Source organism: Camellia sinensis, chromosome 6, assembly GCF_055761805.1.
Source record: "Camellia sinensis isolate YWXY chromosome 6, ASM5576180v1, whole genome shotgun sequence".
NCBI classification, from domain to species: Eukaryota; Viridiplantae; Streptophyta; class Magnoliopsida; order Ericales; family Theaceae; genus Camellia; species Camellia sinensis.
This window is the reverse complement of record NC_138966.1, coordinates 30,953,601-31,025,689: the sequence shown is the minus strand read 5'-3', so window position 1 is coordinate 31,025,689 and position 72,089 is coordinate 30,953,601. Positions and strand designations below refer to the sequence as shown.

The window sequence follows — 72,089 nt, the reverse complement described above, 5'->3', positions numbered from 1 at the left end:
TTGTAATAGCTTTTTTGTTATTTTAAAAATATAACTATAATGGCGTTTTGAAAAACGCCGCAATAGATTTTTGTTTTTTTTTCAAACAACTAATTTTGTTAGATTTAACTTTAAAAATATGAATAAAACTTTGTATAGACATATATTTCTGTGAGATTACTATTCCCTCACATCTATACACTACACCAAAACAAGGCATTAACGGCGGTTTTTTTAACGGCGGTAACGAAAACCGTCGTTAAAGGTACTATTAACGGCGGTAACGAAAACCGTCGTTAAAGGTATCATTAACGGCGGTTTTGTTACCGCCGTTAAAAAAACCGCCGTTAATGCCCACTTTTAACGGCGGTAACAAAACCGCCGCTAATGCCCAATCATTACCACCGTTAATGACGGCGGTCTTTGCCGGCGAAACTCCGGCGAAGCTCCGGCGTGCTCCGGCGAGCTCTGGCGAAACCATCTACAATAAAGTAAAAGTAATGTTTAAATATTTATTTAGGGAATATATTTCATGAAGAGTGGCTATGGTAGAGTGGTTAGTGTGGGTGGATGAAAGGTTGAGGGTTCAAGACTTGGGGAGTGCAAGAAGAAAGAATTATTTTTTGAAAAATTTGAACCTATTTACGGCAGTAAAAAACCGCCGTTTTTGGTCGACTTTTAACGACGGTAATTTACCTTTTTACGACGGTTGTACTTTTTCTGACACGCGCATAAACGGTGGTAACAAAACCGCCGTTAAAGGCTTTAACGGCGGTTTTACAGCCTTGAACGGCGGTAAAAAACCGCCGCTAATGCCCAATTTTGGCGTAGTGATAATAGTACCCAATACAACATCCTTCAAGAAAAAAATCCAATAAGTTCAATCCCAACATCATTCTACCTGTGTATGTTTTATCTTGGGCAAAAGCATTAGATAGAGAGAGTATAATATCTACAAAAAAGCTCATCATCAGCAATCCAGTAGAAATTAAAAGAAACAAATGCCAAAGGAATGAAATTACATCCTGCCAAATGCATTTAAATTGTTTATTGATAGAACATTTCTAGAACACATCAAAGGATTTACAAAGAACCCACAAATATCTGTTGTGTTTTATACAAGTGCATGAATCAATCACAAAAAGAAAAATAAAATAAAATCTGTGATTTCTCAAATCAATGTCTTCAATTTGGAATGTTCACCATCTCAGCTTGGCTGGGAAATACTGCAAAAAAGTTCACTAATTAAGAATGCGAAAAATCAAGATAAAAAAAGAAAAAATTCAAAAAATAGATGTGCATAGAAACTGGTCACGGAACTCATAAGATGCTCCTTGTGAGCGAACTATTCTGTAAATGGTTTCTACACACCTAGTTTCCTGACTAGTATAGTGCTCACCTTCTCAATAAGAGAGAGATAGTATGGCTTGACCTTCTCGACATCAATGTGCACTTTGTTCTTACTATGGAGGTCATATTTGCTGCATAAATTTGAGAAAGTTTATGAAAAACAGTAAACTTTGTTAGTTATATTGGCATAACACATGAAATTAAAAACAAAATGCTAAAAAAAAGGGGTTACTTGAAAATTTTCAGCCACTTCAAATTCTCAACATCATCCGCATTCATCAAATGTGTGTATGCTCCTGACTTGTGTAATGCTGCAAGATGAATGATCCAGATATGCAGGTTATTCATTAAAAACTAATTGTTGGAATTTGAAAAAAATATTTTGGCATAAATGCTTACGATAAAAAGAGTGGTATCGGATGATGAACAATGCAGCTGGAGGCAAAGTCGTTCCATGTTCCTTAGCCACCTGAAAAATGAAAATCCAAATTACATTAACAACCTATTTTTATAGCATTAAAGATCGAAATTTGACTAAATACTTGAATATTTTCTAAAGGGGTGAAACTGAGGCACATACCAAATTCATGTAATCGTCATGCCCCCACGATATTATTACATTATCTAGTCCACAACATTCTGAGTAAATTCCATTCTTGGTGCTGTAAGTAGAATTTTTTTAATCCAAATTGTACTCGAAGTACTGCATAAATAGTATTTATTCAAGTTTGTTAAGAGTCAAATTATTAATTAAATAACTTCTTGGTAAGTTTGGGGTTGAAGAAGCACACCTTGTGATGAACAATTGATTCGTCGAAAGCACAACCAAGAGGGAAGGTGTCACCTGTAATGTCAATGTTAATTAGTAAACTTAAAAACTGGTATATCAACAAAATACCTGGTCACACAGTATAACTGTCTGAGGGCCAAATACTAATTTGCTGAAACCATGCCCCCTGCATGCATCATCAAAAATATAAGCTCACAAACGTTGATTACAAAAGAAAAAAATAAATAAAAGAGAAAGAGACAAAACTGAATTGCAGAATTTAGCAAAAAGACACCACACAACAGAGTTTTTGCATGCATTTGGTCCATGGGAGGCAAGAATTTCTATAACCAAATTGAAAAATGTTTCTGTTTAGTGGAACCATTTTCAAGAGCCTTCTATTGGTGAAGGCTTATGTAAACTATTAAGAGACAGCTTAAGCTTCTAAAGAGAAATTATGGTGAGAAAAAAAGAGTGTGAATACAACTTGCACAGTGCACATCCACCAACATCAGTCTCTGTAGTTTCAACAATGTGGATGCAATGCTTGGTTACCTATTCTAGAGGATCTATTCCTGTGATTCTTCCAGCTGCCACAGCATTTGCATTGTGTTCCATAAATTTTTCTTTCTGGAACATGTTTTTGCAATATTTGCAGTACCAAGTACCACTGGCGATGCTAGGTAGAGAAACACACTCTACAATTGAACAAAACAAGTATTTATACAATGTTGTCAATAAGTGGTTTGAATGCATTACTTAAGAAATGGATAAAGATAAACAAAGTACTGTTCAACCACTCTACACTAGCGCAATTCAGAAAATTGAACAAACAGCAAAAAGGTTTGAGTATAAAGAAAAAAAACCTATAGACAAGACATTAGCACAAGAAAAGACAAAGGCAAGCATCTAGGGAATTGGAGCTACAAAACCAAAAAAGAAATTAAAAGACTTAAAGGGAAGTCATTCAAGAAACTTGAATTACCTGGGTGAAAAGCTCTTGGGCAATTATCACAACATAAAAGATTTGCTCCATCTGCACAGATTGAGCAAAGATCATCGTTTTCCTCGGCAGATAACTTCCACAGTTGTGACAATTTCAAAGACAACTCGTAGAGAGACACTCCATTTGATGTATAGATGTGTAGGTAACTGCATTACGGGAAAAAAAAGTTATCTAATGATGTATAAATGGTCACAAAAACCACATGTTCACTACACCTCCCAAAAATATCAAAAGAACACTCACAGCTTGCGACGAGAAGCCCAACCCACATGTGCTTCAAACTGAGAAGGGCTGACCTGCTTACAAATGTTGAAACAGTAAACACCTCAATGAGAATCAAATAAAGATGTAACTCGAGTAGCAAAAAAAACAAGTACCTCACTTTGGCAGCAAAAGCAAAATATTCCAAAACCCTTCTTATAACCTTCTGCGCATTTCTGTAGATGACAAGTAATCAAAAAACAAATACATATCACAACGAAGAGCTTCACTGGGAAAGCGTTGCTTCCACAAAAATAAAAAAATATGTTAATTGTTTAATACATTTGATCTTTATAAAAAGCAACATAAACGTTTCCTTAAACCAAAATAATAATATGTATGCGCTCATCTTAACAACCTGCCCACGAACAAAATAAGCTAGTTCAGTTCCATCAGGCAGTGTATCATCCTGAAATACCATATCACTACCACACAATATCTAACTAACATGACTGATCACAATTAACACAACTGTCACAAATAATCTCCGCCTATTTCACTCTTGAAAAAAGATTCAGCAGCATTATTGAGGACTGAACCAAGGCGTACAAAGTCCAAAAATCGATTTTTAAACATTTTAGGCTTAGACTGCAAGGTTCCAAAGTCTTCTGTATTATGTGAACTGGTTAGATATACCCCATCATCATTTTGTTGTAAAAAAATTTCAGGACTTTGGAGTTGATTCGAAACATAAGTACATGATCTTTTGTTTTCTTTTGGTAAAAAGGGTTCATTGAACAATACAAAATGCCTCCGGTTGAAACCTTGGTTAGCACAGTAATAACCAAATAAAAATTTGTTTACAAATATATGCAGGCTACCTAACATTAAATTAGTTATAGACAAAGACTTCAAGTGTCTTTTACTTTGAACATTTATAAAATCATGTAAAGAGCTTCAGAAACAATTTAACTTTCAAAAGAATATACAATGGACAACTTAGTAGGAGAAACTTCGCACCTCATTAAAAAAGATAAGCAGAGAGAGAGAGAGAGAGAGAGAGAACAAAATGAGAGGGTCTTATATCATAAAACATGGTAGTTGGTTGGATCATGCAATATCAGTAAATAGAAAAAACTAAAATCTTAGAATTAACTTTCAAAAGGGAAAAGTTTAGCAAAAAATGTCCCCAAATGAGGGGAGAGAGAGATTCTGAAACACCTTAGAAGAAAAAGAAAAGAAAAGAAAAGAAAAAGTTGAACAAGAGCTTTGCAATTAGTGTGCAACTATGATATTAAAAAAAAAAAAAAAAAAAAGAGAAGAAAGCAACACATAAATAAGAAGAAAAAATATATATTAAGACATCAAAAAGTATGAAACAGAAAATAAATAGATGTTAGGTTATTTGATTAAATGGAGAGAGAGAGAGAGAGAGAGAGAGAGAGAGAGAGAGAGAGAGAAGAAAAAACAATAGTCTAGGACAGATGGATATGCTCAGAATTACAATAATGTACAAACATTTTCAAACTGCAACATTGTTTATTCAATCCAACATGACTTAGTAATATCTAGTTTGGACATAACTGTAAAACGTGTTTTTTATGCCACAAACACAAACATACAAACAAAAATTCACATACAAAACAAACCAAGGCTTATACATTGGATTGAATAGGATCGTGATTGCAAATTTAACTTACAAATCTGAATGCAAATCGTCTGCATCAGGGCTAGAGCTTTTCAAGTTTGATGAACTTGATTTGACTTGACTAGAGGATCTCGATAGGATGAGTCATGCTACATTCTCAGCAGCAACATCACTTGTTTCCATGGAGCTGGCTGCATTCTCAAAAGAACTCACATACTACAAAAATAACGAAGTGAAATTCCACAATCATAACGAAGTGAAATTCGACAATCAAAGAAACACAATACAATCTCCAGACATTTTACAAGGTATATTTATTTATAACAAAAATAACTTCCAGTATTACTTGGAACACTCTACAACTCTTATTCAGAGTCTTTAATGGTAGTCTTAAAGTACATCCCGCCTAGGCAGTTGAAGATGAAACCTACTCAATTAGATGAGGGCTTCATTCAACAGAATAACCCCTACATAAGTTCATTCAACATCACTACATCTCCTTAGAAATATAATCAAAAAGGAACATAGGTTCACATACATGTTGCTAGTTTAAGAGAAATTTGCAGAGTTACCAAAATATATAAAATAGACATTACGTAGAGGGCATAGTTTCTGGTTACCATCAAAGCATTGTAGCATTAGTATCATTAGAATTTTTTGTCCTCAAGACAAAGTCAAAATTCTGTTAAACGACATCATATAGTCATGTCAGGATATATCGTAAGAAATAATTCCAAAAACCAAAAACCATGTCAGCAAAAAATGCCTTCCCAACTTGCTGCAATGCAGTGAAGAAGCTTTCCTCCTCTTGACGTGTCCAAGCAGCCCATTGCAGTGTTTGTTTTTTCGCTGCACTGGAAACTGCATTCCAGAGGTACAATCAATATTCTCAATTCAGTAACAAAAATGACAAAACACCTCAATTGAGACAAATGATTAGAAACTTCGAAATGACAGGCACAAAATATTACCTGGCTGCTGTGCATTGTGGTTTTGAAAGGATACAGTTACACCACAATCACCATCCTTAATTAGGATTTTCTCAAGATGGAGGCATGGTTCACAACCCAAGGAGACTTGTGGCTCCATTTGCATGTTAAAGACATTAGAAGAACACTAAGTTTTTATGCCCATACAGCTTCCAAGTCTGAAACAGACAACCCTTTGTCCTCCAAATTAGTTCAATGTCCAAATGCAACATCAAATAATAACAAGGGAAAGATGGCTTGGCATCTGAAGACACATCATTCAATTAATAACAAGATATCATCTTATTACATTGAGTTCAAACATCTTATAACCTTTCAAATCATACTTTAAAAAACTATGCTAAAATCACTTAAGCATACAACAATCACTCAAGCATTAAAGTAATGCTAAAATCAGTACACCCTATGCTTGTCACTCAATTTATGTCTGTTCATTCGAGTGTTTGACATAACTTTCATCATTACCCAAAGCATCATTTGGGTCATGACCATCTCTACTTCCCATATAGACCACATACACCTACATATAATTTTAAAGAGATAAGGGAAAGAACTTCAAACTGTGTTTGAGCAATCTCTTCATGATTTTGAAGAACCAAACTGTGTTTGTTGATTTCCAGCTCTACCTATAAACTGCAATTCCTTCTTATCATAAATCTCAAAAGAAATTTGTGCTCAACAATCTACATTTATATTATCTAATAATTTTTTCTTAGTTTTCTCAACAACCAAACAAAGGACTGAAAGCACAATCCAGATCTGATAGTGTAGTTCAACAAATCAATGAAAACTTTATAATGCACAGATCTAAAAATCAAGCAAAAAACTAAATTAAAACAATTAAATAAAAAAAACAATTTCACATTGAAAACGTTACCAATAAACCATATTCTAGCTGCCAGAAATAGAATGGATGTTAGGATCAGAGTAGTCTTCCTCCAGTTGTGAATATGATCATGAAGAATCATCCAAATTAGGACATTAAGTAATAAATATGGGCATGATTAGAGAAGACATAAATGGGATATATATATATATATATATATCTATATCTAGAATAGTAGGGAGAGATGTTGAGTCCATCACCCACTACCTCAACCAAAAGGTTATAAAAAATGGGACAACAAAGAAAATATAGATGGCTTATCAAAAGTCAAAACTTAAGAGTTGCAATAGAACTTCCATTAATTAAATAAACATTCCATTGTTGTGTCCATGACCGTGACCGTCTAAGTCATTACTGGTGAACCCAACTACTTCAAGAAAGGAAGTCATGAAACAAGATCCAACAATATAAAAGTATTGGTTTAGCAAATAAATACATAAAGCTGTTTGGAAGATGGAAGCTATTGAGGATATGAATGCAAACCTGGAGAATCCCAACAAGTGGAGAGGAAGGCACATCACCGAGGATGTGAATTGCAACGGTAGACATAGCCATACTTGGTTTAACACAATGGAGACATACGTAATTCACTGAATAGAATGTTATTACTAAGTTTAACCACACTTTTCAGTGGTTAACATAATGGGGAAAAAAAATCAATAATACAAATCTTATTTCCATTAGATGTAGGGTGCACTACATCTAATAATACAAATCTTATTTCCAATATCAAAGAACAACCCTGCACTTAAAAAAAAAAAAAAAAAAAAGGGTGATTAGTAAATGAAACAGAATTACCTTATGGAAAAAAAACAGAGATCTTCAGCCATTAAAAAAAGGGAGGAAAAGAGCTTTTTATGCAGAGCTCAAATTCTTACCTACTCCAATCCCAAAAATAAGATAAAATAAATTAACAAAAACTAGATGCAGAACTTTCATTTGTGAAGAAAAAGATGTCAAAAATGTGCAGCCACCAATTTTTCTATAGGATTAAACAATTACTATTTACAAACCCATGAGGCCTATGCTATCTCCTCCATAGACCTGATCAATGTTCCTTGAAACCTTCAAGAGACCAAAGTCAAATTAGGCAAAAAATATTTTGTAACAAAGTCTATAAAAGAAAATAGGTAAATCCATTTGAAATAAATAGACCATCAAAATCGGAGAAAAACAAGGCCATTAAAGTTTCATGAAAACAATACCAATTCCTTGCTAAATTCAACATCCGCTTGGTAGCTGCTCTGCTTGCCTTGGCTATTCCCACAAAAGACACAAATACTCTTGAACACACAAAGATATATACACACATAGCTAATAAACACAAACTTAACTTAACAAGATATCATAACATTAAAAACAAAACTTAACTTACATCATTTCTTATTGCACTTTGTATATTGTTCATGTTGGATATGATGTACAAAAAATTCACACCAATTTATATTTATGTTATGTGATTTGTCTAAATAAGCATAAATTGTTATTAACTCATTGCCTGTAGTGTTTATTAACCATAACCTGATATGTGTCGTTACAATGAAGACTCAAAATTTAAAAAGACTAGTCCCTATAAATTAAACTATGTACAAAAAGCATACACCATAAAATAAAAGAAAATATAGATGAGGGAAAAGGGGTATATGAAGATGGATACCATACATAAAGATGAACAGCTAGAAAAAAGAAAAATCATAAAGGTAAAGGCCCCTGTTTCACAAAGAATAAACACAGAATGAGCAATATAAACTGCTATGAAAATCTGTCTACATTGTTTTGGTCAAGAATAGGAAGCCTTGCAATATAAACTTAGAGCAAACATCAAAGGTAGTTAAAATATGAACAATGCTAAACTGCTAATATTGTATCAACAAATTCATGAGGAAGCAATCACTCAAGTTCAACATCATAGCATTACAGATTGAATTCACGATTTCATAACTATAAATTTATATTCGAATGAACACATGGATTCAAATTCAAATCTCTCACAACAAATTTATAATTAAATATGAATTTCATGAGCAGAGAGAGAATTTACTGCATTAAATCGCAAGGCGCAAGTCGGGCAAGAGGAGAGTTGATCCACACCCTAGGAGGAGATTCAAGATTGTAAACCCTAGGAGAAGAATCGACCGAAGGAAGAGAGAGAGAGAGAAGAATCGATGAAACTGAGATTGGATTGAAATTGAAATCGTGGCGGTGGCGGTGGCGATGGAGCTTCGAAATCAAAATCATTCTGAGATTGGATCGACCGAATGATGAATCACCGAGCTGAAGAAGATTGAATCGAGTTGAAGGAGCTGAAGGACTTAGAGAGAGAGAGAGCGAGTGAGTCAGATTTGGGGGATCGGTTTTTCTGAGACTGTAGAGTTTCTCAGATTAAAATAAGTTGGTGAGAGATTTGAGGGTTTGGAGAGAGAAACACTGTTAACACATTTGGAGGCGCTTTTTAAACGACTTCTATTACTTAAAATGGTGCCGTTTTAATTAAAACAAAATGCGACGTTTACAAAATGTTGTTAAATATTATAAATAGTGGCGTTTAAAAAACACCGTTAAATAAACGCCGTTAAATCATATATTTCCTGTAGTGTGGAGAGCGTTGTTTGGACTCGAGGGACTATCTACACATTCTATTTTAATGATTTGAATTGTTTATTTTGTCAGATATTGTGTATTTTATTTATACAAAAAATTAAGTCGATCCGATAATGATAGCATATTCAATTCATCGTGTATGTCCAAAAAAAAAAAAAAAAGACGACAATTATATTTTAAAAATATACAATTCATTCTTTCGGTGACAAACACGATGAATTGAATAGGTTATGATTATTAAATCGATCAAATTTTTTTGTGTGAATGGCATACGCAAAGTACCTAACAAAATAAACGGTTCGAATTATCGAAATAGGGCTCGCAATGAGGCACACAGGCCCAAACAACGACCTCCAATTCGGATTAAGGACCGGAGGGATCCACTCCCTTTGAATTTAAACTTTACAAAGGGTCAAAAAAGATAACTTTTTACATATTTTTTAATACTAACAACAATTTTAATGATTTTTTATGATATATTTTTACGTTTTACAATTTTACTCACAATGACATGACATATTATATGTCAACTTTCCTTTTGTTAGAGCATCTTCATTGATAGTTATTTTAACATTGCCAAAACTATAATTTACCATGTTACAGTAGCAAAATATTAAATTATAGCAATGACACCATAATGGTGACATGCTATTTTGGCACAATTCCTTTCTAAAAGACCCAATATACAATTATCATATCTGTTTTGAACGAAAATGGAAGCATCCTTATATTTCTAACTCATATTTATGAGATGACAAAAAATAGAAAAGACTATACCAAGAATTGGTTAAAGTAACCAATTTTCCCTTTCTTTTTTAGGTGGTTTTTTAATTGAATTTTTAAATTGATTTTTTTCGTCTTTTGTGATCTTTTCACAACATTTTTTTGAAAAAAAATTATATTTTTATTTTCTACACACTAGGTGAACTAAAAGAATTTTTTTAAAAAAATATATTGAAAAAAATTGGATCTTTTTTAAAGGAAAAATATTTATAAGTCCTATTAGGGAGACTTACGTAATGTAAAGTCCTATGAAATTTCTTATTGACTTTGAAGTCCTATTTAAATTAGAAAGTGTTCCATTAAGTCCTATCTATTGTGTTTTAATAGAATGAGTTTACTATTATACCCCTGATATATGTTGCAATGTTTTAACCGTTTTGTTTCCATATTGTTTGGTGCCGTGATATGCGCCATGATCGCGGAGTCTGTTAGATTTTCAAATTTTTATTGGGTTGGATGGTTGGGTTGTTTCATCTTGCCACTTTGGAGTCAGATTGTTTGAGGGAAGGAGATCAAGTTGTCTGCTTATTCAATTGGTGAGTGTTGCTTGGTTTTTTTCCGAATGTTTTGTTTTCAATGTCCTCATATATCGTATGGATTTCGCAATCTGTCATAGCAATCCATTGGCACACTCTGTTATGGTAATCTTGCATCAACTTCCGTGGTAATGATATTGTGTTATAATGTTCACATACATGTCACTTTACGTTTCGTAATAGTATTTTACGATAGCTTATTAGATTAGAAATTGAGAATGTGAGAATGTTGCTGGGTTCTGCGAAATGGTACAGCCATACATTGGCACAATTCTGTAGACTCGAAGGCTGTTACGTGCGTAATGGTCTGTGTTACATTTGTTTGAATTTAGTTTGTGTTTTGCAGTTATGCTACTTTTTCAAAACATGTGTGTCACATTACGAATCACAAAATTATTGGGCTTCATTTTTTTCCTTCTCAATGTCATATTTGCTTGTCTGTGGATACTATTAGAATGTATGTGAATGTAGCTCACATACACATGGAGAAGTACTTGGTTTTTGTATTGTGTTGTCTGATTCTTGTATTTACTGTGGACATATGTGCCACATTTCGTTTTGCAAACTCTTTGGTTTCTATTTTTTACAATTAAATGTGACAATTGTATCAGTTAATGGAATTTATTGGAATGTATATTAATGTTAATCTAACTTCTCTTTGTATGTTATTTAATTTGGGTTGTCATTGTTCAGATATAAAATTGAATGTGATTGATTGTGATTGAATGTGGGTTGGACCACGTTGTACGATGTTGATGTTACGGCGCTCACATTTGATTTCATGTCACATATCTTCCATGCTTTGTTCTTTTGTTTTTTGTAGAATGTATGCCACAGTTAATGTTTCATTCATTTTGTTGTGCAGGATATGGACATCATGCTTTTTTTGCACCTTCGGTTCATCCACAGTTGCTGTCAGGGGTGTTAATGGATCGACATTAAAACGATTGATACAAAATTTATGTGATAGGTGGGTGGATGTGACACCATCATCAATTTCAATATCCTACAAATTACTGTGTCACGAGAATCAAGTCATGATATGTAATGACGTGGACATGGAAAACATGTTTTCCATTGCAAGGTCCATTAGTGTTACCCATATCAACATTGCAATTGACTCACAAAACGAGCTGGATGATTTGAATCGAGGTACTCAATTCAGTGGGACTATGTCTGCAAATCAACTAAATCGTCACAGTGAACCATTTACAGGTCCCCAACCTAGCGTAGATTTGTTGCCCAATTATTGTCGCCATAGTGAGAAAATACTGATGACAGTTGATTGGTCACACGGCATTAGTCATGTAGGCCAATGTTTCGAAGGGGGTGTTGATGCTTTCCGTTTGGTTTTGTCCAAATATGCTATTGAGTGTGGGTTTGACTTCAAATTTGTTAAAAATGATTCAGTCCGAGTTACGGCAGTGTGCACATTGCGAGACAAAAAAAGGGTGTTCATGGTTGATTTGAATCGAGGTACTCAATTCAGTGGGACTATGTCTGCAAATCAACTAAATCCTCATAGTGAACCATTTACAGGTCCCCAACCTAGCATAGATTTGTTGCCCAATTATTGTTGCCATAGTGAGAAAATGTTGATGACAGTTGATTGGTCACACGACATTAGTCATGTAGGCCAATGTTTCGAAGGGGGTGTTGATGCTTTCCATTTGGTTTTGTCCAAATATGCTATTGAGTGTGGGTTTGACTTCAAATTTGTTAAAAATGATTCAGTGCAGGTTACGGCAGTGTGCACGTTGCGAAAGAAAAAAGGGTGTTCATGGTTGATACATGGAAGGGTTCAAACATGCAATGGTTATTTTTACTTGAAGAGGTTGAACACCTTGCATAGTTGTGGTGCTGTTGTTCGCACTGGGAAGAATAACAGACTTAACTCTGAATTGGTTTGCAATGTTATTGGTGATCGGTTATGTGATAAGCCGCTTACACGTCCCACTGACGTCGTGTTTGACCTAAAAAAGGAGTACGACCTTAATGCTAGTTACCACGTAGCATGGTTAGGTATGGAAAAGGCAAGAGGCGAAGTGTATGGTGACTATCATGTTTCATTTGATCAACTTAGGTGGTACGCGGATGCGGTTATGCATTACAACCCTGGGAGTTATGTCAACTTGGATTTTGAGTAGTCTACCGACCGATTTAAGCGATTCTTCATTTCATTCAAAGCTTGCATTGACGAATTCAACCATATTTGCCCATTATTGTTTCTTGACGGCACTTTTTTAAAAGGGAGATTTAAAGGCAATTTGCTTACAGCGATGGGAAAGGATGGTAACAAAGGTATGTCTCTTACGATGATTACTTCATACTTCCAAATAGTAACGCATTACATTGTGGCTAACCTTTTTTTTTAAGTCCACTAGAGTAGTGGGTGATCCCCAATTGCAAGATTGTTTCCAATTTAATGTTATTTTACTAACATTGTGTGTGGTGCAATTCGAATTATGAACAATTGTTAATGTGGACGTAAACTTTGTTAAAAATATTTTATCTAACGGTAAACCTGTTAAATCTACCAGGTTTATTCTCATTAGCTTTTGCTATTGTTGACTCTGAAACAACTGCAAATTGGACTTGGTTTTTACAACAACTGACGAAGGTTGTTAGTAGTGCTCGCACATTAACTTTCGTATCCGACCGTAATATTGGGCTACTTGAATCCTTGTCTACTGTATTCCCATCTGCACACCATGCGTACTGCTTACAACATCTCCAAGAAAATTTGAGGGACAAATTACGATGGGTTGACAACCGTGTACGTTTCGGTTTAATGGCCAAGTTGCGTGAATGTGCGTATGCTCCAACCGAGGCTTCATTTCAGCAGCATTGGATGAAGCTAAAAGGAACAGGACGATCTGGAATAAATAATTTCTTGGAAGATATGGGTAGGCACCCCATTTTTGACCGACCTCAAGACTTTGATGTCATCGTTTGTGCACGCGATGATTGCGCATGTTTGTGCTCGTTTCGAGTTTCCGGGGCTTTCGGTTGAGCGCCTTGTCTTGAGACCTCTTAACTCTCTTCTTTTTGGTTTGTTTTTGGACCATTGCCTTGGTGCCTTTGCCTGGAGGGAGAGAGAGGCATGTAGCCCACTTTTTGTAGGTGTAGGCTACTTTTCTCTCTTGTAGGCCACTTGTAATGGCCCGTAGGCTAGTTTTCGGGGCTTCCGGCTGAGTGCCTTGCCTTGTGGCCTCTTGGATCTCTTCCTTTTGGTTTGTTTTTGTGCCATACCTTGTTACCTCTTGCCTAGAGGGAGAGGAGAGGCTGTCAGCCACTTTTGGTGGTTGTAGGCCACTTTTTCCCCCTATTGGCCACTTTAGGTGGTCGGTAGGCCAGTGGAGGTGGCCGACGGTCATTTTCTTGCTTTTGTAGATATTTTTATTGCTAGCTATGCCAGTTGTTGGGCACATAAGGCATCTTCCATACACGTGTATGGAGGGATTGCACCAAGCTTCTAGCTTGTCAAACAAGCTTAAGACTTGAAATTTATAAGAGGGGAGCTCTCTCTCCCTTTCTAGAGGTTCAGAATTTTGGGAGGGCAAAAATTTACTCTCTCTATATTTCTTTCTCTCTCTCTCTCTCTCTCTCTATATATATATATATATATTGAGCCTTAAAGTGTTGTTTCTTCACACTTTTGCACACAAACACCTACTCAAACACCTTCATTTTGGAGCTGAGGTCCCTTGGAGCTTGTTTTGAGGTCTTGGCATTGGTTTTGGTCCAAGATTGTTGCTGAAGTTGCTATCTTGCCTTAGTTCTTCAATGGTAAGAGACTAGCCCCTTTTAAAGCTTTGTTTTGTTTAAGCATTTGGCCATCTTTGCATGTTGTTTTAGGCCAAGCTTTCAACTACAAAAACTTTTGTTTTTAAGTGTCTAAGATGTTTGTTTGAGGCCTTGTTTGAGTTAGGGATGGTCTACCTCCTTTGTGCCTTATTTTGCTTTACCTTGAGCTATCCTTTGAGGCCTTTAAGATCACCTTTGTTTGGCCTTTTCACCACTGAATTCCAGAGAAATTTCAGTGGTGGAAAGTGGGTTTTGAGACCCAAAATGGATGGGGGTGGTCCTCCCCTTTTGTGCTTTGTTTGCATGTGTTGTTGGCTTAACACTTTGGCATGTTTTTCTACCTTCTTGAGGCTCCATCTTAGCATGTTTTAGGCCATATTTTAACATGATATAACTCTATTTTGGGTTGGTTTGATTGCCTCTTGCATGCTTCACACACTTGTAGTGCAATCCTCCTTATAGCCTTAACATGCATCATGCTTTGTGCCTCTAATTCTAGCTTGTTTTAGCTCTGCTCAAGTAGGTTCTTAGCCTTGTTTTGACCTTGTTAGAATTTGTTTGGAATGATCTTGGCCCTTTGAGGCTTGCCTTGTATGGCCATAGTGTAATGGCCTTTGCTAGTCTTATGTCTTGGGACCCCTAGCATGCCTCATTTGTGACATTTGTGTGATATAGCATCATTTGGAATGTAAATTCAGAGCATAAACTACTGTTATACTCTCATGTTTATCACTCTTTCATTTTGTTTAAGAGTTGTGCCTTTGTGCCTTGTTTGTGAGCTAATACATAAGCATATCTTTCTTGCCATCTATGCTGCGAGTCTAGTATGTTTTTGGTACTGTTTTGACCTGCCTTAGGTCTGTTTAGGGCTGGTTTAGTCCATTGAGCATTGTATTGCATAGTCCTAGTGTTGTGTACCTCACTAGCTTTAATGCTTGAGTCTTCTAGCATGCTATACTTGTGTTGTTTGCATGATATGTCATTATTTGGCATATGATTTCAGTGCTTGTACCTCTGTCATGCTCTCATATATGTCCCCCTTTTAATGTGTTTGAAAGTTAAGCTTTATGCTTTGCTTGCGAGCAAATGAATGAGCATGCATTTCTTACCTTTTTGTGCCTAAGTCTTAATGTGTTTTGGCCACTATTTTAAGATGTCTTAGGTCTGTCCATAGTTGGTTTGACCATTTGAGCATTGTAGTGCATGCCCCATGTGTAAAACACTTCACTAGCTTTGATGTCTTAACTTCTAAACATGCCATGCATGCATTGCTTATATGATAGAGCCTCATGCATACCACTCTAGCATTGATAGATAAGTATGTTATTTGCATGTGTGATGCATTGCATGTGTTTGGATCGGACGATAATCCAAACACAAGAAATGAGGGACGTTTCATACTTGAAATGATGAAACGTGCCTCATTTCTTAGTCGATGTCCCCCTTGATTGTGCATGATAGGGTGGAGGCCTCTCGAGTCTTGTGTGTTACTTGTGCATTCATTAACTTGTACAAACTCGACTTCTCGGCCATCGTGGATTGCGATGCTTGGTTGGTGGCCTGAGAGTCGAGTACCGCACTCCTTTGAGCTTGAGAAATGATAAGGAGGGTGGTTGTACACACATACCCTAGAAATGCCTTGCTTTGCCCTTGTTGAACTCTATTTGCAGCAAAATGGAAGTGTGCAGAAGCAACTGGCTGACCGGCTAGAGGAAGTGGCCAACCGGCCACTTTAAATGGCCTACAGCCTCCTTAAGTGGTCGACAAGTGGCCTACAGCTTCCCCTGGTGGCCGACAGTCCACCAGCTTGAAGATGGTTCAAAGTGATTCTGGTTCTGGAGCAGAAGCAGTCTGGGAATTGGTTCAGTGTTCAGGAATCAAAGCGAATGCAAACAGAGGCAACAGGTGGCAAGACGACAGGATTTCGGGAGGAAACAACTGAGTATGCATGCATCCCTCGTCCTCGAGACCTTTTAACTGCTTTACTTAGCTAGTTAACTTGTTGGTTCTGTACTTAAATAGTTAATGCGCTTAGCTATTCATTTGTGTTTGTAATTAGTTAACTAGTTAGTTAATTAGTTGTGATTTGTAATAGTTAGCTTAATTAGCGTAGCTAGTTAGCTTTCATTTCATTTGGACCCTCCATCGAGAGGACAAATGCTGTAATAAGTGTACGTGTGTGCGTGAATGTCTTCCAACCCCACGTCTTTCTCCCTTTCATTTACCAACTTTTGATGGTTAGTTTTAGGGCATGTTTCAATTAGCATACTTATGCTTTGCATGCGTGCATCATTCATTCGTCTTGCATGCACCGGGCTCAGCGCATCATTCAAACTGCATTGTATTTCAATACACTTTTTTGAATATGTGTTCCAAAGCATGTTATCAAGTGTTGCATTCATATGCCATCTTAGATAGCCGAGCCTATTTTAGTGGTATTTTTGCATGTGTTGCATTAGGCACTTAACATAGTTAGGATCATGCATTGATTTCTAATTAGCTTCTGTCTTGGCTGGGAGTACACTGTAAATGTTTACGCTTTAGCATCCTTGCATGAGTGTAAGTGTTGCCATGATAGCATGCTTGCCATAAGGCTATTTGCTTAAGTGATTAACTATTTGAATGCCTGTGGGTGGAGGCTTGATTGTTCGAATTGGAACAACTCGATGATTGTGAGTTTTAAGCCCACTTTGCGAAGTGACAAAACCATGTTTTAAGCCCACTTGAGGGTGGCAAATCCGCGTTTTAGCTTACTTGCGAGTAGCACTTCCAAACATTTTCGAAAAACAAACATGAATTGTTTTGTTCCAATCCGCGTGATTGAGTCTATACTTGTATGCTGTGTGCATCACATAGTAAGGTTAGCTAATAAACCGGAATAAGAACACATGTCTTTTCAAAACCACACATCATGTTAGTAGAGGCGGATCCTTTGATCGGGCGAGCGGGGGTGCTCATTTTAGGACCTTCCCCTCTCGTACCCAAGTTCCCGAGCCGAGGCAACTTTGGTGATGACGGACACGTGGCCTTAGGCACGAGTCAGGGTTTCCTAAATTTTCTAAAATAAAATATTTAGGTGGCGACTCTGAAATCTGGCAAAGTAGTCCATGTTTGGTGCTTTTTGATTAAAATCGATTTTCCAAAACGATTTGCCGGATTTGGACTCTTTGGTGATTTATCAGTCTTACATTGCACTTTGTAAGATTAGATTTAGAACCGTGATAGGAGTCCAAACTGTAGTAGCTAGAAACCAATTCGCGCTTTCTCCGAAAAGAGGGGTGTGCGAAGAGAGTTCCAGGCAGTCTACAATATGCCACCGAAGCATTGGGCCAACGCATATTTCAGGTTCGTCCGAGACTTACACGTGCTAACATTGCAAGTACCCAATATGTGATAGCATTTTCATTATATTTTCATAATGTGAATAGGGGCAAACGGTATGGGGAGATGACCTCAAACGCTGCAGAATCGTTTAATAAATGGATACTTGATGCCCGTAATTATCCAATCACAAGGTTGGTTGATACAATCAGAAATCAAATAATGACTATGAGGGCTGAGCGTAAAGTTTTGGCTACTAATTGGAATGGGTTACTTTATTCAAAAATGGAAAGCCGTGTTAGGGAGGTGTACTCCAATGGTTGCACATGGATTGTTAGCCAGTCAAATGAAGACATATACGAGGTCCATTCATTTCCAACGGTGTTGGTAGACGTTGGCAAGCGTTCATGTTCTTGCTTCCAGTGGCAATTGAATGGATTCCCATGTGCACATGCAGTGGTTGCAATACAGAGTAGTGGAAGGGATTTCAGTACATGTGTTGAACAATTTTTCACCGTTGATCAATAAAAGGCCGCTTATTCCGGATACATTCAGCCAATACCAACAGTTGACAAACCCTCATTCTCGGAAGACGACTTCATCATATATCCTCCGGCAGTTAAACGTCCTCCAGGGCGACCCAAGAAGAATCGAATACCATCTCGGGAAGAGAAACTAAGTCAGATTAGGTGCGGTCGATATGGCCACATGGGCAGCCACAACCGAAATACATGTAAAGAACCGATTTAGTAATAGGCATTTAGCAGGAACTTTTGTAATCTGTTTTGAACAGCAGCATCGTATTATCGTAGTAACATGTATCGAAGCCAATTGATGACAGATTTTAATAAGCGAAGACACTGTTTACAATTGATCATTCAGCTATTTTTTCTTTCACACTGTCTCATTCATATGTTAGTGTTACATATTTATTTATTTGGTCATGAAAACATATGTTTCAGACCTGCAAAATACGTTTGACAAAATGTGTTGCACGCTAGCCTTGTATGTGAGAAGACATTTATTTTGTAACATAGGTGATGTTGTTGTTATTGTCTCCGTATGACAGGTTATCGCGCAACCAGTTAGTCAGTGTTAAATTACAACAAATTCTTGACATATTAAACTGTCAAAGCCAACCAAGATTCCTTCTCACCTTCTCATTCACATTCACCTATACGTTCACATTCACATACACCTACCCATTCGCAATGACATTAAATTTGGCAATATCATTTACATGAACACATTCACATTCCTAGTTTCCCACTCAGTAAGAAAAATGCACAAAACTGTTACACATTCGGCAGCACAATCTTGCTATTAAATGTAGACAACCAAACCTGTTCTAACAAACACAATCACATCCAATTTCACATTTACTATCACATAAACATAACAATTCACATTCACACAACCACATTCACATTTGTATTTCACATTCGCAAAAGAGTGCAAAACACTGTCATACATTCACATTTGCATTTTGGGTGTTACAGGTATACAACCAAACCTGTTCTGTCATTCACATTCACATTCCTTGTCACATTCACCATCACATAAACGTAACCCTTCACATTCACACAACCACATTCACATTTGTATTTCACATTCGAAAAAAAGTGCAAAACACTGTCATACATTCACATTTGCATTTTGGGTGTTACAAGTATACAATCAAACATGTTCTGTCATTCACAATCACATCCAATTTCACATTTACCATCACATAAACGCAACCCTTCACATTCACATAAACACATTCACATTTGTATTCCACATTCGCAAAAAAGTGCAAAACACTGTCATACATTCACATTTGCTTTTTGGGTGTTACAAGTATACAACCAAACATGTTCTGTCATTCACATTCGCATTCCTTGTCACAATCACCATCACATTTACATACAACTTCACACTCACTCAACCACTTTCACATTTGCAATTTCACATTCCCTAATACAAGTACCAAACACTGCCATACATTCACAAACACAATCTGTGTATTAGAAATGAACAACCCACATCGTTTTATGGCATTACCATTCACATTCACCTCACATTATGAGTCACATTACCAATTATATTCACATTTATGCAACCACATTCACACTTATGTAGCCAACATTCCTACTGCCCTTAAATTCCTATTGACATTACTGAATGACACATAAAGCCATATTTACAAAATAAAGTGCATATCCAAAAAAATCAATTAACCATTGTTGCCTATTCCCAAAACAAAATACACTAATCAGTAATCCATATTGACAATGCAACCAAAAATATCAAAAACATCCAATTTTTCCTGTACCAGCAAACTTTTTATACCATTCCAAAACAAATAAAGTGTGATTATATACCGAAAATATCAAATCTGCACCCATATACCACCATCAGAAGATAGTCAATTGCCAGCCACAAATGACCTTCTCCTGTCATTCACAAATGACTTCACCATACCGGCTCGCATTGTTCTACAGCTCTCCCCTCCCATTGACTTGTCAACATCTAGGTGACGCACAAGTTGCTTCATAATGAAGCATACTATAATTCCACAATCATTCCTATTACGAAAATTTAAGTCATTAGTAACAATGTCAAAACAAACCACGTGCAATGTATGGAAACATGAATGGCATATGTTGCAAAAAAACGTAACAAACTTACGAGTCTGGTTTTTGCTGTGGACAATAATCAATAACTAGAAGCTCCTTCACCAAGTCTTGTGTTTCAACTGTGCCCACCCTCAGTTTGTGATTTATGTAATCCTCAAAGTAGGATTTCTACATTATTGTCAAATTTATATTACAATAATTAGTTTAGTTGTCCAAAATAAAATACAAATATCACTGCAAGAAAGTAATTGATGTTTACTAACCAGCAACCATGCTTCCCAGTAATGTTGGTCTTCCCTCCCACGTCTTGGTTTCATAGAGTTGTAATGCATCCAAAACCCCTCCTTAGTGTCATAAACCATTAGTGTCCAATGGTTATCTAAGTGGATTGGGAATTGAATATATCTGGCCTTCAAGGCATGCGGGGCACGCATTGCCAAGTACCTGTCACGTACATCTTTGGCCACATCTCTTATCGTAGGCTGCAGGCATTCATTTTGGAAATTTAAAATGACAAACTAAAAATGACAATATTCATTTCATCAGTTGCATGTCTTACCAAACATAATGTGCTGAAAATGTATGATTTTTTCTCATCCACAGATTTAGGCGCCTTCATCTGTTGCTCGTATATCAGCATTTCTGCGTATGTATCAATCACCTATGTGAAAAAGAAAACAATTTTTATTTTCCTTCTCTTCTATACATGTACCTAAATTGCATTCTATGTGAAGAAGCTTCAGAAGTTTCACGAATAATTAGAAATACCATACTTATATTGCCTCGTAATGTCAGCCCCTTAACGATCGCTCGTATGTCATTGAAAGACACAAAGTTGGTACCATTCTGCCCAGTCCAGACTTGCGCACTACAATACATTTTTTGACCAATAAATTCATGTACAAATGCAAAATAGTAAGAGCAAGTTGCATAACCTACCTGTCACCCCCTTTCTCATATGATTCTTTAAGCTTGTCTTTCTTTTGCGTTGATAACAACTTCCAGATTGGTAAACGATTAGTCAAGTCGAACCGAGAAAATGTCCTATCTGGGTCTGCAATGTTGTCAACCTCAATGATCTCATCTTCCATTTTTTGTTTACTGGCACACTCACCCCCATTGGCCACACCACTATCAGATGATTTCATCTGCCTCCCCAAAACCAGTGGATATTCATACTTTGGCAGTTTATGCACCTTTCTATTTTTCTTTTTAATGTTTCTCACAAGCGAGTTCTGCAACACAATTGTTCTAGTGTTTTGATTAATACCAGCCATTAAATCCACATCACAAGTCATTTGCCCAATGTCGTTGATCGGGGTCACATGAGTATCCACCCCTTGTAGCTTTGTCTTCTCATTCACATCAGATGGAAACGATGTTGACAATGGCATAATGGCAAGTACGTTTGCCTCACAGTGGTATTCTTCAGACGTAGACGCACACCGAACACACTGATCATTACTCTCAACACCAACCCCACTGCGATTTGAACATTCGACCTTTGCTCCAATTTGTTTAACGTCTTTCGTCTTCGTGAAGCACCGTTCAGAATGACTGATGTGTAGATCTCCTACCACAACCTGCAAACAATTTGAAAATAAAAAATAAAAAATAGTATTTGCCACATCTAATATTTACTCTAGTGGTACAAAAAATCATACTTCAACATCATGTGGCTGCTCAATGTCCATTGCTCTTATCTTTGTGACCAACTTGCTGATATTCCATTTCATAAACCTCGGAAATCCATCTCCACGATCTGTTTGTATCAAGTTGGTGTGCTCACATATCCAAAACTGTGTGACCATGGGTTAAAAACATTAGCTGTAAAAGTTTTTCAAAACAAATACACGTGCTAAAGCTATGCAACAAAATCAAAATTATATTATTGGAAAAACAAAAAAACAGAGCAGTTACAAGGAGAGCAGTAACACATCCAGTAACTTTCTCTGGCCTAGAGTAAAATCCCTTAATTGACTCCATCAAAGTTGTGCAGATTGCTTAAGCCCAATCATATGCCTTCATGTTCTCTAGATCCTCTACAACCCAGACGAACCCCCATCCCACGGTCTCGCCTGAAGTAGCAAAGAATAACTTCCCACACAAGTACAAACACAGTAACTTTGCTACATCCTGGTGATCCTGAGTAGTGTTCTCGAGTAATGCATCCATTAACAACTCCTTAATGGTCTTCAAGTTTATGCGTGCTATGTTGGGACACCTTCGTTGGATGAAGTCAGTCGGGAGCCTTGGCCCATGTGACACATCTAAACTCTTCTTACCACCATGAATTCCAAATATTAGTTGCATATCGATGCTCATCAACTCAATGTGTTTACCACCAATCATGAAAGCCGACTTTTCTAGAACAAATGTCTGAATGATCCTCATTACAATATCATCGCATTTTTGGAATTCATGTTGGTTTAGATCGGTTTTTCGCATCGTATCCAACAGCAACCAGAACGGTGTTTTCTGAAGATGTTGCAAATGCTCGTCTTTCAGTTTAGACACTGCCACCAGCTTCACAATTCTAGCAACGTTGGAACGGTAGCAAAATCTTGGTTGTTTGTTCAGTCGTTGTTGAGGCTCATATTTCAGCTTCTTTCCTTTTTGGGCACTGCTTTGCCCTAATACGTTCACATTCTATGATGGAGTTTGAGACCGCCGTCTTTTACCGGTTGTAGTCTTTTCACAGCTGCTCACTTTCGTCTTGCAGCCTTTCTGTGGTGTACCTTTAATTGTGCCCCCTGGAAAAAATGCCACCAAAATTTCACATTTCACATACAAGTAAGATCCCACTGAAAACGTATGTGAATATGTAATATAATAGCAATACGTAACATTGCATGTCAGTATGTTCGTGACGTGACTAATGTGACTGAGAAGTACTTGATGTGACTGTGACTAATTACGCGCCCACATTCACGGCCATGGTGACTAATGTGACTGAGAAGTACTTGATGTAACTGTGACTAATTACGCGCCCATATTCACGGCCATAGTTTCAAATGTGACTGAGAAATACTTGATGTAACTGTGACTAATGTCAGACATGCCAGCTAATGTAATAATTTGAACCCAAAAGTAACCAAAAATATGGTACGTGAAACTTGTCAACCAAAACTACTACAAAAACAAATGTGATGTGACACCTTCTGCATGTCCTACTTTGTCTTAAATATTCATTGCACATTCTTTGTGCAAACATGTAATAATCGTCCCGAGAAATCCAAGAGATATTTTAGTAGAATTTATTGTCACACAATTCAGAAATTTGTGAGTAATTAAGCGGCCACATTCACTACCATGGTTTCAAATGTGACTGAGAAGTACCTGATGTAACTGTGAATAATGTCAGACATTCCAATTAATGTGATAATCTGAACCCAAAGAAAACCAAGGTTGTGAAATTTATCTCCAAAATATTCATTGCAGATTCACAATTCAAACATGTAATATTGTCCCCGCGACCATGATTAGAAATGTGACTATGAAGTACTCGACGTAACCATGAAATACATACAGACATGCCAATTAATGCAATTAGTTGAACCCAGAAATAAAAGAAAATGTGCTGCGTGAAGCTTGTCATTGAAAACTACTACAAAAACAAACATGATGTGACACTTTTTGCATGTCCTGTTTTGTTGTTCATATTCATTGCACATTCACAGTTCAAACATGTAATATTCACCCCAAAAATTCCAATAGACATTATAACGAAATTTATTGTCACACAACTCATAAATTTAAAAGTAATTTCACACCCACATGCACGACCATGATTCAAAAAGTGAATGTGAAGTACTCCATGTGACCATGAATACTGTCAGTCATGCCAATTCCTTTAATAATCTGAACCCAAAAATAAAAGATAATGTGTTACGTGAAGCTTGTCAACGAAAACTACTATCAAACAAATGTAACCTCTTCATATGCTTGCATCAAATCACAACCACACAATCCAAATCATGATACATTTTTTGTTTCTCTCCATGCCACAATCTACAAACACTGTCCCTCGAATATTTGACAAATTCACAAACATGCAAGCAGATCAAAATAGGACGTGGCGCCAGCCACGTCCGTCAACTTACTTGTATATCTTAGTGAAAACAACCAAACGACATCGTACCACAACGTGGCACTATACACATAGTCCAACTTACATGTGCTTCCACTCACATCCGACACTAATTTCATATTGGGCCACAATCACATTCATTAACTGTAAAACACACAACACCAAGTCGTGGCACCATTCACATTCAACAACTGGTTTTAAAAATTTAAGGCGCATAACCAAACGACATCGTACCACAACGAGAAACCCCCAAAATAGTCTACCAAACCCAATACTATGCTCGGATCGAAAAAGAAATAGAAATAAAATCAATTAATGAATGTGACTGTGGCCTCCAAAATAGTCTAGCAAACCCAATACAACAACAAATCAAGCATAAATCACCCACACTGGTCAACCCGCAGAACCTCCATCGTACAACCCCAACATACATACAGATTACGACTGCAGGTTACATAAACCCTAGTTTTGGATTGTTAATAAAAATCAAATAAATAAACATTGCAAAACAGGGGCAAATCCACACTTACGTTTCGGAGTTATCATTTCTCCTTCTCACTGTAGACGATAACCGTTATCACCTTCCCCTTGAATGTCATCGTCGAATCGCGCCCCTTTTCCTGTTCATGGTGAGTTTCGAAATGTTAACAACTGAATCAGCAGTTTACATTAGCGTAGAGGCACAAAACATAGCTACTTGTTTTTAACCCCTACAATTTTGCCAAACTGATCATTTGATTTCCACAAATAACGTGTTTTTTGAATTTCAAAATTAATGTATATGGATATGATCTATGGTAACATTCATTTTTCTATATATGATTTTTATATTATTAATGATATTAACAACTACTATTAAGGGTAAATGTGTTAAGTAACTTCCCATAGGCCTTATGAGAATATAAGTTTTTACTTAGGACTTAACATAGCATAAGTGTCCGAAATAAGACTTATAAATAATTCTCCCTTTTTTTAAAACAATCAAATGGGTTGGAATAAAGAAAAAACAACCGTTGTGAAGCAAGCCAAAATGCAGCAAAGATGGAGGTACACTACAAGAATTTACACATTTACCGACCACTTTTACCGACCAAAATATTTTTGGTCGCAAAAAAATGACATTTGGCGACCAAATATTAATTAGTCGTGAATGATCAATATTTTTGGCGACCAAATATGAGTTGGTCGCAGAAGGTCACATTTTGGCGACCAAAAATGAGTTAGTCGCAGAAATTGGTATGCTTTTCGCGACCAACTACAAATTTGGTCGCGGAAGGTTACATTTTGGCGACCAAAAAAATTTAGTCGCCAAATTTGTACTTTTAGCGACTAATATTTTAGTCGCCGTTGATTGAGATTTAGCGACTAAAAAAATTTGTTGCTGAAGGTACCTTTTTTGTGACTAATGTGGTGCTTTGGTCGCCAAAAGTGTTTGGGAGGGAAATTTCAAACAGGGAGGGGGGAAATGAAATTTTTTGGCGACAAAAAAAATTTGGTCGCCAAATACAAAACGACGCCGTTTTGTACCTGGAAAACAAAAAAAAAAAATTAAAAAAAGGCCCTGATCTCCTCTGTCTCCAACTCTCCCTCTCTCTGTGTTCTCTCTCTCAATCGGCTTGCAACTGCTCAAGAATTGTAGCCAATTCCAGTCCAGAATCCAACATTTCTTCCTCAATCTTCTCTCTCGTCTCCTGATCCTCGGCCCTGGCTAGACGAGTACACCATACAATCTTCAATCGGTTCTGCAACAAACACTTAACAAGGCTGAAATTATCGAATTGGAGATGACCTAAAAGCTTGGTCTCAACTTTAAGATCATCATCATCAAAACCATTTTGTTCTTCTTCCTCATCAAACACAACAGTAAAACCCATTCTCTTCCTCCTGTTCTTCTTCCTCGTCAAACACAACAGTAAAACCCACATTATCATCAATCATAACATTGTCTTCTTCTTCTTGGAAATCAGTGATTAGGTTCCCAAAGGAAACCATCTGATTGAAAACATGATTCGACATAGGGTTCAACAATTTCAATCTCCTTCCTGTTGTTGGGGTTATTGTTCTTCAAAACACCTAAAACCTCATCAGCGGCGGCGGCAACTGTTCCGGGAGGCTGTTCTTCAAAACACCTAAATTTTCTGGAGTATGTCTTGGTGCGAACAGATTTGGATACACTGGTATGGAGTGGCAGCTATCATTTCCATCTTATTTGTATTTACTTAGCCCACCTATTGTTGTGTGGTAACCTTGGCAAGAGATAAAACAAAATTTTTAGAAAAAAAAAGAAAAAAAAAAAAAGAACAATGGTTATTACTTGTCAGATAAGTGATGTTATGGACACAATTTAAATTTTTTTGTGTACAATGGTAACTAAAAAATCTTATGAGCAGTCATCATTTTTAGTAGTTTACGTAACATAAATGCCACATATCCTAATTTGATTTGCATTATGCAATGAAATCAACAGTTGATGCCCATGCTGGAAACACTGTATAATGCTTCAAAAGGGAAATCCAATCAAATCTACATGGTGCTAATTATTCTGCTAGTACTTAGTCAAGATTCTTCTATCAATGCCAGTATTCACAAGCTGGTGAGTACTGCCTTTGTAGGCTATCATTTAACTGGATTATATAAAGATCATATTAACATCTTATTTATTTGAACAGATGCTGCCAAGTGTTCCATGGTACCAAGAACGCCTGCTCCATCAAACTTCTCTTGGTTCCTTGATGATCATAATTCTGATAAGGACTGTGAATTACAACCTATCTAAGCTACGGGTATGGCTTGGTGCCCATGTCTGCTGATTATTTATATTTAAATACTTTGTTATGTGTTCTCTTGGTATTGTTGTGATAGATTCCTTGTTTCAGTTCAGAAATTGAGATCGATTTGTATGACCCATGAAAAGAAGATTGTCTCATACGTGCTTGTTGTCAAAATTTGTCAATGCTTACAGTATGAATTTTTGGAGATTTGTTGAGATCTTAAAATTTAGATATATCAATTTCAATGTTGATGCTAAGTAAAGATATATATATATATATATATATATATTTTAATTTCTTAAATATATATATATATTTTTTGTGTGTGTGGAAAATTTGTGAGTTCAGGCAATTTCCCTTTTAAGACTTACATGAACACACATTAATAGAGGAACAAAATTATGTGGTATGCTGATAGAGAATTTATTAGTTATGTCATGGGAAAATAATCAGTCCACACGTAAAACATTCTGATATATTATCAATTCTAAAATACAAGAATTACCTCTGATGGAAATGTAGTATCTTTTCACCATGGGCAGAATTTCTTTGACTATTTTTATTTGCAGTTATCTAGTTGATGCCCCCCTTCACTCAAAAAAAAAAAAAAAATACTACAAATTAATGATGAAAATTACAATGCCGTTAGAATATTATTAACTCTTCTTGTCACTCCATTGCTTATTTAACATTTTCATATATCTACTTGTATAAAATTAATGGCAATTCATCATAACAATAATGAACATTTATTATATAAACCTTAAATGCAAAAGGACAAAGGACAATCTCTTCCTACATAGTTGCTCATATTTGGGCTAATAACTTTGGTTGTCTGTCACATGTCATGTAACTTATCCTAATTCTAATTACACAGACAGATCTCTTTTGAAGGGTGCAACATCCCCAGCTTCGTCACATTAAAAATACAGTGTAAATGATGGCAAGAGATAAATGAACTTTTTCCATAGGATATGGAGCCTCAGTTCTTAGCATCTTTAGGGCCATTCAATATATTTATGGATTTGTCTGTATTTATATGGTCAAAGGACATTGTAACATTCAGAAAATACATTGGAAAGTAAGTTTTTACCAAACATTTGTAAATACACTGGAAAGTAAGTCTTTACCTTGCATATTGGATATATTGATGGATGTGTTGAGATGTAGGTAAGTATCTGAAACAGTTGCTTTTACAGAGGCTTTCCTACTATAGTGTTTGACATATTTAATTGATGCAGGATATTTACCTCCACACAAACTGTCTTCCAATTTTGGCCAACATGGCACCACATGTCCACCATTTGAGTGCATATGCATCACAGAGACTCGTTAGCCTCTTTGATATGCTCTCACGCAAGTATGTCTCTTATTGTTTCCATAGAGCAGTCTGATCTATTTTCTTACGTGGAATACTTAATAACTTTGATAGAATCTTTACTTTTATGGGATTTTGATTTGGTCATCTTTTTAAAACGTTGTGTGTTAGGTACACTAAATTAGCAGAGCTAAAAAATGATAAGATGCGTATAGGGAATGGTGAATCAAGAGGAGACAGCCTTCCAGAAGAGATGGTTGTCACCATAATCGATACCTTTAGCTTCATTACTATTTAGATCTTATCTTACATTTCCAAATTATTTTTCTTCTAAATCAACATATATATTTCTTGCAGTCAACAGAATTGCATATTTATAGTGATTTCCTGAGGATTGTTCTAGAAATATTAAATGCAATACTAACTTACGCTCTTTCACGTAACCCTGAGGTATCATCATCATTATCACTGAGACCATATGCATCTGGATTTGGTTACCCCACCCCTCTCCTCTCATATTGTGGGTATTTTTCATTGTATGCATTGGAGCAGGTTGTATATGCGATTATGCACAGGCAGGAGGTCTTTCAGCCTTTCAGGATTATCCTCGCTTTAATAAAAAAATCTGGCTTCAATGGCTTCTCTACAATCAAAATGTGCATTTAAATGAATAATGCTCAGCAACTGTTGAGCATGGGAGTGTATTCTAGAGACCAATAATAAGGGTTTTATTTTCGAATTTTAATTCTTAAATCTTTGTCTGCGACTGATGATTATTGATTAGGGTTACTTCAGATTTTTCTTTGTTGGATCTTGGGGTTTTCCTGATACTTTGAGGGATGCTTTGCAATTATTGATGTTTGGATGTTTATCTATACAATGCAGGCATTTCTTTACTTTAGGGTCAATGAAGATATTGAGTTCTATTTTATTTTATTTTTTAAAAATTCTGGTTATTGATTATCCTATCCGATCCAATTCAATAGAAATAAACTAGGGGCTTTGACTACAGAGCACTTGGATTTTTGATTTTGTAGTTTTTCATGTGGACTTTAGGTTTATGTTATTGGTATGTTGTTCTAATGTGTCTGAAACTGAGGTTTTTTGTTTACATCATAACCATATAGTAGGAGTAATTACATACCCTTCATTTGTGTTGAATTCTGTTGGGCTCCTTTGAGAGATGCGTCAATTACTTTGTTTGGTCCAGTGACAAAGCACAGCAAAGGTAGAACATCACAGCTTGTCTAACAAAGGGACGGTCCTTAAGATATGCAACCAGTGGCTCAACTTAAAAACTTATGGTTTGAGCTTGTTGTAGATAAGTCCCTCTTCTTCTTCTTCCTTTTTTATTTTTATTTTTTGATCCAACATAAGAGATGAAAATAAAAAGTACAAAAAGGAGGGGTTTATTGTAGATTGATTCAATAATTTTGGGTGACATTATCTTTATTACTTCTAAATCAATCCAGACACGGAATTTTTTTTTTCCCTTTTTTTTAAAGTCTAGTTAGGAGTATAAATAACCTATGCATGTGTATAGACAAATATTCCTTTTGAAGAGAAGGATTTCAAGCCGCAGGCTTTCCGATACAAAAGTGCGACGTGATTGATGAATCACAAAATATCATCCATGGTAGTTCTAATTTTCCCTTAATCATCATTTTAAAATCATGGATACCCTTTGGATTGAAGATCTTCACCTCGTTAAAGTTAGTGATCTAAAGTTGGTCAAGATTCCTAGATTCTTGCCATCATTTTTTTTTTCCTTCCTTTTTCTCTCTTACCAGAAAAATAGCAAACTTACTATTGCCAGTTACAGCTTACATGCAAGAATAGCCCTCAATATTTTGCACTAAAACCCTGTTCTATAACCAGAAAAATAAAATAGTTCCAAATATCTATATTTCTCATAGAAGCAATGCCTTTTTCATGTCTAGTGATTTTTGTTCAGAAATGCCTTGATTAGAAATGCCTTTATTTCTCATAGAAGCAATGCCTTGATTAGAAATGGATATATTCATGAAATGGTAACCAATTGAAGATAAGTGAAGTGAGAACATACTAAGATGGTTTGATCATGTTCAATGAAGACCTATAGATGCAACAATAAAGAAGAGTAATATGGTTACGGTAAATGAAAATGTTAAAGGGAGGGAAAAAGTGAAAAAGATGAATTAGCTGGAAGAAGAGAGGATTGAGGAGATCAGTGTTAGGTTGGTGGGCAGAACTGGTGGTGGGGATGGATCTGCCTCTGCCCAGTGGGTTGATGGATGTTATTAGGTGGAAAATATGACTATCAACAATCAAGGAGAATCAAGCAATTTTTATTATTTCTAATGCAATTTTTTTCCCTCTTTCTTGCTTCCCTTTCTTTTTCCTAATAAGTAAACATATGCCAAAAAGGCACATTAAAAGGAGGTGCAATCCATATATAGAGGGTGTACATCAAAAGAGAAGCTAGATATTTTTGTATGAAACAACAATAACATAAATTGTCTACAAATCCCATAAATGGTTCAAGGAAGAATTAATCTTGTTAAGAACAAGCTTCTCCATGCTACCAATGGACTTTCAATTCCCTTTTCCCCAAATGCACAGATGAGGAGGACCTGCATTGGTTCTAGTATACTGAGGATGTTGACCTTCAAACATATTTGTTTATCTTAAGCTTGAAAAAATAGATAGAGGTGTTTTCTTTTTGGGAATCATGTAACATATTTCAGAAAAAGGAAAAGAAAAACCTGTTTGAAAAGAATGCTTTTGAAGCCATATGGTCCTGTTGTCAGTTTTGGCATTGGCTACCAAACTATTGCTTTGACAGGGCTCATAATAGGTAAGGTTAAGCTTATTCAAGTTGCTGTTAGCTTAATTGTTGCTGCTAACTCTTGTGCAGGAATGCAGTTTTCATCATAGTCTGAACCATAAGTGGAAAATGGCTGGTGCAAAAGATAGGCAATGCGTTATGGATTGGAAAAAGCAAAAAACAGTTACTCCCATATGGAGACTAGTCTGTACAAAATCTAGTTCCTCTAAAGGTGAGGTTTCTAGTATAGCAACTGCTTAACTAATTCTTTGTTATCCTATGAGCCACTACATGCATTTCTTTTATATTCAGTTGTCAAATTGCTTATTCTCTTTTCATTGTACATTGATTTATTTTTTAAAGTAAAGGTGAAGAATGAACTTGTCCTCGCTCCCTCTCTGGCCACTACTACTATTGTGTTCCAAAGAAAGATCTTACATTCTTTTTCTTTTTTCAGTGATAATAATAATAAAAAAATGGAGCAATGACATGACTTTTCTGTATCTTCTTAATCAAATAATGGAAGTGAAAATCTTAATCAAATAACTGAAGTTTTTCACTTCCATTATTCCCATTGCTGATCAATTTAAGGACAATAAACAGCTCATGTAGAAAGTATGCAAAACCTTGGATGTTCTGTTGTTTAACTTGTATCTAGGTGGCTCATGGGTTAGTTGATGTGAATTTGGAAAATGTTTAGTGAACGAACTGCAGGTTGAGTTTGAAGATTTGCATGATGTGGGTAAATGTGGAAAGCAAGAAGATGGAATTAAAGTCCTTCCACTCCTATGAAGGTTTTCACCCCTATTCCCTTTAAAGCTGCTCTTATGAGAATTCCTTTACTACACTCAACTTGAAAACATGGAAAGGGAGTCACAAGCCTCCTTCCTTTAATCCATTAAATGCTTGTTTCCTTGGCTTCAGATTTCTAGAGAAGATTGGCAGAACCTTACCCGGTGTTCACTATATTCGGGATGTTGCAAATGCTGATTCACTGATATTATCACTGGTAATTTTCGTTTGTTACACTTATCATTTATCTATTTATCATATTTTGGTTGTCAACTTAATTCTACTTTCTTCAGGTTAATAATATGGTGATGAAGCTAATGTTTCTGTTGTAAAACTCTACATACACAAGCTTGTTAAGTTGCATTAACGATAACCGAATGGCAAATGCTATGAGTTTCTTTTGAAAATAGCTAGATTTTATTTTTTTATTTTTTATTTTTTTAAATTAGGATCTGTAGAGGGGATTTTGTCACACACTGGTTTTCATTTTATAAGAGAAAGCACAGAAGGTGGTTGTTGTTGTTGGTGGTTACATTGGCATGGAGATTGCTGCCGCAGCTGTTGGTTGGAAACTTGATACAACGGTATGTCTGTGTTTCATTCTGGTTCTGCTATGTTAAGGTTTGAGATGGTAATTTTTCATTGATCCAATATCTGTTACACTGGCTGAGGTATTTGGAATTTTTGGCAATTCATACCCCTTTAAATCTATAACTAGTAAGATTTTATTGTTTCGAGTGGATGCAATGAACACTTAAAATTTGTGATTTTCAATGTCTACCTTTTTTTTTTTTTTTTCTTTTTTGGTTGTATTAGATGGCCCTTCTATTCTGTATTTTAGGTGATCAGCATTAACATTCTTGTTTAATAATAGCTTTTTTCACATGTTTTCTAACTTTTTGATGGTGCACACACCACAACTCTGACTTTGTAATTTTATAAAGACTCTTATTTTCATTAAACCATTTACACCATATCTCATTTATCCTTTCTGAACAGAGCCTTGTCCCAACTGTTTAGAATTGGCTATCTGACTGTACATTTCTAGGGCCACATGTCTAGCTATTTAAGTAGTTTCAGTTGAGTTTGGTTTTGTTTTAGAGTTTTTAACTGATTTGAGTATATACAGATGGCAGGAATTTCTGTTGTGGGTCAAAATTATTATGGTGTGTTCCCGATGTTTCCTTATTTTGCTGTGGGTCAAAAATAAGTAATGAAATTTAAGTAATTTCTGTTGTGGGTCGAAAATATAAGTAATTGTGAGCATTCTTCTCATCCATTGTTTCCTTATTTTGCTGAAATTTTGTTACTTCAAGTAGTGAAAATTTTCACCATTAAAATGTTTTTGCAGCAACTATTTTTGCGTATGGGCAGACAAGCAGTGGAAAGACATACACAATGTCTGGCATTACTGAACATGCTGTAGCTGATTTATTTGACTACATACATATGGTACATTAAAAATGCCATTCTTTTCCCAATATTGTTTGCTGAAATCAATTACACTTGTACGAATTCCTACTCAATGTTGCTGTATTTTTTTCAACATCTAGCATAATGATAGAGAATTTGTATTGAAATTCTCTGCAATTGAGATTTACAATGAAGTTGTCAAAGACCTCCTAAGCCCAGCTAGTGGCCCACTTAGGCTACTTGATGATCCAGAGGTGAATATTGTACTTGATGTGAATACAAATGACATTAAACTGAATTTTCACAAACATCTTTAGCTGGTCTCTTCTCTCTTCTGCAGAGAGGAACCATTGTCGAGAAACTTACAGAGGAGATTTTGAGGGACTGGGACCGTCTAAAGGAGCTCCTCTCTTTTTGTGAAGGTAAGTATCGTCAATTGGTCATAGTAGTCCTGTTTTCTTGGATGATATTGTAAGTCTATTCAGTGCATTGCATTCGTGCAGCTCAAAGACAAATAGGGGAGACCTCTCTGAATGAAACGAGTTCCGGATCTCATCAACTTCTCCGACTGGTATGCTGTCATTTCCGGAAGTAGTTATTGCCTAATACAAATTTGAAGTGTTTAACCTCTTCATTGACTTTACATAATAATTGATTCTTGCAGACAGTTGAAAGTTGTGGTCATGAATTCTTAGGTAGTGAAAGCTCGAGCACTCTTTCAGCCTCTGTGGTATGGAGAGTTATTTTTACTGAGATTAGTGGCCAGTAAAAATTATTTGTGCAAGGAGCTTTTTTCGAATAATTCTTGTTTTTATAGGACGTTTAGTGAGAAATGTAAAATGTAAGTTGGTTCTTTGTCCAGAATTTCGTTGATCTTACAGGAAGTAAGCGTGCTACTCAGACATTATCAGCTGGTACAAGACTGAAAGAGGGTTGCCACATTAACCGCAATTTTCTAATAACTGAAGTGGCTTTCCCAATACATTAAGTAGGAGAATAAGAGAATGGAAGAAGCAAGCGAATGTGCGAAGCCATCTAAGGGTAACTTTCATGCCACTGCTGCATGAATGTATATATTGGGAATGTAAAGTTTAGTATGTAGCTTTTACCTTGTTATCTTGCAGACAGTCTTGCTATTTTTTTGGTGGAGAAGGTTAAGTTGATTCTGTTCTCTCTCTCTGTCTGTCTCTCTTTGTACTTGACATGATTGTAAAGAAATAAAATTGTGTTGTAATGTTTATGATTGATGGAGAAATGTTCCGATCTTTTGCATTCCATGGCAATTGAGAGTGTGAAATGTTGTACTTTTGTCCCAAATTCCCAATAGTTTTTGCTAATCAAAGCCCCAAAACTAGTAAGGGCACTCGTGCCCCCAGTAAGTTATACTTTTGCCGACTAAATAATGTAGTCGGTGTATCACCAAGCACATTTGGCGACTAAATAATTAGTCGTTAAAATTATTAATTTTAGCAACCAAAGGATTTGGTCGCGAATAGGTCTATTGCCGACTAAAGTTTTAGTTGTGCAAAACATGTTTTGGTCGCGGAATGTGACAATTGGCGACCAATATCTTTGGTCGCGGAATGTGACAATTGGCGATCAAAATTTTTTGGTTGTGGAATGTCACAATTGGCGACCAAACTTTTTGGTCGCGAAATGTGTCAATTGGCGACTAAGGTATTTGGTCGGGAAAATATCACTTTTCGCGACGAAAGTGTTTTAGCGACAAAATAAATTAGTCGCGGTAATTAAATATTTAGCGACCAAAAATTTAGTCGGCAAATCCAACTTTTGCCGACCAACCAAAATTTTGGTCGCGAATTACTTTTGCCGACCCTCAATTGGCGACCAAAGTAGCGACCAAAAAAATTGGTCGCGGATAACTTTTGCCGACCAAAATTGACTTTTAGCGACCAATTTTTTTGTTGCCAAAAGTGTTAATTCTTGTAGTGGTAGCGAGCAGCTATAGGCAAAATGGCAAGAAGATCTGTTGCCAAGCATTGGACACTAATTATTTGTGCAGAGCCAAAATCGAAATGGACAAAATATTTATTGTGATGTAGAGCCCTTTGGAAGAAGATCAAAACAATGGACAAAATATTTATTGTGATGTAGAGCCCTTTGGAAGAAGATCAAAACAACTTCACTCACAAATTGTCTCATATAGCCCTTTTACCTCCTTGAGGTTGCTCTAGGTATATAAATTATCGATTGAAAATAAATAAAATTATGTTGCTTTGGTGAAACTGGAAAAAGGTTGAAGGGTGGGACATGCAGCTTCGCTGTAGTCCAAGAGTGGGTAATTACGCCTACCAAAACAATTAATTACACGAGAAAGTCGGGCAACCCATATTTACACATTTAAATTTTTTTAAGTGGGTGATTATGTGATAAAAATTAATTTGTATAGTATGGGGTCTATGTGGAGTTACTATAGAGTGTGATGGAGATTAATTATTAAATAATTTCTAAATTGATAAAAATGGACTTGAAGTATTATTATTATTAGCCTTCGTTTGGCTAACTTAATTAGGCGAAAAAAATACAAAAGACATAATATAGAGCTAATAAAACAAAATATCATATTTAAATTATAATAATTTTATTTTTTCTCTCAAAAAAATTAAAAAAGCCAAACAAACTAAACCAAATGAACTTTTTAATGTCAAACTAAAGAAGTCTTAATTCAAAAAAATTAATTTAAAAGTCAATGTCAAACATGAACTTAACTATATTTAAGTTCTCGTTTGACAAGTTAACATTTTAGTTAAAAAATTAAAAAATTACTACAAAAAGTCAAAAAACTTATAAGTTATACTAAAAAATCAAAAATTCTATTTTTTTTTTACTTTTTACACATCTTTTGGTAAAAATCAAAAAATTATTTCAAACATATTAATTTTTTTAATTTTATATTTTAATCAAAAAATTAAAAAATTACTAATATAATATGTTCCCAACGATGCCTAATAATAGGAAATCCAACTAGAGTGGCAAATCCAACTAGAATCAGCCAGCTAATACAAGAAGACAAATAAGACTTTTTTGGTGCCAAGATTTGCACGACGGTAACACCTTTTAGAGAGAGAATCTTAATATAAGATATCATTGAATATAAAACTATAAAATTAGAAAAATGAGCTACATCCATATAAGTAATTAATTAATATAATGTCGGCAGATCACTCATTATGGGGATAAGCGAGTATAGTTTAATTCGAATTCCATTCATCTCGACAATATTTTCTTGGCTATCAAATCCTTAATAATATAATCCTTAAAAAAAAAAAAAAAAAAAAAAAAAACGTGGTCAAATGTTGCAATGTTGTTACCTGAGAACATTGAGAAAAAAAAACATTTACCATTTTTAGCGTAGGTAGTGTTTGGTAACGTTTACGTTTTTTATTTATGTTTATAGAAATTTTATAAATTAGTTTTTGTTTATTTTTAAAAAAACATAAACTGTAAATGCATTTGGTTTGAACAAAATGTTTGAAATTTTTTAAAAACATAAACTAAAAAATATATTTGTTCAGGTCTAAAATATTCATATTTATTTTTTATTATTTATGACTATGGAATCATACACATTATAATTGAATAAAATAATTAATTAAAAAAAATAATTGAAAAAAAATTAATTGGGAAAAAAATTAATTGAAAAAAAAAATTAATTGAAAAAAAATTATTGAAAAAAATTATTTGAGAAAAAAATAATTGAAAAAAAAAAATTACTGGTCAAATTTTTAAATTTCTGTTTAAAAACTAACGTAAACTCATCTTTTGAGTTTACGTTTTTTTAGTTAAATTTATAAACTGAGATAACCATTTATAAACCAAAAAAAATTATCAAACAAGTTTTTTTTGACAACTTTTTAATTTTTTGTAAATATAAATTGAAAATTGAAAACAAAATGATTACCAAATAGCCTTTAGGTCGATGTACAGTGATATTTGGAATTTGGACTAGAAGCCCCTTCAGTCCTTTATTTTGATTGGAAGATGTTGTTTGGGCTCGAGAAACTCACTATAAATTTTGTTTTGACGATTCAAATCGTTTATTTTATCAGGTAATTTGTGTATTTTATTCATACAAAAAAATTAAGTCTATCCATTAATTGTAATCTATTCAATTCATCGCGTTTGCCACAAAAAAAAAAAAGACGATAATTGTATTTTTAAAAATATACGATTCATTCTTTCAGTAACAAACGCGATAAATTGAATAGGTTACAATTATCAAATTGACCTAATTTTTTGTGTGAATGAAATACACAAAGTGTCTAACAAAATAAACAATTCAAATAATCAAAATGAAACCCGTGGTGAGCCGCACAAGCCCAAAGCAACGCCCTCCAATTTGGATTAAGGGTTGAAGAGATCAACTTCCTTTGAATTTAAACTTTACAAAAGGTCAAAAAAGTAACGTTTTACATATTTTTTTTAATCCTAACAACAATTTTAATGATTGTTTGAGATTATCGTTTAAGTTTTACAATTTTGCTCACAATGTCATGACATGTTATATGTCAACTTTCATTTTGTTAGAGCATTTCCAATATTGATAACTATTTTAACATTATCAAAACTATAATTTAGCATGTCACAGTAACAAAATACCAAATTATAGCAATGACTTGTTATTTTGGCACAATTCCTTTCTAAAAGACCTAATACACAAATATCATATCTGTTTTGAACAGAAATAGATACATTCATATAATTATGACTCATATTTATGAGATGATAAAAAAATAGAAAACACTATACCAAGATTGGTTCACGTAACCAATTTTTTCTTTCTTTTTTTAGCTGGCTTTTCAATTGAATTTTTTAAGTGATTTTTTTTATTGATTTTTATCGTCTTTTGTGATATTTTTAAAACATTTTTCAAGAATATATTTTTGTTTTCTGCACACTAGGTGAAGTAAAAGAAATAAAAAAAAAATTAAAATATTGAAAAAAATTGGATTTTTTAATTCACCCATCATTCACATAATATTAAAAAATTGAAAAAAAAAAAATACTAACTGCATTAAAAAAAATAAAAAAAAAGAAAATTTATAAGGGGAATTATAATTCCGCTTAATTAAAAAACAATAATTATAGATACATTTAAAATCTTATAATTTTAATTATAAATATTTATAAAATTTGTCACTGATATGTAATTATTTTCTTAAAACTACATTGATATATAATTTTTTCAAATTATAACTTAGTGTAAGAAAAGTAATTACAAAGTTATTGACAAATTTATGATGTTAATTATTAATATTAATAAAAAAATTTGATTAATTTATAATTGTTTTTATAAAAATAAACTGATATATAATTTTAAAAAAAAATTACCAAGAGAAAGAGGGAGCCACCCACTATCTTTTGTCCCTATTCTCTCTCCCCCCCTCCCTCTCTCTCTCTCTCTCTCTACCGAGGCAAGAGAAGAGAAGCATCACAACCTCTATCACTCTCCCTTTAACCGACGCCATCAACGGTGAACTCCCATGAAATCTAACCCTTATTTTTCTTCTCTTTCTCACTGAAAGAAGAGAAAAGTTCATCATAGCCTCTTTCTCTCACCAAAAGCCATCGATGGTGAACCCTTATTGATACTGAACCCCTTCCTTTATCAAACCTCGATTTCTTTATCTCAAACACAATCATTTGGTTTGGGAGATGACGATATGGGTTTCAAAAGCTACCAGTAGGATTATCACAATCGGAGATCAACTGTATCACAGGTGTGATAACTGGAGATGACGATTAAAGCTTTCTCACAGTTCTCTCTAATGGTTTGGCCAAATCTATAATTTATTATTATTATTATTATTATTATTATTATTATTATTACTATTATTGATTTGTTAATTTTGGTGTTCGTTTAGCGCCAAAAAAAATAAAAATAAAAATAAAGAACTAAATTCGGTTCCAATTCCATATAATAGGGCTAACTCTAGGTATCGATCCATAGGGATTAATGTGAAATTTAACTATTTTATTTGCAAGATTCCTAAATTAATTCGATGAAAGTGATGGATGAATATTAAAACAAGAATTAAAATTAAAATTAGAAATTCAATTAACACTAAATATTATGTATAGCGGCTTGGGTTATGACTTTATTCTTTTATACTCTTTGGTTTGGAGTCTGGTATATATATATATATATATATTGGTTTATGTCTATTCTAGTCTTATATTGTAGTGTTTGGGAAGTTGTTATTTTAATAGGCTATTTTAGTTTTTGACTATTTTAATAGGCTAAAATTTTTATGTTTAGGAAGATTGTTCGATTTTTTTTTTTGTAATTGGATGTGATGTTTGTAAGACAAAAAAGTGAAAATGATTATGGATTTGATATGACATTTTTGTCTTATTAGACATTTTAGCTTATTTTGTCTTTTTGTGAATTTTAAGTTAAAATCCAACTTGCCAAACACCCTCATTGTTGCTTGGGAGTTAAGAATTTGGTTTTGAGGTTGTTTAAATAGGTTGAGACTTAGTATTTCTGGGGTAATTCTGTCTATTTGTTCTTCGGTTCACTCGAGTGGTGAGTTGGTCGCTTGAGCAGTCTTCCGTTCCTCCCAGACTCTGTGGTTGCAGTTTGAACTTTTCGGAGTGGGTTGTGCTTTGCTCGAGTAGTATTTTGGTCGCTTGAGTAGTCTATTTGTAGTATGTAATACTGAGAGTTTCAATTTTTCGCTCGAGTGAGGTTTTGTTTGCTCGAGCGATCTGTTTTGCAGGGTTGATATTATAGGAGTTTGGTTTCTCTGCTTGGGCCATGTTTTGGTCGCTCGAGCCATGTTTTGTGTTTGACACTCAAGCAGTGTTTTGGTCGCTTAAGCGGTCAGTTAGTACAAAGATGCATGGAAAGATTTTTTCTTTCACTTTTCTGATTGTTCTCTATCTCTCTCTCTCTAAAGTGTTCGAAGCCAGTTTTCCTTGCTTTCTCTATATTTCCTACTTTAATTCTCTAATCTACCCAAATCCGTGAATCTTGCCGCCATGGTGCTTTGAGATAAAAGGTAGAGCGCGAGGAGGTAATCATTTTAATCTGCAAAAGTTCAAGTTTCTTATACGTCGTTTGTGGGATTGTTCTTCCTGTTTCTTTCTACTATTGAGGTAGGGATTGTTTTAACGTTTATGTATGATATTTAGCTTTATTATATGTTCCTTGAATAGTGTAGCATTTTGAGATATTAGGGATTGATTGGGAATTGATTTGGGTTTGAAATGAGTTGTAAAAAAGGGGTTTCAGAATGAGTTGTTTTGAAAGGTTATGGAAATGGTTGTCTTGATGAAAAGGGTTGAAATCTTTGAAACCTCTCTTTAAAATGGGTTTTTGAAAGAAACAAATATTGCTCTGAAAATCTTAGAAATTATTGGTTTTGGATAAGAATGAGAATGATTGGAAATGTTTGGATCCTCGTTGAGTTGGGAAGTGGAGTTGGAACATGTATTGTTACTTATATTTTGAAATTTTGGAAATATTTGTTTACTTAAAATTATCTATTGAATAGAGATATCTATTTTGGTTATTGGTGGAGAATAGCACTGATTGTTGTAGCAATTGTATGAGAACTAGTTTAATGAAAACCATTCACTCGTGTATCTCTTATTTGAACATTGGATTTCATATTTTATACATTGAAATGTATCGTTAAGAAAAATGGGTGAATGCCTTGGTGAATCTAGTTAGGAGTGTGGTTGTGGTTATTATTATGTTCGCCTGTGTATTGTTGGTGAGAGTGCTGAAACCCGCGCAGCTTGTTGTTGATCCTCTGGTTAATACTGATAAAATGGCTTTAGTAGTGCTTGTATAGCTTGCTAATAAACACGTACCTAGAGATTCCCAATGTGTGTATCTAATGCCTTATATTCTGTTTTGGAAGCAACGGTATATCAATTAAATTATAAACATGGTATTACATTGTTTGAAAAAGAAAATGTATATTGTTTTTGGCAAATGGAATTCATTTACATTCACAATGTGACTTTGTTAAGCATCATACAGAGCATTAAATTAGTCTCTTCTGGTCTTTAACTCACCCTATGTGAAAACCGACTTTTAAGTACTGGTGATATGCCTCTACCAAGGAGTTAGCTTGGGAGGATTGTGGGGCTAAAGGGCTAAAGGCTTGTTCTATTTTTTGTTTGTAAACGTATCTGGTACAAGCCTAGGGCTTTTATTTTTATTAGGTATCGACCTACGTCTGTTGTAACCAAGCATCATCTTGGAAAAATGTAGCCACTAGGGCATGAACTCATTTTTATTTCTTTTAATTTCTATGTTTATCTGTCACATGCTATAGATTCATGATCTGGGGTTAATGAATATATTATTGCATATGACATCTTTGTAATATCTCTAAGGAATCAATGAATGAAAGATCGTTATGGGAAATGCTTTAGTTATTTAATGATTAAGAGATTTATTATTAGTAAACTTCCGCATATCTGTTCAGTTTGATGAGGATATCTATTGTTAATATTTTTGGGGTTTTACAACTTGGAATTAGAGCTTACTAAGTTTGAATACCTTGAGCTTATGGGACGTGGTTATTATCACAATGGGTTTTACCACAACGGGTTTGTTTTGCTAGATAGTAATAAACGTATATTTGGTATGCTATGTGATAACATGCTTATGTGATTAAGTAAGTATGGGATTTAGTTTCTAAGATATTGATTGTGTTTACAAATTTCTGGAAGTCCTGTTAGAAGAGCACTTGATTACTGCTAATTCTAACAAGAACTCTAGTAATGTCACTAAATAGTTATTATCTAGAAAGAAAATTCGTTTGTGAATACGTGATTCAATGCTTGTATGAAGTAAATCATTGTGTTGTCCACTATATTAGGACGTGTGTGAATTAGTTTTGGCACATTTTTGAATGTGCTAAATTATTCGTGTTATCTTAATTAGGATGTCAGGACACAAACGTGGTAGTGGTAGAGGAGGTAGGCATAGTAGGCCTAAATGTTAAGAAGTGCCAATTCAAGATGAAATTCTGCCACAAGAAGAGGGGGTTGGTCAGGCAAACATGGCTGAGCCAGTGGGCTAGCAAGCCAATGGGTGCTTTAGCCTAGGAAATGGCAGGAGCATTGCGGGAATCCATGACATTCTCAGGGCTGAGAATCAAGTCCAGACCCGCGTTGTTGAGACATGGTCATTCTTTTTGAAGAGAGAGTTCTTCCAATCGAATTCGAACGAGTTTGTGGATGATCCAAAAGAGCCACTGAAGGCTGATGAGTGGCTTGAACAGATAGTGAAGACGCTTGAGATGCTTTGTATCGACAATGATGGTTTGAGGGTGACCTTGGCAGCCTTTTAGCTTAAAGGCGACGCAGGTCAATGGTAGAAGTTTGTGAAGGGCCATATTGGGAATGACTTGTAAGGCATTCGTTACTGCCTTCCAGAACAAGTTCTTACCACCCACGGTAAGAGAGAAGTTGAGAAAGCAATTCCTAAAGCTCAAGCAAGTGAGCACACCAGTGGTTGAGTTTGAGGCGGCCTTTACTAGCCTTTTAAGGTTTAAGCCAGAACTCGTGGAAACGGAAGAACGACGTTGTATTGAGTTCAAGAAGAGGTTGGGGACCAGGCTCTTAATGATTTGTAATTACGACCGTTTGGTTGAGTCTGTGGCCCATTTGGAGGTAGTGTTTCAGACGAAGGAGGATCGGATGAGAGGCTCCAAGCAAAGAGGGCAGGATTCTCAAGAGAATGGGATGGATAAGAATAAGTAGAGAGTTTCTACCTTATAGCAATCCCAGGCACAACAATCTAGATCTATCTTTCCTGTGCCTAGTTCTGGTTTGGAGAAAGGCAATCGAGGTGGATTCATGTACTTGAAGTGTGGTCAGTTGGGCCACAAGTCTCTAGCATGCTCGTGGAGAGAAGGAGGGCAATAACTGGCACAATTTTTGACTCGTTCTTAGATCTAGAGCCAAAAGAGAGGGCATCCACCTACTTGTTATCAGTATGGGCAAACCTAGAACTTCAGGAGGCGTTTTCTTTTGTCAGGAGGCACATTTGGTGTGTCTAGTTCGAGGCAAACACAAAGTCATCTGCTAGCTCAGTTAGTTTAGACCTCAAGGGCTAATTAAGGAGCCATTTTAGCTCAGTCCGTTCATCAGGCCTACGCTCCGAGGGGTGAGCAGGTTGATCAAAGGCCTCTAGGGTGTGTGTATGGTGTTACTATGCTAGATTAGTTGCCGGTACCTCTTGTTGGGAGAGGTACCTTTTTGCTATTCAATTCCTTAGCCAATGTGTTAATTGATACGGGTGCATCTCATTCCTTCATTTTTGTCTTCCTTTGCATCTACTTTGGGGTTGAAATGTGATCAGTTGGAGTCTCCTCTGTTCATTGAGACACTTGTTGAAGGGTAGAGTGGCATTGGGTCAAGTATGTCGGTCTTGTGAGATTGAGGTCGCATATCATTGACTCTCTTTTGATTTTGTTGTTCTTGACATACATGCTTGTGATGTAATTTTGGGTATAGATTAGTTGACTTACTTTCGGGCTTCGATAGAACACCACCGTAGGAGGGCGTCGTTGTGCACATCATCTGAGGATTGTTTTTACTTCCTGTGCGACTGCGGTGTTAGTTTTATTCCTCTGTTGTATGACCTAAGGGTCAATGATAGTTGAGTTTCTTTTTGCCATCACGATAGCTGATAAAGGTAGTGTGATCCAGAGTGATTTACTAACAGTGGTTTGAGAGTATCTACAACAACCCTAAATTGTGATTAGACACTAAACCATGATTAAGAATGCCTAATCAGTAATTAAAATGAAATTTTATGTTAATTGCATGAGTTATGAGGTATTTGCATTATATCTGTTTGTTGTAGAAATATTTGTCTATGTTTCTGTTCTGTTCTGTGAATTGAAGGCTTTAGCAGCATCTAATTACGAAATTGACTGAGATTACATGTTATTTGGGATTTTTAAAATTTTATGGTAGGTTGAATTGAAATTCAATTTGTAGGTAAGAAATCCTACCCTTAAGTTATGTGGTTGACTCACTTAATTTGTGGATTCCAAAGATAATGAAAGATTAATGCATGAAATGAACTAATGAAGTAGGAAAGAAGAAGATTAGAGCATACATGTGTATTTCATAGTATTTTGAAGTTCTGTTTGAACTTAGAACTGTAATCTAGAAATTCCAAAATTTGTAGCCTTCACTCGAGCTGTGAAGTCTGCGCTTGAGTGGATAATGCAAGCTCCCAGTAGTTTTATAGAGTTTGGGGTTTGGCTCGAGTGACAAAACCTGCACTTGAGCGACTACCCTTACTTTTGACACTTCGATCAAGCGACCAAAGTTGCGCTCGAGTGTAAAATGAGAGCTCCCAGAAGTTTTACAAACTTTTGCAAACCACTCGAGCAATCGAAGTTTTGCTCCAGCGGAGACCCTTTTTACTTAGTCTTTGGCTCAAGCGATCGTTGAACGTCCATCGAGCGGGAAAATCATGTAACTAGTACTTTTGCAAACTTTGTAGACCGCTCGAGCAACAAAAGTTGTGCTCATGCAGACTGCCTTGTTTTCAAAAATTTGACTACGTGTTTCAAGTTACATTCGGGCATCCTCATTGCATCCTAGGCATTCCTAAGCCCTAAATAAGATATAATAATGAGGATAAGACTTAGACACACACTAAGAACGAAACATAATGAGTTAAGTATTTTCCAAGCGTGTGTTTCAATGTGTATCTGTTATTTGTTTGTGTAGGTCACGCACCGTAAGCTATTCGATCTGTCTGCTCTGTCTGTCTGCTGTTGGAGCCAACTGTGAGTAATAACTTAGTAAAGCTATGCTCAACTTTATTTATTTTCTATATGATGAAATAAGATCTATTTTCTAAAATGATATGTTCTGTACAATGAATGATTGTCCAATTTCTAACATGTCTTCGTGGCATCCTTAGCATATATGTTAGCTGTTACCCTATATCGGAGGTTCCATTATGGAACTTAATATGTCTGCAATCTGTTACCTGTATTGGAGGCTCCATCATGGAGCTCAGCAGATCTATTATCTGTTATTCGGATCCGGAGGTTCCTTTATAGAATTGATTACTTATAACCACCATCTGTTCTGTATCTATTCTATGTATGTTCTTTATCTGTTCTGTTAGCATTAATGGATGTACCACGTATGATTAAGCATGAACTCTGATTTCTATATATGATTTGAATAACAATGTAAATATGGATCTGCTTCTATTTCTATGATAAACATGAATCTGCTTTCTGAATCTAATATAGGGCATCATTCATTTAAACCCCTTGACTCTGTTATTATTTACTAGGCTCTCGCTCACTCTATTATCTATGTATGTAGGTGATCAAGCACGTGACTAGGCTCAATAATGGCAACTTGAAGATCTATTTTTTCGGCCAACCCTTATGCCTCCTAAGGAGGTTTCAGAAAAAGTCATGTGGTCAAGTTTTGTGAATTAAGTTTAAGACTCTGTTTTTTTTTTTCTCAAAATCCGAACAAGTTTCCATCTATCTGTATATTGGGCTAGTCCTAACTTGGTTTATTTGTACATGCGTGTGACGCAAGACTAATATATATATATGACGTAACATTTTGCCAAGATAAAGTTTTAGTTCCAGTCCCATGTATGCTTGCACAGCTCAATGGACTATGTATATTTTTTATCTGTTTCTACAGCGCCTTATTATGTATTAATTTGGTCAGAGGCCTTTGGTAAGCCCATGATTATTGGCCGGTTACGACGCTAAACCTATAGGGGCTTGTTTGGGTCGTGACAGAGTGGTATCATAGTACAAGTTATACCGTACCCACGAGTCCATATGAGTTATAGGATGTCTTAGAAAAGAATTAAGGACATTTCATTTACATGTGTCAGTGTGTGTTAATTTCTGTAAATGTGAAAACTGAGTTTGAATATGAACATATGAAATTGAAAAGAATGAATCGAAATTAAATACTCCGAACACTGTGAACAAGATTATTCCTATGTTTATTATTACCTTGTTTACTTATAGCAACATGGAAAATATAAGAAGTAATGATGCAACCAAATCTTTTGAAGCCTGAATGAGCCGAATGAAACAAATGCTTGCAGCCTTAACAGAACATTTGAGACAACAACCTTTGCCTCCTTCGCCCTCTCCGGTCCAAGCAGAATTGGTGAAAAATGACATCATCAGTTTGACTCAGAAATTCAATAAGATGAAGCCACCAACTTTCTTGGGTGGAATTGAGCCGTTGAAAGTCGAGTCATGGCTACTTGAAATGGAAAAGCAATTCAAAGTGTTTCTCTGCTCCAAGACTCAGAAAGTTCTCTTGGCCACCTATACCTATAAAGATGAAGCCTAATGATGGTGGTTGCTAATTTGAAATGACAATGGGAACATGACATAGGTTCAATTCAAAGAGATCTTCTACGATAAGTACTTTCCTTAGTGCTTTCGGAATCAAAATTTTTCTAAATTTCAAGAACTCACGCAAGGCAATATGTTAATAGCAGAGTACGAGGCCAAGTTTACGGAGTTAGCTTGCTTTGCAACATACATGGTTGACACGGACTGCAAGATAGCCCAAAAGTTTGAAGGAGGTCTAAATCTGGATGTCTTTGATCGGGTAGGAGTGTTGAAACTGCCTAAATATGTAGATGTTCTTATCAAAGCCTTCATGGCTGAAGGTAACCTAGCAGCTATGAAACAAACCAAGACCCTAACAATAAGAGAATGGAGAGGTAAGAGATCTGGGTACAGTTTCAGAAAGGGCCACTCTTTTGTGAACAAGAAGCAAAACACGGGGTCTACAAGTGGCTCAAGTCAGAGTAGTGGGTCTATTCCAGTTTGTCTTGATTGTAGAAGGAAGCATAGGGGTGTGTGTTACCGTGCATCTGGTGCTTGTTTCCGATATGGCCAGACAGACCATGTAGTGAAAGATTGTCCGCTTGGGTCTGATAATGCCAACTATCCTACGGCAAGTTCAATCGGATCCGCTTCTGCATCTAGAACAAATACGAGAGCTAACACTAGGAGAGAAACTTTAAGACAAGGCTGAGTTTTCGCACTAGTGCCTGGTGATGTGTAGAACACCGAAGCTATGGTGTCAGGTATAATTTCAATCTATGCTCAGAATGCATATGTGTTGATAGATTCTGGCTTTACACATTCTTTTGTGTCGCATGCTTTTTCAAGGAAATTGATTAGACCATTAGAACCTATGAATTATTTACTATCTGTATCTACACCATATGGAGGTTCTATGGTATGTGCTTATGTTTATCTAGCATGTGATATTGTGATTGGTGATGTGACATTGTATGTTGATTTATTGCTATTGGGTATTGATCATTTTGACTGTATACTTGGTATGGATTGGTTGATGAAGTATTTTGCAACTATTGATTATGTCAATAAAACTGTTGTGTTTCGATCACCTGGTATACCTGAATTTGTCTTTGTTGGGAATGGTTTAATTTCTCTATCGTACTTGATTTTCTTTTGTGTAAGCCAGGAAATTGTTAAGAAAAGGGTGCCAGGGTTACTTGTGTTGCTATTTGAATGTGACTTCTAATAGCCCCAATGTAGAGAGCATCCCTATGGTGAATGAATTTCCTGATGTGTTTCCAAATGATTTGCCCAGAGACTTAATTGAAAGGGAAATTGAGTTTACCATTAATGTTGTACCTGGAACGCAACCGATTTCTTAAACCCCATACCGAATGTCAACCTCCGAATTAAAAGAATTGAAGGTTCAACTTGAAAAACTACTAGACAAGAAGTTTATCTGACCGAGAACTTCATCTTGGGGTGCCCCAGTTCTGTTTGTTAAAAAGAAAGATGGGTCTTTGAGACTATGTATAGATTATCGGGAATTGAACAAAGTAACTGTCTAGAATAAATATCCACTATCCCGAATAGATGATTTGTTTGACCAACTCCAAGGAGCCCAGGTGTTTTCCAAAATTGATCTTTGATCCGGATACCACCAATTGAAAGTTAAGGCAGAAGACATAGAGAAAACCGCTTTTCAGACTAGATATGGGCACTATGAGTTTTTGGTAATGTCGTTTGGGCTAACTAATGTACCTGCAGCATTTGTGGACTTAATGAATAGGGTGTTCAAACATTTTCTTGATGAATTTATAATTGTGTTTATTGATGATATTTTAATCTATTCTAAATGCAGGGAAGAACATGAACGCCATTTGAAAACTACCTTACAGTCCTTGAGAGAAAATAAATTGTATGCAAAATTGTCCAAATGCGAGTTTTGGCTTGACTGTGTAACATTTCTGGCGCATGCAATCAATAAAGAGGGCATCTCTGTCGACCCACAGAAAATTGAAGCTATTGTGGATTGGCCAAGACCAACTAACGTATTCGAAGTCAGAAGCTTTTTGGGACTTGCAGGTTACTATCGCAGATTTGTAAAGGACTTCTCCAAACTTACCATGCCATTGACACAGTTGACACAGAAAAATGTGCCGTTTGATTGGAATGACCGAAGAGAATCTACTTTCCAGGAGTTAAAGACCAGATTAGTGACTACACCAATTTTTACCCTACCTAATAGTACAGTCGAGTTTTAGATTTACAGTGATGCTTCATATAAAGGCTTGGGGTGTGTGTTAATGCAGAATGGGAAGGTAATTGCGTATGCTTCATGAAAACTCCGGCCACACGAGAAGAATTATCCAACCCATGACCTTGAACTCGCAACTGTGATTTTTGTTTTAAAAATTTGGTGCCATTATCTGTATGGAGTGACTTGTGAAGTGTATACTGACCATAAGATCTTGAAATATTTCTTTACTCAGAAGGAATTAAACATGAGACAGAGACGATGGCTTGAGCTAATAAAAGACTATGACTTGTAAATTCTATACCATTCAGGGAAAACAAATATAATAGTAGCTGCTTTGAGCCTTAAATCTATTAGGAATTTGTCATGTTTTCTTATCGATCAGAATGAATTGTTATGTGACTTGGAGAGAAATGAGATTCAAATTGTGTTATGCGAATAGGGTGGAATTGTAGCTGCCATCTCTGCCCAGCTTGCAATTATTGAAGAAATTAGAGAGAAACAACTTGACACAAAACTGAGGCCGGGATTTGTATTTGAGAACAGTGTACTGAAATTTTGAGATAGGCTTTGTGTATCGGATTGTTTTGACCTAAGAACACGTGTTATGACTAAGGCTTACAATTTGAAATTTGCTATGCATCGGGGTAATACGAAAATGTATAAAGATCTGAAACAAAATTTCTGGTGGCCTAGAATGAAGAAGAGTATTGTTGACATTGTAGCTAAATGTTTTCATTGCCAACTAGTAAAAGCCGAATATCAACGACCCGCCGGACTACTTCAACCGCTCCCAATACCGGAATAGAAATGAGAGCAGATGGATTTCGTTGTTGGACCCCCTCGCTCCTCTCGAGGTATGGATTTTTTCTAGGTCATTATGGATCGTTTAACTAAATTTGCCCACTTTTTTTTTTTTTGTCAAATCTTTGTATAATGCGGATAAGTTGGCAAATTTATATGTAAATGAGATTGTGAAATTACACGGAGTTCCAGTTTCCATAGTATCTGACAGAGATCCTAAGTTCACTTCGAGATTATGGCAGAGTTTGCAGTGGGCTTTGGGGATTGAACTGAGACTAAGTAGTGCTTATCATCCACAGACAGACGACCAATCTGAACGGACCATTCAAACATTAGAAGACATGTTACGGATGTGTGTGTTAGACTTCCAAGGAAATTGGGAGGCTCATCTACTGTAGACCGCCCGAACTTCCTCCGCGCGCCCCCCTTTTCGGAGAGGGCGCGGATTTGGGGTTCTAGCTACTACAGTTTGGACTCTTGTCACGGTTCTGAATCTAATCTCACAAAGTGCAATGTAAGACTGATAAATCACTAAAGAGTCCAAATCCGGCAAATCGTTTTGGAAAATCAATTTTAATCAAGAAGTGCTAAACATGGACTACTTTGCCAGATTTAAGAGTCGGCACCTAAATATTTTGTTTTGGGAAATTTAGGAAACCCTAACTCGTGCCTAAGGCCACGTGTCCGTCATCACCAAAGTTACCTCGGCTCGGGAACTTGGGTACGAGGAGGGAAGGTCATGAAATGAGCACCTCCTCTCGCCCGATGAAAGGATCAGCCTCTACTAAACATGATATGTTGTTTTGAAAACACATGTGTCCTTATTCCAATTATTAGCTAACCTTACTAGGTGATGCGTACAACACACAAGTATAGACTAAATCATTCAATTTGGAACAAAACATCTCATGTTTGTTTTTTGAAAATGGTTTGAAATTGCTACTCGCAAGTAGGCTAATGCGCGGATTTGCCACCCTCAAGTGGGCTTAAAACATGATGATTTGCCACAACCAAGTGGGCTTAAAATGCACATTTGATGAATTGTTCCAATTCAAGTAATAAAGCCTTCATCCACAGGCATTCATGCAATTAAGCATATAAGGAAATAGCCTCATGGCAAGCATGCTATCATGGCAATATGCAATCACATTCATGCAATATGCTAAAACGTAAACACTTACAGTGTACTCCAACCCAAAATAGAAGCTAGTTAGTAATCAATGCATGATCCTAGCTATGTCAACAATGCCTAATGCAACACATGCAAAATGTAACTAAAATAAGCTCAGCTAGCTAAGATGGCATATGAAAGCAACATTTGATAACATGCTGTTAAACACGTATTCAAGTAAATGTATTGAAATACAATGTAGTTTGAATGATGCGCCGAGCCCGGTGCATGCAAGACAAATGAATGATGCACGCATGCAAACATAAGGTATGCTAATCAAAACATGACCTAAACTAACCATCGAAAGCGGTTAAGTAGAAGGGAGAAAGAAATGGGGGTTGGAAGACATGCACACACGCACGCACGCACCCTTATTACAACAATACGCCCTCTCGCAGGAGGGTCCGAATGAAATGAAAGCTAACTAGTTACGCTAATTAAGCTAACTATTACAAATTACTACATAGATCTATTAGCTAAGCACGTTAACTAATTAAGTATAGAACCAATGAATTAACTAGCTAAGCAAAGCAGTTAAAAGGCCTCGAGGGCGAGGGATGCATGCATGCTCGGTCGCGTCCTCCCGAAAATCCATCGCCTTGCCTCAAGATGCCTCTTTTTGCACACCTTTAGACCTCTGAAAATTGTGCCAACTTCCAGGTTGATTCTGACCCATCTCAGGAACATGCTGAGGGATGATCAGCCAGAGATGGTGGCCATCGGCTAGTAATGATGGCCGGTCGGCAGGCTTTGATGGCCGGTCGGCTTCTCTGGTGGCCGGTCGGCCACTGATTCCCTGAATTTCCTCCTTTTGCTACAGCAGAGCACAAATAGAGGCATGGCAGTGTATTTGCAAGGAAATGTGTGTACCACAACACTCCTTATCATTTCTCAAACTCAAAGGAGTGTGGTACTCGACTCTCGGGTCACCAACCGAGTATTGCAATGCACGATGGCCGAGAAGCCGGGTTTGTACAAGTCAATGAATACACAAATAACACACAAGACTCAAGAGGCCTCCATCCTATAATGCACAATCAAGGGGGACGGCGACCAAGAAACGTGACACGTTTCATCATTTCAAGTATGAAATGTCTCATATTTCTTGTGTTTGGATTAACGTTCGATCCAAACCCATGCAATACAACTCAAACATGTTATCTTGGCATGTTTTACTTGGTTCAATTTTGTTTACTCATTTTAACTTACCAATTAATCCTTTAATTGATTTGTCCAAATGTGATTGTCCTCTAATGGGAAAGATGGTCTAAACCATAAGTACCTTAATCATGAAAGAAGCCTCATGCTTTTGGTTAGTAAAAGCCCTCAAGAGAAGGCTAAAACCATTAGGCATGAGAGCCTCAATTCCATGCTCAAGCCAACAAGGGGCTCAAGACCTCTTTCAAAACAAATGAAGGAGTGAAACATAGAGTGCAATGGCATAATTTTCAGCACTGAAATGACATGCTAAATGGCTTAAAATCATGGAAATGATGCAGACAAACCATGCTTGAAGTCAAAGGCATTGAAACTAGCAAAGAGCATAGCACTATAGGCATACAATACTAAGCCTAAATGACCAAACCAACCCCGGACAGAGGTTAAATATGCCAAAACAGTGGCTGAAATATACTAAGATGAAGGCATATAACACAAGGAAAATATGCACATTTGATGGCTCGTAAACAAGGCATGAAGACACAACTCTCAAACACATTGAAGGAGTGGAAAATGTGAGAGTGTGGAAATGACATATGCTCTAAAATTACATACCAAATGAAGCCATATCATGCACACATCACAAATATAGCATGCTAGTAGTCTCAAAACTCAAGACTAGTGAAGCCATTTACACTATAGCTATACAAAGCAAGCCCCAAAAAGCCAAGAACACTCAAAACAATCCTAAAGCATGTCAAAATAATGCCAAAAACATGCATGGAGTATAGCCAAGACAAGCTAGAATGAAAGGCCAAAACACCAAGTACACTAGGCTAATGAGTGAGATTGCACTACAAGCACATGAAGCATGCAAGAGGTGACCAAACCAGCCCAAAACAGAGTTATATCAGGTCCTAAAAGTCACAAAAACATGCTTGAAAAGAGCTAACATAAGCCACGAAAAGATGCTACTTTATAGTGCTAATAAGGCATGGCATGGAGAGACAAGAAGGGGAGGCTATCCCCTCCCATTTGGGACCTCAAAACAAGCTTTTTGTTACTGAAAATCCCCTGGATTTCAGTGGTTAAAAGGCCAAAAAGAGATTGTTTGAAAAACTTTGAGAAATGGCTCAAAAGGCTTTACAAGCCAATGAGCAAAATGGAGGAAACACCCCCTAGCCAAACAAGGCTTAAACCATCATTCTAGAACCTCAAAATCAGAGTTTTTTTATAGTTCAAAACTAGCCTCAAAGTAGTCCAAAACAATGGGAAATGGAGGGTAAAGCAAATGTGCAAAAACAAGCTTGAAAGGGAGAAGTGCTTACCCTTGAAGCACCTTGAAGCACAACAGCAAAACCAGCCAAAATCAGAGCCAAAATCAGCTTTTTTGAGCTCAAACAAAGTCCCAAGCTACCTTAGCCCAAAGATGATCAACTTTGGTTAAGGGTCTCTTTGCAAAAGTGTAGGAAATTCTCACTTCTAAGCCTAAAATAAGAGGAGAAAAAGAGAATTCTAGAGAGATGAGAATTTGCTCACAAATCATCTAGAGAGAGAGGATTCTAGAGTGAGAAGCTCCCAAATTTTCTAACTCTTCAATATGTTCTAACCCTCCCAAAACAAGAGATATGGCTTTTATATATAGCAAACACAAGAGCTTGGGTCGAAATATCTAAATTGGGACAGCTGGAGCTTGTGTGGAACAGCTGGAGGGAAAAGATCTTCAAAAAAATATGAGTTTGGCCGACCTACTACTTTGTTGGCCGACCAGCTACTAATGTTAGCCTACTACAAATTCAGCTCTGCAGGTCTGACTTCAAATGGACATAACGCCTTCATCTAGACTCCTTTGCAAGTCATTCTTGTGTCTAAAATGAAGCCCCAGAAGTAAGCTTTAAAATTCCAAGTGTGCTAAGAGATATCCCTCTTTTAGTGAAGACAGTTCATTTCCGGCTCAATCGGATTGATGCCTAACTTCAACCAACCATATCTCCCCCATCCGGACTCGGCTTTAGGAGATTCTTGAGTATAAAATGAAACCCCGAAAGTCTTCTTTCCAATGGTGATGGCCTCATAGCTTAAATCCAAGTATACAAAAGGATAGGCCCAATTTAGCGAGGACTGCTCGTCTCTCTCTTAACGATTCATACCTAACTTCTTCCTCAACTAGGTTTCTTCCCTTCACTCCTCTTTTCTTCAACTTCAAACCCCTAGATAAGGTGTTTTGAATTTTTTTTCAGAGATTTCATCTCTCTTTCATTCATTTCCACTTTGTCCTTGCTCGGTTTGTCGAAAAACGCAACATTTAACAAAATGCGAGCGTCAGAACATCGCAGAAACTTTGTTTGAAAAATGTTTTGAAAGAAAGGGTTTTAAGGTCTAAAATCTTTGGTCAAAATAGTTTTAGTCCAAAAATGGGGTGTAAGGTTAGGATTGGACTCTCCTTGCTGAAGAAATCGACCATTTGGTACTGCACAACTTTCACCACCAAGTAAACCATCAGTAGCGCCTAAGTCTTAAGGCCGGTCAAAAATGGTGTGTCTACATCTACCTTTGGCTAAATTTGTATACAACAACAGCTAACCTTTAAGCACCAGTATGGCTCCTTCTGAAGTCCTATATAGTAGGAAGTGTCGTTTTCTAATTTGTTGGGCCAAAGTAGGCGATAGACCATTATTGGGACTGAAAATGGTCTAAGAGACAATTGAGAAAGTGAAGCTAATATGGCAACATTTGAAAACCGCAAAGAGTCGGCAAAAGAGTTATGCAGATGTCCGAAGGTGAGACAGAGAATATGAGGTCGGAGACCATGTGTTTATAAAAGTGACTCTAATGAAAGGTTGGACATGGTTTGGAGTGAAACGCAAGTTGGCACCAAGATACATTGGGCCATATGAAATTCTTGAGAAAATCAATTTGGTGGCATATCGAGTAGCCTTACCGCCAGTCATGGGGCAGATGCATAACGTGTTTCATATTTCTATGCTTCGGGATTATCTACGAGATCCGTTACATGTGATTGAACCAACCCATGTGCTTTTGAAAGATGATTATCCTTATGAGGAGCGACCAATTCAGATTGTTAATCAAAGGATCAAAAGGCTAGAAAACAAAGAAATTCCATTGGTAAAAGTTGATTGGAAAAACCGCAGAGGAACATATGCAACTTGGAATACTGAGGAAGATATGACGAAAAGATACCCTGATTTGTTCCCTCTAGATTCGACATTCTTTCAAACTGAAGGTAATTCGAGTTTGAGGGACCAAACTCTTTAAGGGAGGAAGACTGTAACAACCCTGAACTGTGATTGACCACTAAACCATGATTAAGAATGCCTAATAAGTAATTAAGATGAAATTCTACGTTAATTGCATGAGTTATGAGGTATTTGCATTATATCTGTCTGTTATAGAAACATCTGTCTATGTTTCTATTCTCTTCTGCAAATTGAAGGCCTTATCGGCAGGTTGAATTGACTGAGTTACGTGTTATTTGGGAATTTTAGAATTTTATGGCAGGTTGAATTGAAATTCTATTTTGAAGGAAATAATTAGATTATATTCAATTAGACTTAAGCTTAATTATCTATCTTTAATTATATTTGATTAAACTAGCCTATATAAGGATAATTGGACTCCACAAGCTCATTTTAGACTTATTCATTTCCTCATTTTTGAGCCTACAACCGTTGAAGAGAGAGAAAGTAGAAAGAAATCAAACTCGACTAGGGAGATTGCTAAGGAATTTGAAGGAATTGGCTTGAACTTAGTTAGAATTTGAGAAATTGGGAAGAATCACTCAAGAATTCAAGGAATTGAGGTTTTTAGGTAAGAAATCTAACCCTTAAGTTATGTGGTTGACTCACTCAATTTGTGGATTGAAAAGATAATGAAAGATTAATGCATGAAATGAACTAATGAAGTAGGAAAGAAGAAGATTAGAGCATGCATGTGCATTTCATAGTATTTTGAAGTTAATTTCAAGTAATTCTTCCATGCATGTCATGTTTTCAACTTAGTTTTGAGACTTCATCATGTTTTCCATCAATTTACCTTATTTGAGCATGATTTGAAAGGTTAAGTTCAAAGAAATTACATCCGTGTTTGTATCATGAGTTTTGAGTTTGAATTTAACATAATTCACTTGCTTTTGGGCTTTGATTTTGCGAAATGATTTTGAATTCACAATGTTTTACAAGTTTACACATGTTTCCTTAAGTTTTATCCCCAAAAGGATGTGTTTTGAAGTCTTGAAGTTGAGTTTGAACTTAGAACTACAATAAAAAAATTCTAGAATTTGCAGCCTCTGCTCGAGCGGTGAAGTCTTCGCTCGAGCAAATAATGCGAAGTCCCAGTACTTTTGACCCTTCGTTGAGTGACCGAAGTTGTGCTCGAGTGTAAAATGAAAGTTCCTAGAAGTTTTACAGACTTTTGTAGACCGCTCAAGGAACCGAAGTTGTGCTCGAGTGAAGACCCTTTTTACTTAGTCTTTTGCTCGAGCAACCGTCGAGCCTCCGTCAAGCAGGAAAATCATGTAACCAGTACTTTTACAGACTTTGCAAACCACTCGAGCGATAGAAGTTGTGCTCAAGTGGACTGCCCTGTTTTTGAAAATTTGATTAAGTGTTTCAAGTTACATTCTGGCATCCTTATTGCATCCTAGGCATTACTAAGCCTTAATTAAGACATGATAATGAGGATAAGATTTAGAAACACACCAAGAACGAAACGTAATGAGTTAAGTATTTTCCGAGCGTATGTTTCAGTGTGTATCCGTTATCTGTTTGTGTAGGTCATGTGCCATAAGTTATTCGATTTGTCGGCTTTGTCTATCTGCTGTTGGAGCCAATTATGAGTAACAACTTAGTAAAATTATGTTCAACTTTATTTATTTTTTATATGATGAGATAAGATTTGTTTTCTGAAATGATATGTTCTATATAATGAATGATTATCCAATTTCTGACATGTATTCATCACATCCTTATCATATCTGTTAGCTGTTACCCGGTATCAGAGATTCCATTATTGCACTTAATATGTCAGTAATATGTCACCCGTACCGGATGCTTCATCATAGAGCTCAGCATATCTATTATCTGTTACCCGGATCTAGAGGTTCCTTTATGGAACTGGTTACTTATAACCATCATATGTTTTGTATCTGTTCTATTAGCACTAATGGATGTACCACATATGATTAATCATGAACTCTGATTTCTATGTATGATTTGAATAAGAATGTGAATGTGGATTTGCTTTTGTTTTTGAGATAAACATGAATCTACTTTTCGAATCTGATATGGGGCATCATTCACTTAAACCCCTTTACTCTGTTATTATTCACTAGGATCCCGCTCACTCTATTATCTATGTATGTTGGTGATCAGGCGCGCGGCCAGGCTTAATAATGGCAGCTTGAAGATCTATTTTGTCGACCAACCCTTGTGTCTCCTGAGGAGGTTCCAGAAAAAGTCATGTGGTCAAGTGTTGTGAATTAAGTTTAAGACTCTGTTTTCTTTTATTGAAATTCGAACAAGTTTCCGTCTATCTATATATTGGGCTAGTCCCAACTTGGTTTATCTGTACATGTGTGTGTAACGTAAAACTAATGTATATATATGACGTCACATTTTGCGAAGATAAAGTTTTAATTCCAGTCCCATGTATGTCTGCACAGCTCAATGGACTATGTATGTTTTATATTTGCTTTTGCAGCCCCTTATTATGTATTAATTTGGTCTGAGGCCTATGAAAATCCTAAGATTACTAGCTAGTTACGATGCTAAACCTATAGGGGCGGGTTTGGATTATGATAGTATCCGAATGCCTTTCTGGAGGATCTTATTGAGTTGCCATCATATAGAGAGATTGAGTTCTCTATTGATTTGGGGCCAGGCACGACTCTTATTTTCATGACAACATATAGATTTGTGCCAGCTGTGTTGCGTGAGTTAAAAGTACAATTCTTGGATTTATTAGACAAGGGCTTCATTCATTCTAGTACCTCGCCCAAGAGAGCACTGGTTCTCTTTGCGAAGAGGAATGATGGCACTTTGTGGTTGTGTCTTCACTATTGTAAGTTGAACCAAACAACTATCAAGAGCAAATACCCATCATCGATAATTGATGACTTGTTTGATCCGCTGAAGGGATCTCGTTATTTTTCAAAGATCGATTTGAGATCAGGGTATCACCCATTGAGAGTGAAGGAAGAGGACATTCAGAAATTGGCATTCGTACGTGATATGGCCACTATGAATTCTTATTGATGCCTTTTGGGATAACTAATGCACCAGCTTCATTTATGGACTTGATGAATCAAGTCTTTCATGAGGTTTTAGACTGATTCGTGGTTGTCTTCTTCAACGACATTTTAATCTACTCACCTTTTGAGGAGGAACATAGAGAACACTTACGGGTTGTATTTGGGTTGCTTAGAGCACATCGTTTGTATGCCAATTTTGAGAAGTGTGAGTTTTGGCTCAGTGAAGTTAAGTTTCTAGGCTATGTTATGTCCGGGAAAGGGGTGATTGTAGATTCATCTGAGATAGACGCTGTACAGGATTAGGAACAACTGAAGAATGCCTTTAAGATTCGGAGTTTCTTGGTCTAAGCCAGGTATTACCAAAGTTTTATAAAAGATTTCATGGATAAAGTTTGTGTGGAGTGAGACTTGTGAAAAGTTGTTTCAAGACCTTAAGATTAAACTTACCACTACTCCAGTGTTGATTATTCTAGAGAGAGGCTCTGGTATTCAGTGTATTGTGATGCATCGCGAGAGGGATTGAAGTGTGTATTGATACAGGCTTATGGCTCATGGCAATTGAAAACCCATGAGAAGAACTACCCTATGCATGACCTGGAGTTAGTAACGGTGATTTTTGCCTTAAAATTCTAGAGGCACTATCTGTATGGTGAGAGATTTAAGTTGTTTTATGATTATAAGATTCTGAAATATCTATTCTCACAGAAGGATTTGAATTTGAGGCAAAAAAGATGGATAGAGTTTATTGAGAATCACTTCGAGTTGCATTATCATCTGAGAAAGGCCAATGTTGCGATCGATGCTTTGAGTAGGTGTAGCTCGACTTTTTCACGCTCTTCTTTCGAAAGTTCGAAATATAAGCCTTATAGTTCGAACTCCCGCGGTTCGGAATCTAATCTCACAAGTGCAATGTGAAATTGATAAACACCAAAGAGTCCAAATCTAGCAAATCTTTTGGAAAATTGATTTTGAATCAAATTGCCAAAAATGGACTGCTTTTCCAGATACAGAGTCGCCACCAAAATATTTTATTTTCAAAAATTTAAGAAACTCATGACTCATGCCAAAGGCCACATGTCCGTCATCACCAAGATTGTCTCGGCTCGAGAACTTAGGTACGAGAGGGGAAGGTCATAAATGCATTTGAGCACCCCCTCTCGCTCGATCAAAGATCGGCCTCTATTAATCATGTTATTAATCCTATGTACATTATATGATCTTGTTCCAGTTTATTAAGCTAGCATTACTATGTGATGCACACGCACACAAGTATAGACTAATTTGCAAGAATTGAAATATTTCGATTCGTGTTTATTTTTTGAAAATTGTTTCAACTATGTACCACTTGAAAAGTGGTCGCATATAAACATTTACTTAAATTATTCGAATTCAAGCAAGAAGCCTTAATCCACAAGCATTCAAGCAGTTTATCATTTAAGCAGTTAGCCTCATGGCAAGTGTAACAACCCTAACCCATGATTAACATTAATTCATGCTTAATTACGCCTAATAAATAATTGAAGTGAAATGTTGCCTTATGTGTGTGTATATATATATATATATATCTGTTTAACATAGAAAGATCTGTTCATGTTTTCATTTCGGTTTACGAATTGAAGGCCTTGTCGGCATCCGATTCAGAAATTGACTTGATTTATGTGTTAATTGGAATTTTTAGAATTTTATGGTGGGTTTAATTGAAATTCATTTTAGAACAATTAAATTAGAATAATTAGTGCTTCATTAAGACTAATTAATGAATTCCTTAAATCCAAGCCTAACTAAGGCACTAGTGGACTCTTATATGCACCCCCACACTCTCATTTCATTCTTTTTTGAGCTACAAATGTGAGGAAAGGGAGAGAGACCAAGTGAGAGTGAGTTCAACAAGGGAGACAGGGTAACTTGCAAGAAATTGTTGAGTGTGAAAAGGATTTGAGAGTTTCAACTTCAACACTTGTGAACTTAAGTCTGTAGGTAAGAATTTTATCCTCAAGCCTTGAAATCTAGACTATAATGCATGAACACAAGAGAATTATGTTGATTGATGCCAGAATTGAGTTATAAATGAAAAGTATTGAGCCATACCAACCATGCATGAATGCATATTTTCTCACATTTTGAGTTTAATTTCCAAGAATTCCCTCATCCATGTCTTGAATTCACCTTTATTTTGGGAAATGATCAAGTTTCATGTTGTTTTGTAGCATTTGATCATGTTTTGAGAAGCTTAAGTTCAAAGAAATTCATGCATGTCATGTTCATGGATCATTCATAAATTTTAAGTTGAATTTTTCATAATTGGCAAGCTATTGGCCATGATTTCTTGAAAAGATCCTTAATTTATGATGTATTATGAATCTATAAGTGTTCCTTAAGTTTTGGCCCAGAAAAATCAAGTTTTGATGCTTTAAGATTGAGTTTTGACCTTTGGAAGCAAATTTGGAAATTCCAGAATTCTGCTTCCACGCTTGAGCGTAGGATTCCATGCTTGAGCAACCATTCTGAGTGTGTGCACTTCCGCTCCAGCGACCATAAGTCCGCTCGAGCGTGAAATGCATGCTCCCAGAAGTTCATGTGTTTTTGCAGATCGCTCGAGCGATAAAAGTCACACTCGAGCGAGGGTCTGAGTCTTACGCTCGAGGAAGGATCGAGCATCCGCCGAGCTTGAAAATCGAGCAACTAGTACTTTTTTAAAATTTGCAGAGCACTCGAGCGTGAAAAGTTGCACTCGAGCGTCCCCTCACATATTGCATGTCCGCTCGAGCAGGGTAAGCTACGCTCGAGCGGGGACCCTATTTCAGAAAATTTGGCCAAGTGTTTCAAATGCATTTTTCTTACATTCTCATTCCATCCTAGGCATTCCTAAGCAATGATTAAGACTCAATAAGAGGTTAAGATCTAGAAACACACTAAGAATGAAATGAAAGAAGCTAAGTACCAATTGAGTGTGTGTTTCATTATGTGTTTCTACTACGTACGTGTAGGTCACGCGCAACAAGACGTTTGATTTGGCCATTCTGTCTATTTGCCTTGAAGCCATCAGTTAATTGTGAGTAATGACTCTGTAAAGTTATGTTTAACTTTAATTATTTTCTGATGATATGAAATGATCAGTTTTTCCGAATTGTGATGTTTTGTGTGAATGAATGATCGCCTAAATTTCTGAAATGTATTTGTGGCATCCATAGCATCATGTGATATTTTGTGTTCCTTTATGGGCTATCGGAATGCCTTTTGGCTGTCCCTTTATGGGTCATTGCAATGCCTTTATGGCCGTCCCTTTATAGGTTATCGGAATGCCTTTTGGCCGTCCCTTTATGGGTCATTGCAATGCCTTTATGGCCGTCCCTTTATAGGTTATCGAAATGCCTTTTGGTCGTCCCTTTATGGGTCATTGGAAACGTCTCTGTGCACATGAGTCATCGGAATGCCTACATGGCTGTCCCTTATGGGTCATCGGATTTGTTAACGTTAATGGATGTGCCACGTACTATGATGTGAAAAATATGAACTTTGAAAATGAATATGCATAAGACTCTGATTTCTCATTCTATGATGAACATCATTGATTAAAACCCCTTTACCTTGTTATTATTTACTGGGCTCCAGCTCATTATTTATATTATGTATGTAGGTGACCAGGAGCAAGACCAGGCCTAGAGTTGACGGTCTATGTTTCTGTTTTGTCAGCCAACTACCGTGCCTCCCGAGGAGGTTCCTTTTGAGAAGTTTATGTCAAGGCTTTAGTTGAGCTTGTTTTGTATATCTGTACTTGGGCTAAGTATCCTTTAGCTAAGGACCCATAGCATCATGTGATATTTTGCATCCCTTTATGGGCCATCGGAATGCCTTTTGGCCGTCCCTTTATGGGTCATTGCAATGCCTTTATGGTTGTCCCTTTATGGATTATCGGAATGCCTTTTGGTCGTCCCTTTATGGGTCATCAGAAACTTCTCTGTGTACATTAGTCATTGGAATACCTACACGGCTGTCCCTTATAGGTCATCAGATTTGTTAACGTTAATGGATGTGCCACGTACTATGATGTGAAAAATATGAACTTTGAAAATGATATGCATAAGACTCTGATTTCTCATTCTATGGTGGACATTATTCATGAAAACCCCTTTACCTTGTTATTATTTACTGGGCTCCAACTCATTATTTATATTATATATGTAGGTGACCAGGGGCAAGACCAGGCCTAGAGTTGACGGCCTATGTTTCTGTTTTGTCAGCCAACTACCGTGCCTCCTGAGGAGGTTCCTTTTGAGAAGTTTATGTCAAGGCTTTAGTTGAGCTTGTTTTGTATATCAGTACTTGGGCTAAGTACCCTTTGACCCTATCTATGTAATTGGGTGACGTAAGACTAATGTATTTTTGACATTACATCTGTATATATATATATATAAGTTTGTTTTGAAAATTTTTATCCCATGTATGTTTGCACAGCTCTATGGACTATGTTAATTTTGTATATTTGCTTCCGCAGCCCCTATCTTATGTTATCCTGTTCAGAGGCCTTTCGTAATCCAAGGATTATTAGCCGGTCATGACGCTAAACCCATAGGGGCGGGTTTGAGTCTTGATAGCAAGCATGCTAAACATGGTAACAATCACATGCATGCAATTATGCTAAAGCAGGTAAAGGCTCACCTAGTACTCCAAGCCAAAATAAACAAAAGAGTTAGAAAAATGCATGATCCTAACTTTATGCAATATGACTAATGCAACACATGCGATATGCAACTAAATAGGCTCGGCTGCTTAACATGGCATTTGAAACAATTTGATAGCATGCGGTCTATGCACGTATTCAAAGAAGTATTTAAACTAACAATACAATTATAATGATGAACCGAGCCTCAGTGCATGTAATACAAATGGATGCAAACATGAATTATGCTAAACAAAATGTGATGTCCCTAAACTAACTATTGTAAGCTAGTAAATAAAAAGGAGAAAGATGTGGGGTTGGAAGACGACCACATTATTACATAGCGCTCTCACGAAGGAGAGTCCGAATGAACTACGCTAATCAACTAGCTAATTAAAGTTAAGCTAATTAAGCTAACTATTACAAACTAAAATGAATAACTAAACTACTTAACTAATTATTACAACACTTGAATTAACTAACTATTCTAGTTAACTAACTAATTAAATAATTTACGCAAGTGCAATTAAAATAAGTAATTAAACTAAACAACTAACTACTATGCCTCAGGAAATGAGGGATGTTCATTCGCATGCCCGGTTGCCATTTGAAAAGCCACTATTTTGCTTCTGAATGCCTCTGTTTGCATAGTTGAACACCAACACTGTTGCCCACATCTAGAATAACTCTACTCTGCCTCAGAAACACACTGCTCAATTTTTCATCAGTGGCCGGTCGGCCAATGATGAAGGTTGCCGGCCACCAGTGATGGTCGACCGACCATCTGTCAGCCACCTACTGGCTATGAAAGTGGCCCACCGGCCATTGATGCACAGGTTCATCTTGCACCCCACATTTCATTTCAGATATGTTTATTGCGAACACTGATCAATCAAATGCATTTGCAGGCATCCATCGAGTACACAGGGAGCGCTCACGAGCTGATAGCCTCCTTGATGGGCATGGTACAGAGGATGGAGACGTTGCTCGGCCTCCATGGCATCCCAATAATTTCTTTAGTTTGCACTCCAGATATCAAATTTTCACTGATACACTGACATTGACATTTCAGCTATAAACTTCCCAAACTGCATTGATACATTGCATTGGCATACTGCATTTATACACTGTACTTACACACTATATCTGACTTTTGCATACACTCATTGTGCATACCATGCTTGCATCTGATACACACACTGAAACTGATATGTTGATAACTGTCCTTTTCAGATCCCATCCATATCGATGGCTCTAGCAGCAGTAGCGCCAGCAGCGGAAGTACCTACTCCAGTAGCAGGGAGGAGAGACAAAGATAGGGGCACTCGAGACCGGAGTAGTACTCCAGAGCCCATCTTACGTGATGATGATACTGAGACCAGTGATTTTGAGGAGGCAGCGAGTCAGCAATCTGAGCCGTCTAAGAGTGGAGACGATGATGCTGACTCAAGTTCCAAGAGCGGAGGTGCTGATGCCAAGGAGGGATCTGGGGTAGAGAGCGGAGATGATGCCAACTCTGGTTCTAGCTCAGAGACTGATTCAGACAGTGACGTTGATGGAGATAGTGCCCCAGAGTTCTCTCCTCCAAGGAAGAGGACGAAGAGGGCCACTCGCGCCTGAGGCTACTGGCGCTGATTTTTGTAGTTTTGCTTAGTTTCTTTTTGTTAGTAGCATTAGCACTTGTATAACCTCAGATAGGTTCTTTTGTTTTAAAACTTGTACTTCTCTTTTGTAAAAAAATCATGATTGGAATAAATCCTCGCAGTTTTTTTTGAAAAGTGTGTTGTCATTTTTGCATCATGAGCACCATACTTGCATGAAATGGACATGGAATTGAAATGGCCAAGGGCCCTTGACTGAAACAAAATTCTTAATCGGGTAATGAATCGACCAACAACCAAAATACAAAATGCAACATACAACTCAATAAACAAAACAAAACAACTCATATACAACTCAACAAACTTGCTAAAACCAAAAAGACTCAAAATAAGACCTTAAAACACACAAAGAGCAGAACAAACCACATGCTTTCAGCATTGTTCAACACAAAAGTGGATAACAGTCCTGAAAGAAAGGCTGCCAGCCAGGAAAGGAGCTTGCCGGCCATATGGCGGCCACAAGAGATGGCCGGCAAGGTAGCCTGCCGGCCACTTGCCGGCAATCAATGTGAAGAACCTCTAGATTTTTGACAGCTGGCTTCCATTCACTGCCTTATCTTCTACAAAAGGTTGAACTTCATGATTTTTTCTCGAGAACTTTATTTCAGCTGCAATTTCTTCACAAATGGAACCATTTTTCATCGAAAAGCTCTCAGACTAGATTGCGACTTTGGATGATAAAGAAAAGGTGAATTTCTAGGGTTTCGGTATAAATGCACTTTTTCCTTTGAGCCGAACTCCACTTTGTTTTCCGTTCCTTCATGCCGCGACTAGATGATAGGACCTGATTACACACGTCTTTAGCTTCGGGGGACAATAAATATGCCTGACAATTGAAGAATTCCAGGCGTTAATAGAATCCCAACGCGACGAGGAAATCATACTACAGCCTCGTTTTGGCTATGCCCAAGCTTTGGGACGGATGTGTAGGCTTACTTTGCACGAGGCTAGATCTCTGGCCCACAATGGAGAGCTAGACATTCTCAGTTTGATTCATTGATTTTTCGACATCGGAGACTGTGACAACCTTCTTTGGTGGGGTTTTCGGCAGCATGCCCTCTGCTTATGTATGCTTGCTTATTTTCTTCTTGCCCCTAGTTTTGGCGGGTTTAGCATTCATTTGATCGAAGTGGCTTAAGGTTTGAAAGAAGGCAAGAGTTGCATTAGCTTGGCGTTGGTCGAGACCTTGATGGGCCTAGACGCCTTTCATCGATGGGAGACTATTAGATTCGTGGGGAGCCCGCTACTTCTTTAGGTAATGTTTCCCACTCTTTCTCATATGTGTCTTATATGTGTTTCTCACATCACTCGGCACTCATGGTCTGTTTTTCTCTCAAAGCCCTTTTCTCACTTTTCTCTCAACATACATCTCTCTATTCTTTAATCTCTTTTTTCTTTCATCCCTTCCCAGGTGTGGCTTATGGATAAGTTGAAGGTAGTAGACTCTTGCCCGGAATGCTCAGCTCATGGCTATTTCTTCTACCACCGGCTAGTAGATTTCGCGAATGAGGGATGATGGTGCCATTGGATGTGCAACAGATTTGCTGCTGACATAGCTTGGCGCTGCCCCTGGCTTAATCTGATCAAGATGAGCTACAACAAGGCTCGACAGCCCAGCATTCAGTTGATCCGCCTGGCACACTATGTATTCTACTTCCTGTTCAGGTTCAGACGTCAGTTTGGGCATGATCAGACCTACCCAAAGGAGGAGGTAGAGTACCCAATATCATTCCCTATCTGAGGTTCACATTTGGCCAGGTACCTCACTATTTGGGGGACGAGAGAGCTTCTGGCCCTTGCCCCTAGTTTCAGTTGCGCCCTTTCTAGTGAGTGTTTGGCTTGGCTCGAGGATAAGGCACAAGCCGGGCCCACTTTAGCTTCAAAAGCTTCCACAAGCACAAGCGGTGGACGCAGGAGCACCTGATTTATTTATACTCCTAGTTTATTGCTTTGATCTTTCTTTTCATGTTTTTTTAATGTAATAAAAACAACTTTGATTTGTATCGAAGAGTTGGAGAACTTTGCATTGCAATCAATGAAATTAAAGTTGTGAGTACTGGAAATTTTCCCTTTTGGTCCAAAAATGGTCTAAGTTGTAAAAGGTAAAATTTGAACAAAATCAACTTTTATTAAAACTTTCCAAAATCATTTTCGAAAAAGATCACCACTTGACATGCACAGAATCAATCTTCAAGATGTACAACCCCGAATTAGAAGATCAGAATTGCCCCTTGATTGAATATCACTATTTAGACTTGTAACCAGCTTTTCTTTCAGAGTAAAGATCACAATCGAGCTCCTAGGTAAAGAACAGACAAAGATGACCTGATCAGACACATAGATAGGACAGTTGACTTGGAGGTGTTTACGGCTGAACTTTAGGATAAAGTTGCCTACGTATCCCGAAGATGGGAATCAGGCCTTACATAGTTCGGTTCAGGTTCACTCGAGTATTAACTCTCTTCTTTTACGCTCTAACTTTTGCCAAGGCCGCCCTTTAGGGTTTTCAACATTGCGAGCTCAATTTTTCTTTATTTCTAATTTTTAATGCTCTAACTTTTTCCTAGGTTGCCCTTCCTGGTTTTTGGCCTAGCGAGCCTCTCAGCGATAGTATTTCTTCAACATCTCTATGTTAATCGGTTGGGAAAATTCTAGGCCATCCAAGTCTATGAGAATAACAGCTCCACCCGACCAGATAGTTTTGATGATGTAAGGACCAGTCCAATTGGATCTGAACTTGCCCCTAGGGTCATGAATGGGAGCTTGGTTGTCTTTTTGCACCAAATCCCCCTTTTTGAGATTTTGGGACTTAACCTTCTTGTTAAAAGCCCTAGCAATCCTGCGCTAGTAGCCCTAACCGTGATACAAAGCTTTCAGCCTTCTCTCATTGAACAACATCAACTCCTCAAACCTGCTCTGCTGCCAATCTACCTCTGCTATTTGATACTCAACCATAACTCGCAGCGACGGGACTTCTATTTCAATTGGCAGAACAGTTTCCATCCCACAGAAAAGAAAATAAGGAGTTGCCCCTGTAGACGTCCGGATTGAATTTCTATAACCCCAGAGTGCGAATGGCAATTTATCTAGCCAGTCCCTATAGCTCTCAACCATCTTCTGCAAAATATTCTTAATGTTCTTGTTGGTGGCCTCAACAGCTCCATTGGTTTATGGCCGGTATGTCGATGACTTGTAAAAAGCCACATTGTATTTCTCCAATAAGTTTATCACTTCCTTCTTGAAGTGGAAGCCATTATCTGAAATGATCTCGTTTGGGACTCCATATTGGCAAATGATGTTGTTTCTGATGAACTTAGCCACATGCGCTGCTTTCAACACTGCGTAGGACTGAGCTTTTACCAACTTTGTGAAGTAATCAATTGCCACCAAAATGTATTCATGCCCATTCGACCCTTTTGGTGTGACTGCACCAATGGCGTCGATTCCCCAGACTGAGAAAGGCCATGGTGAAGTCATGTTGTACAGTTTTGACGGCGGGATGTTCATGCGATTAGCATGAATTTGGCATTTGTGGCATCACCGAACAAAACCAATACAATCTTCCTCCATTGTAGACTAGTAATAACCTTGCCTGAGAATCTTTCGGGCCAGCGTCACTCCGTTCATGTGCGCCCCGCACTCTCTCCCATGGATAGCCTCCATCAGGCGCTTTGACTCCTCTTCTTCGACACACAACTTGTGCATTCCCAGATGACCTCTCTTGCACAGTTTACCTCCACAGATAATAAATTGAACGGCCATTCACCATATTGCCCTTTTGTCCGTGGCATATGCCCCTGGTGGATGAATCTCCTTTTCTAAGAAGTTCCAGGTATCATAGCACCGAGGGTTTTGATCTTGCGCATCATCTATTGCGGCGATAGTCTCATAGGTAGGTGTTTATCTCTACTCAATGATAATCGGACGCATTCGAACTTCAAGGGATGTCTATCATAGATGATAGAGTTGATAAAGCGTCAGCGAACCTATTGTTCTCCCTCAGTAGATGTGTGAATGTTAGCTTTTCAAACCTAAGAATCAGAACATTCAGGGTCTGGTGATAAGCCTTCATCTTTTCTTCTTTGACTTTCCAGTCTCCATTTGATTGAGAAACAACTAGGTTTGAGTCCTCGATCACGTCCAACCTTTTTGCCCCTAGTTCTAGGGCAGTTTCAAATCCAATGATACACGCTTCGTATTTTGCTTCATTGTTGGAGACCTGTAGACACGCCCGAACGTCCCGGGAGAATCTCGTTTTGTTCATTGGGCTCACTACAGTTCGGACTCAATGTCACGGTTCTTAATCTGATCTCGCAAAGTGTAACACGAGATTGATAAATCACCAAAGAGTCCAAATCTGACAAATCGTTTTGAAAAACTGATTTTTAGAAAGAAATGCCAAACATGGACTGCTTTGCCAGATACAGAGTCACCACCTAAATATTTTATTTTGGGGAAATTTAGGAAACCCTGACTCGTGCCTAAGGCCACGTGTCCGTCATCACCAAAGTTACCTCGGCTCGGGAACTTCGGTACGATAGGGGAAGGTCATGCAATGAGCACCCCCGCTCGACCGATCAAAGATCGGCCACTACTAAACATGATATCTTGTTTTTGAAAACACATGTGTTCTTATTCCGGTTAATTAGCTAGAATTACTATGTGATGCGCACAACACACAAGTATAGACTAGATCGCCTAATTTGGAACAAAACATCGCATATTCGTTTGTTTGGAAATGGCTTGAAGTTATCTACTCGCGAGTAGGCTAAACACGAATTTCAATGAATCGTTCCAATTCAAGTAATCCAACCTTCACCCATAGGCATTCAGGCAGTTATATCACATAAGCAGTTAGCCTCATGGCAAGCATGCTATCATGGCAGTTACTCACACACATGCAAGGATGCTAAAGCATAAACACTTACCGAGTACTCCAAGCCAAAACAGAAACTAGTTAGTAATCAATGCATGATCCTAGTTCATGTTAAGATGGCTAATGCAACACGAGCAAAATGCAACTAAGATAGGCTCGGCTATTCTAAGATGGCATATGACATGCTACAGATAACATGTATTCAACTCGGAATTGAAATACAATGCAGTTAGTATGATGCGCTGAGCCCGGCGCATGCAAGACAGATGAATGGATGCAATCATGGGAGCATAAGGATGCTAATTGAAACATGCCCTAAAACTAACCATCATAAGCTGGTAAATAAAAGGGAGAAAGACGTGGGGTTGGAAGACATGCATCACACACACGCACACTTATTACAACAGTTGGCCCTCTCGACGGAGGGTCCGAATAAATAATACAACACTAACTAGCTAATCTAAGCTAATCTAATTAAGGTAGTTATTACACAACCAAAGTGAATAACAAATTACAGCTAATTATTACACAACACTAATTAATTAACAAACTAACTAAGTTAGCAATTAAACTAGCATGCAAACTACATGAATGTGGACTGCCTCAGCTCTGCCTTAAATGATAAAGGATGCATGCATGCTCGAGTCGCCTTGTCGGGAAATCCATCGCGATGCCCCGGCTTGCCTTTGTTTGCAATTGATTTCAGAAATTTGCACAAAGCTCCAGAAGGCTGAAACTCCACCATGGGAATCTATGGGAAGGCTGCCGACCAACTATTGGCCTTGAAGGCCACCTACCGACCACCTTTTGTGGGAGAAACCAAAAGGGGTGGTCGGCCTGCCAGAAAAGCTGGTCGGCCGACCAGTTTCTGCCTCTAGTTTCTGGTTTTCTGCAACAAGGAGCAAGAGAGAGGCATGGCAAGGTATTTTCAACATATGTGTGCATGACCACTCTCCACATCATTGTACAAGCTCAAGGGAGTGTAGGTCTCGATCCTCGGGCCACTAATCACGCATCTCGATGCATGATGGCCGAGGAATCGAATTGAACAACTTAATATTGAATGAATGCACATATGAACACATAAATGCCTAAACTCCATCATGTGTAGTGAAGAGTGTCGGCGAACGGGAATCGAGGCACGTTTCATCACTTCGAGTGTGAAACGTCCCTCGTTTCCCGTATTTGGGCTAACTCCTATCCCAGACACAATGCAACCAACATGGCATGCACCGATGCAACTCTAGCAGGCAATCCTAATGCAATACCACTAAGCCATGCAATCATGCAAAGGATGAACATGCAAACATGCACCTAGCATACACAATGCTAAAACTACATGGCATGCACAATGCTCATGACACTAGCATACGCAATGCACATAGAAACTAACATACACAATGAGATGAACAAGGCACGCACAATGCAGTGATCAATCATGCGACAACATGGCACTCAATGCTATGAAGTACAATGGCATGCTCGATGCAAAATAGACTTAAACCAAAATGGATGGGCCTTAGTCACACCCAAATCAGTGGCCATAGATGATGAAAACAAAGCTCCAAAACTCATGCCAGCACGCACAATACAATGGCCTCGAGCCGAAGGCACAAAAACGCAACTTTGCACATGCATTGAAAGGACTAAACATGGAGTACAATGGCATATATTCCAGCTCTGAAATGGCATATAACATGACTCGAAAATGACTCTGAATCATGCAAACAACTCACACAACACATGTTGAACGGCTCAAGCATTGAAACTAGTGAAGTGCATTACACGATAGGCATGCAAAGCAATGCTCACATGATGAAACCAACCCTAAACAGGCCCTATGCAGGCCCAAAACAGTGGCAAAATGGGTTGGGATGATGGCTTGAAAGGCACAAAAGTGAAGCTCATGCAATGGCTCGCAAATAGGGCATAAATGCACAACTCTAAAGAGCACTTAAAGCATGGAAAATATGGAAGTGTAGCACCCCTATAAGCTCTGAAATATCATGCCCAATGATGCCAAAACATGTAAATAGCTCAAGTTAAACATGCAAGGGACCTTCAAACTCAAAGCTAGTCAATGCTATTACACAACAAGTATGCATGGCTAGCATTTTTTGACCAAGAGTCCTCAATACAGAGCTAAGGCAGCCCAAAATATGAACGAAATAAGTTTGAAGTATGGCCAAAATATGCTAGAATAGAGGGCCAAAACAACAAGCATTGTG

The 72,089-nt window shown here is 37.0% G+C and overlaps 4 protein-coding genes and 1 long non-coding RNA gene across 6 annotated transcripts; 4 read left to right on the top strand and 1 right to left on the bottom strand.

Annotated features, from left to right (window-relative positions):
• Window positions 1-989: 989 nt before the first annotated feature.
• Window positions 990-2,034, bottom strand: LOC145792610 (inositol oxygenase 5-like). The gene is made up of 4 exons (XM_082873608.1): window positions 1,910-2,034; window positions 1,729-1,798; window positions 1,562-1,640; window positions 990-1,460 (listed from the first exon to the last, which is right to left on the bottom strand). Exons 1-4 carry the CDS (start codon window positions 1,916-1,918, stop codon window positions 1,343-1,345), a joined length of 276 nt encoding a protein of 91 aa, XP_082729734.1. The 5' UTR covers window positions 1,919-2,034; the 3' UTR covers window positions 990-1,342.
• A 10,993-nt stretch (window positions 2,035-13,027) lies between these two features.
• On the top strand, window positions 13,028-18,404 carry LOC114282131 (uncharacterized). The gene is made up of 4 exons (XM_082876016.1): window positions 13,028-13,049; window positions 13,289-13,524; window positions 16,400-16,497; window positions 17,984-18,404. Exons 1-4 carry the CDS (start codon window positions 13,028-13,030, stop codon window positions 18,402-18,404), a joined length of 777 nt encoding a protein of 258 aa, XP_082732142.1.
• An 8,317-nt stretch (window positions 18,405-26,721) lies between these two features.
• On the top strand, window positions 26,722-32,271 carry LOC114274856 (uncharacterized). Its single transcript, XM_082876015.1, has 10 exons — window positions 26,722-26,761; window positions 27,052-27,177; window positions 27,254-27,367; window positions 28,597-28,715; window positions 28,845-28,929; window positions 29,031-29,225; window positions 29,458-29,531; window positions 29,730-29,742; window positions 31,570-31,716; window positions 32,194-32,271. Exons 2-10 carry the CDS (start codon window positions 27,055-27,057, stop codon window positions 32,269-32,271), a joined length of 948 nt encoding a protein of 315 aa, XP_082732141.1. The 5' UTR covers window positions 26,722-26,761; window positions 27,052-27,054.
• LOC114278594 (kinesin-like protein KIN-7E) lies at window positions 30,322-34,852 on the top strand. 2 transcript variants are annotated; one of them, XM_082873607.1, is made up of 9 exons: window positions 30,322-31,711; window positions 32,194-32,273; window positions 32,404-32,488; window positions 32,721-32,855; window positions 33,623-33,723; window positions 33,825-33,938; window positions 34,025-34,106; window positions 34,188-34,255; window positions 34,349-34,852. In XM_082873607.1, exons 5-9 carry the CDS (start codon window positions 33,670-33,672, stop codon window positions 34,451-34,453), a joined length of 423 nt encoding a protein of 140 aa, XP_082729733.1. In that variant the 5' UTR covers window positions 30,322-31,711; window positions 32,194-32,273; window positions 32,404-32,488; window positions 32,721-32,855; window positions 33,623-33,669; the 3' UTR covers window positions 34,454-34,852. The 2 variants fall into 2 exon arrangements, with proteins under 2 accessions (XP_082729733.1, XP_082729732.1); XM_082873606.1 differs by having other exon boundaries at window positions 32,180-32,273.
• Window positions 34,853-45,362: 10,510 nt separating this feature from the next.
• Window positions 45,363-46,335, top strand: LOC114282128 (uncharacterized). The gene is made up of 2 exons (XR_014331646.1): window positions 45,363-45,479; window positions 46,033-46,335. It is a non-coding gene; the product is annotated as an uncharacterized LOC114282128 (long non-coding RNA).
• The last annotated feature ends 25,754 nt before the right edge of the window (window positions 46,336-72,089 follow it).

Coding starts and splice junctions, on each gene's coding strand:
- LOC145792610 (XM_082873608.1), bottom strand. Junction 1,641..1,728: donor CCGATACCACTCTTTTTATC/GTAAGCATTTAT, acceptor TTCATCTTGCAG/CATTACACAAGTCAGGAGCA. Junction 1,461..1,561: donor AAGTGGCTGAAAATTTTCAA/GTAACCCCTTTT, acceptor AAATTTATGCAG/CAAATATGACCTCCATAGTA.
- LOC114282131 (XM_082876016.1), top strand. CDS start 13,028: ATGGGAAAGGATGGTAACAAAG. Junction 13,525..16,399: donor TACGATGGGTTGACAACCGT/GTACGTTTCGGT, acceptor GTTCTGGAGCAG/AAGCAGTCTGGGAATTGGTT. Junction 16,498..17,983: donor TTTCGGGAGGAAACAACTGA/GTATGCATGCAT, acceptor TAATGTGAATAG/GGGCAAACGGTATGGGGAGA.
- LOC114274856 (XM_082876015.1), top strand. CDS start 27,055: ATGCCCATGCTGGAAACACTGTATAATGCTTCAAAAGGGAAATCCAAT. Junction 27,368..28,596: donor ACAACCTATCTAAGCTACGG/GTATGGCTTGGT, acceptor TAATTGATGCAG/GATATTTACCTCCACACAAA. Junction 28,930..29,030: donor ACAGCCTTCCAGAAGAGATG/GTTGTCACCATA, acceptor TATTTCTTGCAG/TCAACAGAATTGCATATTTA.
- LOC114278594 (XM_082873607.1), top strand. CDS start 33,670: ATGTCTGGCATTACTGAACATGCTGTAGCTGATTTATTTGACTACATA. Junction 34,107..34,187: donor GCTCCTCTCTTTTTGTGAAG/GTAAGTATCGTC, acceptor GCATTCGTGCAG/CTCAAAGACAAATAGGGGAG. Junction 34,256..34,348: donor CTCATCAACTTCTCCGACTG/GTATGCTGTCAT, acceptor TGATTCTTGCAG/ACAGTTGAAAGTTGTGGTCA.